Source organism: Onychostoma macrolepis, chromosome 22 (assembly GCF_012432095.1).
Source record: "Onychostoma macrolepis isolate SWU-2019 chromosome 22, ASM1243209v1, whole genome shotgun sequence".
NCBI lineage: Eukaryota > Metazoa > Chordata > Actinopteri > Cypriniformes > Cyprinidae > Onychostoma > Onychostoma macrolepis.
The window spans coordinates 35,370,927-35,443,015 of NC_081176.1; the positions used below are offsets into that span (position 1 = coordinate 35,370,927).

The following is a 72,089-nucleotide window of genomic DNA, read 5'->3' on the forward strand; positions in this document are numbered from 1 at the left end:
AATGTTACTCTACAAGTTAAGCTGACAAACCGTTATGAAAGAGTTTAAAAACCTTTTATGCACAAAACCTTCAGAGTTACATTACCATTTAGACACACAGACATCAGGAATCAGCACATGAACCTCAACAATGGTGACTATTAATAATAATAAAACAATTCATGCCGCAAAGCATGCTGGGTGCCAGTACAAAACTCCCAGCATGCACTGCAGCATGAATAAATTATGCAGCTGAATGTTCTTAATATTTTCTTTATTTGCTTTTATTTTGGTGTTGTTTTTGTTGTTACTTTTCAGTAGACTGTTTTGTGATGTTCAGAGTTGAACCGTTTTTTAAAAAAAATTTATATCGTTTTTGATTGTCACCAATTTTGAGATTCATACGCTGATTGTTGATGTCTGTGTGTGTTTAAATTCTGCCGTAGTTCAATACATTTATTTGTGCATATTCTGGTTAGAGCTGTTTCACAACATTTGATTGCTGTAGTAATCAATGGTGCAATTAACATATCACATGTTTAATAAGAGACATGGTATAATCAGTGAATTAAACCAGATCATGTTGGTTTTGACATCATAAACATCAGTCTCCGATGATGATAGATTGTTTTGGCTTATTTTGCTTTAAAAACTGTGCTTAATAAACACAGCTGATTAAAGCAACCAAACAAAACCAATGTTAAAGAGTCACGATTCAAGATCCCAACTAAAGCAACCACTGATCGCCAATATGGTGACTTCAAATGAAAGTACAACAACTAAAATCTCAATAAGAGCTTTTGTACACATATGACAAAGTAAAAGTGGTTAGTAATAAGATGCTGGTGTGGAGTTGTTTAATCACCCTCTTCTGAAATCTTGAGAGATTTCATGTGTTTTATTTCAGTTGATTTCATCTTGGCTTTAGCTGTAAGTTTTGTTTCTCTGCTCTTGTTTCTCGTTCCTTCAATGATTCTACTTGTTAACAGCAGGTGTTCATCAATAAAGCTCAATCCTAATTTAATTAGTCACTTAATTCTCTCATTAATTCATCACTGCTTCAGTGTTACTTCAACACTCTGTAGTGTGGACACATAGAAGTGCTCTTTAAAACTGAGGATTTTGCTGTGGGATTAAAGGGGTTAAATTTGTGAGATGACAAAACATACAGTGAAATGTAATTTTAACAGAAATATACCGTAAATTTAATTTACGGAAGCAAACTGTAAAAAACAGTAGATTACTGGCAACCACAGCTGCCGGTATTTCACCGTAAAATCAAGACAAAAACAGCAAAATACTGTAAAACCCAACAGTCAACTTCCTGTTGTGTTTTGTGGGTCACCATTGTGCTGGAGAGTAGAGCCTGTGTTTAAGTCAAGGACGGACAGAAGACACTGATGTTATGCTGCATGTTGCTTTATTTAAAGGCAATAACTATGTAGTTATTAGTTTTAATCACACATGTATGTGTGCTGCTGGTATTTGCAAGAGATTTGAGTTGAATTGATGACTTTGCATAAATCAGTAAGATTTTCTTCATGGACTTAAACAAAATAGTTCTCAATACTCTTATGCTCACATTACATAAACATTATAAATATTAGTTTATAAACAAATGGCAGTTGGATAATTTAAGCTAGTCGGTTTCTGCAAATAAAGTGAGTTAACTGAAAGGTTTGTGTATTAACATTGTATCAGTTGATGAGATACGGTTTTTCACTGTAAATTTAAACAGTTCTGTAAATCCTAAAATTTAGCTACCGTATTTTTCACGGTAAAATTCTGGCAACCACAGCTGCCGGTATTTTTCCGTAAATTTAACAGATTTTTTTTACAGTGTGGACTCCATATCTGGACTATATGGAACCTCATCTTCGCCCTATTATACTACAAGGAATATTGTAATTGTGTAGTTCTCTGGACACTTAACTTTTCTGCTGTTCATTATTTTATTTTATTTATTTATTTTTTCCTTTCCCTAATTTGTTATATATGGGGTAGTCCTGTTTTACGTAAAAATCTGAGCTATTTCTTTTTTATTTATTTTTTTTCTGTCTTGTTTGTTTGTTTTGTTTTTTTCAGTTTTTTGTTTATTTTGGGTGATGTCTTGTTATCTTTGTAAAACAGTGAAAATTCAATTAAAAAAAAAAAAAAAAATGGATGCCACCTTATTGGGAAAAAAGCTCTCCCTAAACCTACCCGATACTTTATGTTCAACTTTTTGAATATTTCCTTAATTTTTATTAAAAAGTAAATGCTTTTCTGATATGATTTGAAATTTAAAAAGGGAGAAAAAAAGTTCGCCAAAAGGCAATTTCGAACCCCGGTCGATCGTGTCAAAATAAGTTTCATACACGTTTTATCATCTGTGCCACTGAATCTGACAATTGACTACCGTCTTTTGCTAATTTGACTATCCCAATCATACGTTTGTGGGTGGAGTTTGTGTAAATAGCTTCTGCCAACAACATGGCTATTTGCACTTAAATAGACAGTCCTATTTTTTATTTTTTTTTATATTCCCAACAATTAAACAGTTGCCCACAGAAAAAAAACAGGGGGGTGCTTCAGCACCCTCAGCACCCCCACTTCCCGAGCCCCTGCATGTTAGTGATGATTCAGAAAGAAAACGCGATTGGAACCTAATGTAACGAAAGCAACTTCCACCCGAGAAACTTTTTATTTTAGAAAAAAAGTTTGCTTTGTAAAGTAGGTTCAACAGCATTAAGTCAAACAGCGCAAATTGTATTATTCATATGAACTGTGCACATTCGTTTTAGACACTTACTGCAGCCTACGTTATGCTCTTGCGCCGTCTATGCAATAAATGCACGTCCTTGAATGAGCGTGATTTGTAACATCTGGTAATGTCAATGATGCAGGGCTATACATGTCATATATATATAAATGCCTCATTCATTCATACATACACATGCACATTCATATTTACAATTAAAGTTTGTTAAGATGCGGTGCACGGGTTGAATTTCAAACGACTTAACGCTAACGTAAATCTGCGATGAGTGACAGGACAGGGGCACTTCAGGGACCAATCAGATTTCAGCGGGGGCCGGTGCCCCTCTGGCCCCACCCCTAGACCCGCCACTGCTCCCGCGAACTGCCAAAATACAGACAGCACATCATATGCCCCACCAGAGACAGTAATATATTGGATCACTGTTACACAGCAATAAAGAACGCGTATCACTCTGTCCCACGAGCAGCTTTAGGACTCTCTGATCACTGTTTGGTTCATCTTATACCGTCCTACAGGCAGAAACTAAAAAATCAGCTAAACCTGTACTAAGAACTGTTAAAAGATGGACTAATGAAACAGAGTGGGTATTACAAGCCTGTTTCAACCTTACTTACTACATCAGGCCAAAGAAGATGCTTACAGAAAGGGGGATAAAGTCTTGTATAAACAGGCCAAATACACACTAGTAGTAGATATGGCAATGATTTATGACCCTTGATTTATGGCTTTTCCCCTTGACTTCTGTGTTAGATGTTTTTTTTTTTTCTTTTACTCTGGTTGTTGTAATCATGTGTTTCTCAAACATATTTGTTACAGCTCAAAACCCAGAGGAAATGAATGGTAGTTGGTTGTCATATATTTATAATGACAATCATCTGTAAGTGAACTGATCTCATTGAGAGTGAGCACAGACTCGTTGTGTGTCTAATCTCTGGTTAAGTGAATGTTGCATTGATTATAGTAAAAGTGTTTGTCACCGTCAGTTAACAAAGGAGTTTCAAACAGTTTGTCCACAAAAAGTTTTAATCTACTGCAGCAATAGGACTCACACAGACATCAAGAATCAGCTTGTGAACCTCAACAATGGTGACCAATAAAAGAAAAGAAAAATCATGCTGCAATGCATGCTGGGTACTAGCATAGTACAAAACTCATCCATGGCTCCCAGCATGCATTGCAACATGATTTTTCTTTTCTTAGTACACTAAGATGTCATCAATATAGATGAGTACAAACTTGTGGAGAAACTCCCGGAGAACCTCATGCATAAAATCTTGGAATACGGAGGGGGTGTTGACCAATCCACACGGCATCACGCAGTACTCATAGTGGCCAGTAGGTGTCACGAAGGCAGTCCTCCACTCGTCCCCCTCACGCATCCGGATGAGGTTGTACGCGCTGCAGAGGTCCAACTTGGTGAAGACTTGGGCTCCACGGAGATGTTCCAAAGCCGTTGGTACGAGGGGAAGAGGATAGCGGAATTTGACTGTTATTTTGTTTAATGCCCGGTAATCAATACAAGGCCTCAAACCACCATCCTTCTTGGCCACGAATAAAAAACTCGAAGCAGCAGGGGACGTAGAAAGGCAGATGTAGCCTTGTTGGAGAGCCTCTTCGATATACTCCTCCATTGCCTTCTGTTCAGGGATTGAAAGTGGGTATATCTTCCCACGGGGCACTGACTCACCTGGAAGCAGATCAATGGCACAGTCCCATGGCCGGTGTGGAGGCAGCTTGGAAGCTCTTTTCGGGCAGAACACGTCACTGAAGTGGGCGTAGCAGGAGGGTATGTCGACGGACTGTTTTTCAAGGTTACTTTCTATGGAAGTGGTGCATATTTGGAGGTGTTTGGGAATATTGTTTGGAGGATGAGGTTTATGTGGGAAACAGTCAGTTTTATAAAAAACGATACATCACCTCCGGCCTCAATGACATCCTTACAATGCATCCGGAAAGTATTCACAGCGCTTCACTTTTTCCTCATTTTGTTATGTTATGGCCTTATTCCTTATTCCTTATTATTTTCCTCAACATTCTACAAACATAGCCCATAATGACAATGTGAACGAAGTTTGTTTGAAATCTTTGCAAATTTATAAAAAAAAAATGATAATAATAATTTTTTTACATGTACATAAGTGTTCACAGCCTTTGCCATGACACTCAAAATTGAGCTCAGGTGCCTCCTGTTTCCACTGATCATCCTTGAGATGTTTCTACAACTTGATTGGAGTCCACCTGTGGTAAATTCAGTTGATTGGACATGATTTGGAAAGGCACACACCTGTCTATATAAGGTCCCGTAGTTAACAGTGCATGTCAGGGCACAAACCAAGCCATGAAGTTCAAGGAATTGTCTGTAGACCTTCGAGACAGGATTGCTAGAGCAGCCCGCCCTGCCAAACTGAAAGATCGGGGGAGTAGGTAGTGATGGTGAAGTGAAGCGTTCTGAACCAATGAAGCTTTGAACCCAATTGTATCGGGAAAAGGTTCATTACTCGAAGCTTTTTAAAACGGTTCATGCTGTGGCCATCTTGGGTTCATAAAAATATTAACACCTTCCAAAGTGCTGTGATTCATTACAGCTGCTGGTTTCACATCTGGTTCTACAACTGATTCTTTGTTTTAATTTATTGTATAAACATAATGGCCATTGTCAAAGTCATTCATTTGTGTCGGTGTACTGCCACTAAAATAATTCAAATAAATCAAACATAAACTCATGAATTAAATCTGTAATCTGTCAATGTTAACTCTGCCTCAGTCCTTAGACTTTTATTTCATGGGCAAAGTTAACTTGACCTTAATATATAAATTAGGATAAAAAGAAAACAATGCTAACGTATTATAAAGTAATATAATGTAAAGGAAACGGCGCTGAGGTTCGCTTCGTTTGAACCAGATACTTAAGCTGTCACGCGGTTTTCAGGTGAACAAAGCTTCGGACGTCATATATCACGTGCTTTTGGCAAAACAAATCAAGCTCCGATACAGTGCTTCAATGTGAGATGTTTCATTTTTTTGATACAAGCTTCAAAGCCTCGGTGTCGAACGTCACATCACTAGGAGAAGGGCCTTAGTCAGGGAGGTGACCAAGAACCCGATGATCACTCTGACAGAACTCCAGCGTTTCTCTGTGGAGAGATAAGAACCTTCCAGAAGAACAATCATCTCTGCAGCACTCCACCAATCAGGCCTGTATGGTAGAGGGGTCAGACGGAAGCCACTCCTCAGTAAGAAATCACCCACTCCTCGTGAAAGGCACATGATGGCCTGCCTGGAGTTTGCCAAAAGGCACCTGAAGGACTCTCAGACCATGAGAAACAAAATTCCCTGGTCTGATGAAACAAATATTGAACTCTTTGGCAAGCATCATGTCTGGAGGAAACCAGGAACCGCTCGTCAGCTGCCCAATACCATCCCTACAGTGAAGCATGGTGGTGGCAGCACCATGCTGTGGGGATGTTTTTCAGCAGCAGGAACTTGGAGACTAGTCAGGATTGAGGGAAAGATGAATGCAGCAATGTACAGAGACATCCTTGATGAAAACCTGGACCTCGGACTGGGGCGATAGTTCATCTTCCAACAGGACAATGACCCTAAGCACACAGCCAAGATAACGAAGGAGTGGCTACGGGACAACTCTGTGAATGTCCCTGAGTGGCTCAGCCAGAGCCCAGACTTGAACATCTCTAGAGAGATCTGAAAATGGCTGTGCACCAACACTCCACATCCAACCTGATGGAGCTTGAGAGGTCCTTCAAAGAAGAATGGGAGAAACTGCCCAAAAATAGGTGTGCCGAGCTTGTAGGATCATCCTCAAAAAGACTTGAGGCTGTAATTGGTGCCAAAGGTGCTTCAACAAAGTATTGAGCAAAGGCTGTGAATACTGTGAATGTGATTTTTATTAATTAATTTTCTTTTTTTTAAATTTGCAAAGATTTCAAAAAAACTTCTTTCATGTTGTCATTTTGGGGTATTGTTTGCAGAATTTTGAGGACAATAATGAATCTAATCCATTTTGGAATAAGGCTGTAACATAACAAAAAGTTAAAGTTCTTAAAGTTCTTTAAAGTAAGATAAAGTTCTCCTAATGCGGCTAAAATAATGTTCTTCCTTTGTCATCTTGAAACATTGTGGCAATGATTTATTGAGCACATTATATAATCTGTTACCTCAACAACATACTCACAATGTTGCAGATAAAATGTTCTAACTTTGATAATATATGTCACATCACAAATAACTTTTTATAAAAACATTACACAATCTCATGCAGACCTCAATGATGTTCTTATAACGTTCTCCTGATGTGGCTGAGAGAATGTACTTCACTTGCTATCTTGAAACATTGTAACAATGTTTTATTGAGAACATTATATAATCTGTTACTTCAACAACATCCTCAAAACCTCCTCAAAATGTTGCAGGTCAAATGTTCTAGATTTGTAATTATTTCTCATTACAAGAACGTTTTATAAAAAACATTGCACCATGTCAGGCCTCAGTGATGTTCTTATAATGTTTTCCTAATGTGGCTGAGAAAATGTTCTTCCTTTGTCATCTTGAAACATTGTGCCAATGATTTATTGAGCACATTATATAATCTGTTACCTCAACAACATTCTCAAAATGTTGCGGATAAAATGTTCTAGCTTTGTTTACACTTAACATTATAGGAACATTATCTGAAATGAGAAACATTCTTAAAACATTTTTTGAACATTACATTCAAATGTTTTCTCTAAAACATCAACCAAACCTGTACGGAATGTTAGCCAAAGTTCTGACCCTGCTGAAAAAAACAATTGACCCCTGACCAAAACACAAAAGAAAAAGTAATGGTTTTAATGGTTATAATGGGAATTGTATTGGTTTTAATGGAAACTATAATGGTGTCTACTGGTATGTGATGGATTTTATTGGTGAGATGTTAAATCCTATTAGAAAAATGCCCAAAACACACTACAAAAAGGACTTTTGTAATGGTTTTACTGGAAAAAGCTAATGGTTTATAATGGTATTTTAATGGAAACCATTGGAATTTCTGTGATGGTTTCTATTGGTCTTATTGTTATTATTATTATTATTATTATTTTTTTTTTTTTATAGCAGGGAAGAACGTTCCCTGCTAGCTGGGCATATGATTTACAGTAGATTTTAATGAATATAAAAAATGTAAAATGTGTGCATTATAGTTGACACATAGATGAACAGTTTACAGTTTGTGTTATGACTGTAAGTCGTTCTGCTCAAATGCTATTGAGCTTTAAATTTGCGTTTGAGCCCACTCGGTACTGAAAAAATATAATTTTTAACAAATGATTTACAGTTTATTTTAGTATCAAAAATGTAAAAGGTGTGCATTATAGTTGTCACCTATATGTACAGTTTACAGTTGTTTTTATGACTATAAGTCATTCTGCTTATATGCTATTGAAGTTAGAAAAGTGTATACCAGTATGGCATGTAACTTTAAAGACGGTCCCTAAATATGCGAATATCGAACGTCCAACGTCAAGCCAACTTTATGCAAGTCTGTTAGGGACAGTTTACTGTAGTAAAGACTAAAGTACAGCATTTATTACAGTTTATCAGTTCACCATAGTTCATACTACAGTATGCTGTAGCATTCATTAACAAAGTGTTGTAACTATAATAGAGTGGGGGAACTATGACGTCACTTTGTAGGCGGATCGGCTGTTAGCATGAAACTGGTTCCTCGACAAAAAGCCAATAGGATTTTCCCATAGGCTTTTGGATAATCGCAAAAAATAAGCTCTGAGTTCAATCATAGTTCATGAAACTTACACGTTTTGTCCATCAATATAATCTTCACAAAATAATATAACTTTGACGAATTTTGAAGCCTAAATAAAAGCGCCAGAACTGAAAAGCTAAACATAGGCTATAAACGAACTACAGCACCACGTTCGCTCGCCTTCGGCGTCACCACCAGCGCGCTCCCGACAACTGTCTCAAACTTATTTTTAACATGTTTAGTGAAGGATTTACTCTGTATATGAATTTTAATCCACGCTACATGAACCGTTTCATACAAACTGGAAAAAATACAAAACTAGAGCCAAACTAAAACTGAAATGAGACATTAGTAATAAATACAAATAGTATAGTGAATAAATGAAATAATCTTAACTAAAGGACATTTAAAGCACATATTTCAGTACATTTCCAAATAAGGTGCATTAAAAGTGAATAAATCCTCGATTAATATGAATATTTTAATTAAAAACGTATCCCCGCGTATTTAAATAACAGCAGAGTGAGCGAGTTTTTGGATATGGTAAAATCAAACTTATTTTAGTGAACAAAGTACCACATTTCAGCTATCATTTTGTTAGGGTGGGTATACCAAATGTTATTTTATCCTTGCTTCTAGGAAATCCTCATTCTATATGCTTTCTAACAGCTTCATGTTGCCTTAAACATTTGCCCCCTTTGTCAAATATTATGCAAGTAAAAAGAAAACCCAAAAAAACATATAGGGATCAAAATAGAACTTTAATAAAATATAAAAGTAAATAAATTAATAAATAAATTGTAATTAAATTATATTATTTACAAATTACAATTTTAGCTAGACAGTTAGGCTACCTACTACAATTTACAGTTGTCTGATTAATTTTATAGTCTCAAGCAATTTTATTTCTATCATGCAAAAAAATTATAAAAAAAAATTAAGCAGTTTTACTACACTGTAAAACCCAAAGTTAGGGTAACTCAAAGTTTGAGGAAACTGATTGCCTTAAACATTTAAGTTTTTAAAACTAATAGGGATGAGTACTCTGAACTTATTTCAGTTGAATTCACTAAAATAAGATATACATTGCAGTTAAGTAATTAAGTGATTAATTAAGTGCTGATTGAGCATTAGTGATGAACACCTGCTGTTAACAAACAGAATCACTGAAGAAAAGAGAAACACAAGAACAACTGACTTTAGACACATGCTTAGATGAAATCAACTGAAATAAAATACATTAAATCTCAAGATCTGATTAAACAACCCCACAAACAGCATCACCAGCTTCACTTATTAATAACCAGACTGACTTTATTTCTGTCAGACATCTACAGAAGATCTTATTGAGAATTAATTAAGGTTTAGATGTTGATTTATTGTTTCATTTGAAGTAACCATGTTAGAGATCAGTGTCTGCTTTAGTTGGGCTCTTGACCCTTGATTTTTGTGTTAGTAGTTTTTTTGTTTTCTCTTTTTTTCTGGCTGTTGTAACCATGTGTTCTTCAAACATATTAGTTACAACTCAAAAGCCCAGAGGAAGTGATCAGTAGTTGGTTGTTATATATGTATAATGGCAATCATATATCAGTGAGCTGGTCTCTTTGAGAACAAACACAACTCATTGTGTGTCCAACCTCTGGTTAAATGAACGTATTGATTATAGTAAAAGCGATTCTAAAAGCCACTGGTTCTGTGACGGTCAGTTAATATAAAGGACTTTCTAAGCAGTTTGTTCACAAAAAGTTTTAATTTACGGAAGCAATTAGACTCACACAGACATCAAGAATCAGCTTATGAACCTCAACAATGGTGACCATTAAAAAAATATTATAATAATTTTGCAATGCATGCTGGATACTAGCATAGTACAAAACTCATCCATGGCTCCCAGCATGCATTGCATGATTTTTTAAAAATGTATGTTTTAATGGTCACCATTGTTGAGGTTCATAAGCTGATTCTTGATGTCTGTGTGAGTCTAATTGCTACCATAGATTAAAACTTTTGTGGACAAACTGTTTGGAAAATCCTTTCTATTAACTGACTATCACAGAACTAGTGGCTCTTAGAATCGCTTTTACTATAATCAATATGTTCATTCAATCAGAAATTAAACACAATGAGTCTACGTTCAATCTCTATGAGATCAGCTCACTAATAGACGATTGTCATTATAAATATATAACAACCAACTACTGATCATTTTCTCTGGGCTTTTGAGTTTTAACAAACATGTTTGAAGAATACATGGTCACAACAGCCAGAGAAAACAAAACAACTAACACGGACCTCAAGGGTCAAGAGCCCAACTAAAGCAGACACTGATCTCTAACATGGTTACTTCAAATGAAACAATAAATCAACATCTAAACCTTAGGTAATTCTCAATAAGATCTTCTGTAGATGTCTGACAGAAATAAAGTCAGTCTGGTTATTAACAAGTGGAGCTGGTGATGCTGTTTGTGGGGTTGTTTAATCAGATTTTGAGATTCAATGTATTTTATTTTAGTTGATTTCATCTAAGCATGTGTCTGAAGTCAGTTGTTGTTCTTGTGTTTCTCTTTCTGTCAGTGATTGTGTTTGTTAACAGCAGGTGTTCATCACTAATGCTCAATCAGCACTTAATTAATCACTTAATTACTTAACTGCAATGCACATCTTATTTTAGTGAACTCAACTGAAATAAGTTCAGTGCACTCATAATTGTTAGATTTAAAAACTTAAAAGTTTTAAGACAATAAGTTTCCTCAAACGGTTTGAGTTAACCTAACTTGTCAGGTTTTTAAGGCAATCGGTTTACTCAATCGGTTTGAGTTACCCTAACTGTTGGGTTTTACATTGTACGATAAAACCATGGTTAATTTTTGTGATGTCCACATGTTTTTGTTGAAGAAATTATAGAGGCTGTGTCATCTAAAAAGGTGGCCAAAAATGATAAAGTGGATATTTGAATTAGCCTAAATGTTTGGACAGTATTAAAGTTTGATCGTCCTGTAAATGTAACAGCAATTACCAGGCCTTTGGCGCCTTTACAGGCATTTGTAACAATATGTAATGTACATAAATTTTGTATTACATTATGTATTTTAACAGTATTATTCAACGAAACCATATAATTTTTAATTTACCAATCATTATTACCTCATTTTAATATAATGCATTTTAAGTCATTTTAAAGGCTGTTGTTGGCTTAGGTCTGCTTTTATAACCACAAAAAAATAAAAATAAAAATAATAATAATAATATATATATATATATATATATATATATATATATATATTCTAACTATTATTTGAAGTAACAAAACCATGGTTGATTTGTTACCATGGCTACAATAACCATGATTTTTGGTTTTATTGGTTGTGAAACCATGGCTAATTTTCGTAAGAGAACTTGGAAACTCTGAGTATATACTATATATATATATATATATATATATATATATAGTTGTCCATCAATTATGATCATTTGCATTCAGCCACAAACATGAGGTGCTAGCGGCAGGTGTGCTCTCGCTCACCTTAAAATGCATTTTTATAATGATGTATGTTTATATTTTATGTATATGCATATGTGTATGTTAATTTTAATATTAATATGGAACAAAAGGTTTTTTTTTTTTTGAGCAACTGGGATGGTGCCCCTGGGAGATGGTGCCCTATGCAAACTGCGTACTCTGCGTATAGCGAGCGGCGGTACTGTATACAGTATAATACACTTATTATATATATATATATGTGTGTGTATATATATATATATATATATATATATATATATATATATATATATATATATATATATTATAAATACTGTGGTTTAAAAACACTATAGTATTTACTGTAAATTACTATAGTATTTTTATCATGTGGGATAGCTCTAACAACTGATCCCTTGTATACTTTCTAAAGTTAGGAAATTCAAGTTTTTGTTATAGAGAGTATTGTTGTAACCGTGATCTGAGGAGTTTATAGCCCCGGTTAACACTCATATTTGCTCCACCTTTCAACATTGTTAAGCTCCATCATTTAAATTTGAAATCGAAAGCAGAAATCTCAGACCATCTCTGTCAAGTCTTTCATCAGCGCAAGGCTCCAGCATTTTCGCTTGTATCTCGCCAGTCAGACAGGTAAGGTTAACGACTCCCTTTGTTATATTAAGTAGGCTAGTGGAAACATTAATATCAGCAGCGATTGTGTGACTGAGGCGAACTTTAATAAGTATCATAGTTCTCTTTACTGGAGTTTATTCCTAGTTGAAGCCAAAAAAGAACATTCAATTATATAAAGATGTCCCATTTATATGTTCTAATGAAGTTCTAATGAAACATAGAACGCGTTTTGGACACCCTTTCTGTACACATCTACACCAAATAGAATCGAAAGCAAACAAGCGACAGTAAACTGGTGCCCGCCCTGTTCCTCATGTAAAGAACACTGAGATAGTGAAGGGGCGTAGAAGGGACGCTAGGGACGTGTCCCTACCAATATCCAGCCACTACCAAACTAGTGTAAGGCGTGGGGTTTTAGCTGCCCGTGGGTTGATGTGAATAAAGACGATGGACTTGGAAATATCGACGGCTAGTAACTTTTATTGAGCAAAGCCCTAGAACTGGGGAGGAGAGCAACTAGTCTCCGTGCCCGCCACACTCTACTCTCTTCCCTCACTCCCCCTTGGAGGACGCAACATCAAAATAAAAGTCCTTGGCAAAAACATCCAGAAAAAGAATACAATGGATATTAAACAAACAACTTCACACTAGCAAGAATTTTGATCAAATAATTAAATATATGTATTTGTTTTTGTCATTTCAGACGCATCTGAAACGTCATATCATTGCAACCCAATCTCATGAAAGTGCGTACGCCAAATAAAAACGAAAACTCGTGGCACTGATACGCAAAAATGGACTTTGGCGTGTCTATGCTACCTGATGGGTAGGATTAGGGTTGTTGTGTAGATGCGTATCATATGTACGCGAAAACTGCGTATCATATGCACGCCAACAAATTTCGGATCATATGCACGCCAAAAATGCGCGTAGCATAGACACGCCAAAGTCCATTTTTGCATATCAATACCACGAGATTTCGGGGTTTTTTTGGCGTAATATTTATACGTATTTTCATGATACCGCATTGATATTACCTAACAAGTTAAAGTAAATAAGTTAGAAAACTGCGCGCTCTCAGGGACGCGTATTTAATACATGTGCGCAGTCACACACCGGATGAGAAGCACAGCGCTCACAAGTACAACTCAGGGGTATTGTACCAAATTCAAAACAAGCAGTCCAAAACAGCTAATATAAAAGCCCACTTCAGGAATGAACAAAGTTGCATCGATGAGTTTAAAGTACGGTGTTTGTTTCACAATACAGAGCAAACGGAAAGAGAAAGCGCGATCTATTGTTACAGCTCCCTATATAAAGATATGGACAGAAAGACAAACGTTGTGCGGAAAGATACACAATCTAGGATAAAGTCATGAACATCAACAATAATTTTGGACAAATATATGGTGATTGTTTTTTTTTTGTGTGTGTTTTTTTTTTTTGGTAAACTATGTAAATGGCACTCTGTGATGCAGCAGGATTTGGAGCAGGATTTGGAACAGCATCCTGAGTCGCCGCGGACAGTCTTTAACTTTAAATGAATGTTGTTCAACTGAATGTACAAATCAAGCTGATAGCTGAAATATCCACAAAATAAAAAAACACCAAGAGCATGCAGTTTATGTGTCAATCAGATGTGCACGAGTTTTGTTACCACAGCAACAGCAGAGTATTCTTTCAGAATCATCCTGGGTCCAATTCGATTAATATTAAAATAAAGTGATGTGTGATTAAGAGACCCAGCGCTCTGATGCTGATGTTGTTGGTTCACAAAATCATAATTTTGTTATGATAATTACATTGTGCACTGTAAAAAGTGATCCACTATATTTACTCAATAAAATTGAGTGATACACTATATTTACTCAATACAATTGAGTGATACACTATATTTACTCAATAAAATTGAGTGATACACTATATTTACTCAATACAATTGAGTGATACACTATATTTACTCAATAAAATTGAGTGATACAGTATATTTACTCAATACAATTGTGTCAACAGATTACAAGCAATATTATTAAATTCAACACATACAAATTAATTAGAATTAATGAAATGAGATGATTACAAATTAACTATTCAAAATGAGTAAAATAGCACAAAAAAATTAAGTAAAATTGAAACAAAAATATTGATTTCACTGGTCGAAAAAAAAACAAAAAAACCTCTATGCTAATGAATAGTATGCATGCCAGGCCAGTAGTTGGCGATGAAGAAACACTGAGCAGAAATGTAATACGCATGCACATGACGTCACCTTTTTCACAAATTCATGTTTTTGTTGTTCACGAAACATAGAATGCATTTTGGACACCCTTTCTGTACACATCTACACCAAATACAATCGAAAGCAAACTGGTGCCCGCCCTGTTCCTCACATAAATGACACTGAGATAGAGAAGGGGCGTAGAATTAGGGGGGGGGCGGGAGTGGAGGCGGGAGGCGGGGGGGGGGACGCTACGGACGTGTCCCTACCAATATCCAGCACTTGGGTAAAGTTGGTTTTATATTCGCACATTCACAACATTCATACATTTCCACGTTCAATAACTTTCTAATTATATGTGCAATAAAGTTATTTTTTGCAAATTCTAATCAGTGACATCATTGTAACCTACTACATTTTTTTCACAATCGATCAAAATGGGCAAGTATTGTTTTAATGTCATATTTACTTGTGAATGTCCGCTGAATGTCCAATGTAGTGTGCTTAAAGTAATTGAATGCAATAGTGTGCGAATATAAAACCAACTTTACCCAAATATATCCAGCCACTACCAAACTGTCCCTAGCAATAATTTTGATCAAATAATTAAATAAATATGTATTTGTTTTTGTCATTTCAGTCGCATCTGAAACGTCATATCATTGATTAAATATTATTTCCTAACTAAATACGTTAGAAAACTGCGCGCTCTCAGGGACGCTATTTAATACATGTGCGTAGTCACACACCGGACGAGAAGCACAGCGCTCACAGGTACAACTCACAGGTATTGCACCCAATTCAAGACAGCAGTCCAAAACAGCTAATATAAAAGTCCACTTCAGGAATGAACACAGTTGCTTCGATGAGTTTAAAGTACGGTGTTTGTTTGACAATACAGAGCAAACGGAAAGAGAAAGCGCAATCTATTTATTAGCTCCCTATATAAAGATATGAACAGAAAGACAAACGTTGTGTGGAAAGATACACAATCGTTCAGCCTAGGATAAAGTCATGAACATCAACAATGATTTGGGACAAATATAATGTGATTGTTTTGGGTTTTTGGTAAACTATGTAAATGGCACTCTGTGGTGCAGCAGGATTTGGAACAGCATCCTGAGTCGCCGTGGACAGTCTTTAACCCTTCATCCGTCCCTCCCGAACCTATAACCAAAGTGTCCCTTGTGGGTCAAATTGACCCAAAGACCCTCAACGTTACACTTTTTTTTTTTTCAGTCCAAAATTTTTTTTTCTTTTTTTTTTTTAAATTATTTATTTATTTGTTTCTAATTATTTATGTAGGTTTTGTTATAATTTGTGGAGATTTTTATTTTATTTTCCATAAATTCCAGATTTTTTCATGAAAATTAGCATATTTGCATACATTTTTTTCACCAAAAAAACAAACAAACAAAGACACAATTTCTACTTTATACATCATTATCCATCAGGAACTAGGTCACTGAGTGTCTCTGAGGCCATCTGGCTGGAAAAAAATGACAAAAAACTGCATTTATAGTTTCAGCCACCAGATGGGCCTATTGAACCCTATGGAGATTCTCAACTGAGCTCAGAAAGATAAATCTTGAAAACTACACCACATTTAGCTTTCAGATGTATCTCAAGGCTTTCAGATATATATAAAAGCATTGCAAAAACAATATTTTGTAAAAAAAAAATATATATATATATATAAATTTATACTGTATTTTAATCCAAACACATGCATATCCATACATTTTCATAAATATGTAATAAATATAAAAGATAAATTTAAAAATATAAAAATGGTATCAAATGATTGGTCTTCACCTCATCATTCAAATTTAACTGTGTTTGGTCAACAAAAAAGTCAAAATAATATTCATTTCCCAGCAGAAACATTATTTATGTTATAATGTATGTCTATGGGAGTGTGTGTACCATGTGTGTGTTTGTGTACCTGTGTGTATGGATATGTGAGTTTTTTCTGCATTGGGGACATTCTGCAGTCTCAGCCCTTCATTTGGGTATGCATCTTTCCTGGATTGTGTCAGATTTTGTATGGTCAAAAAAAGCTCCGTTCTCAAGTGTGACAAAATTCAATTAAAAAACCTGCAGTTTTTTCATGAATTCTAGTCTTTTTTGGCTTCGGGTCATATTGACCCACGAGGGACTCTTTTTTTTTCACACCCACTTAACATCTTCGAATCTGCTCCAATTTTTTTGTGTGTCTTCCCGGTGCAAGTGCGACAAAAGTCCTGAAGTCTCGGATCATAACGATCAACGCTCGATTTTCAAAAAAAAATATTTGAAAATCAGTTTTGGGTCAATTTGACCCGAGGGACGGATGAGGGTTTTAACTTTAAATTAATGTTGTTCAACTGAATGTACAAATCATGCTGATAGCTGAAATATCCACAAAATAAAAAAAACACCACTGGTATAAGAGCATGCAGTTTATGTGTCAATCAGATGCGCACTAGTTTTGTTACCACAGCAACAGCAGAGTATTCTTTCAGAATCATCCTGGGTCCAATTCGATTAATATTAAAATAAAGTGATGTGTGATTAAGAGACCCAGCGCTCTGATGCTGATGTTGTTGGTTCACAAAATCATAATTTTGTTATGATAATTACATTGTGTAATTATTGTCTGTTAAACATATTATTAAAAAAACTCTGTAAGCTATATGAATTATGAGATTCACACCATGAGATTGTGATAGATGATAGTGAGTGCACGGGGTGCAATAACTTTAGGCTACTGAAGAACCAAGAATCAGTTGTGAATATAGTGAATGATGTAAACTGCACTAAACTATGATTAATGTTGTCATATTCAATTATTTAACTAAACTGTCAAAATAACATTTTAAATAGAATTGTTGATTGATTAAAGAGTGATTTAAAAAGTCATTTATACATTCTGCAAAGGTTTATCCAGGGGGCCTTCATGCCCCGACTTACACTTAATATTTGGCATTTTGTGCTATAACAACTAAATTAATAAATATTTATATTCCTATATTAACATGTTGGCTGATACATCATCATCCTGCACATGCAAAACTAATATATACTGTAATATTATTACTTTTGATAACACTTAAGGTTCATTAGTTAAAATTAGTTAACAACATTAGTAAACATGAACTAAGAATGAACAGTACTTTTACAGCATTTATTAATCTTAGTTAATGTTCATTTCAGCATTTACTAATGCATTATTAAAATCACAAGTTGTGTTCATTAACAGTTAATGCACTGTGAACTAACATGAATAAGCAATGAACAATTGTATTTTCATTATCTATTATAAGATAATAAAAAGTGTAATAAATGCATTGTTCATTGTTTGTTCATGTTAGTTAATACCTTAACTAACGTTAACAAATGACACCTTATTGTAAAGTGTTACCTTACTTTTATACTTATAGTTTAAAGGCAAATTAATATTGTTCTTAAGGGGGCATCTTCACCCATGTTACCCTAAATGTCACCTATTGTTATGGATTATCACATAAAAAGAATGCTGGCTGGAAACTGTAAGATGCACATAACCATAAACGTATGTGTTCAGTTGAGGCTGATCATTTTGTTCCAATAAGCCGAAATGTGCAAAAACTATGATGGAAACCACATACATGTGCTTTAAAAAAAAATAAATAAATAAAAAAAAGACACAGAGAATGTGATTGGATAACAGGACTCTCATTGGAATCATCATAAAGTGTTGGTTGTTACATTTTTAATGATCTGCTATAACTATCCCTTCCCCAACACAGCTAAATTGTTTTGCATGTTTGCATGGCCTCAAATTAAAATAGAGAGAAACAAAATCTTCATAAACATTTTTACTTTGGCAATAAAAACTACAATTTTGCTCATAGTCACTTCTCCCGTGAGCTCAAAAATGAGAGGGGAGTGTATGATATTGATGAGATCATCACAGCTCTTTTCTGACTTGTCAAACTAACGTTACAGCTGACCCTGCATTACAAAACTCTCGGTCTAATGGATTTGTTGACAGATTCAAGTTGCAAACACACAAGGTGAAGAATCAATCACTCATGTAATTGAAAAACTTTATTAATGTATGGCTAGCGATACATAGGTTTGTCTCTACATCTGAAAACTAACAGAACGTTCAAGTATGAAATCTGCCTAGCAACAGCTGACCACACACTGTATTGTCTTGCTACAGGTGCTTTTATGAATTGCAATTTGTCTAAATTTTCATGAAGTTAATACCATGAAGTAGCACTGAATATTGTATGAAGTGTTATAATTGACTTGAACTCACATCCAGTGTTACATCTTTCCATACTGCACTACTTTGAGGCATTTGCCAATCATTATGCATATGTATAATTTATACTATGACTCTTTTGTCTTCTCCTTTTTAAAGTCATATTCATGTTCACCTATTGCTTAATTCTGCCATCAATCTACAGTGCTTAAATTTATTAGACCACCACCCAATGTAAGTTTCAGCTGCCCTTGCAGTTAACTTGCTAAAGCGGGAAAATAACGAAAAGAGAGTCCTCTCTATCACGACAAGTTGAGAATCATGAGTCGTGACTCGACGGGGCTTAAATTGAAATTAATTTAGCCTAAAACGTATTTATTCTATCCACTAAAATAATAAGATAATAAAAATAAAATGAGAAAATATGAATTCTTTAATTTTTCATAGCTCAGACAAAATCATGATTGACTCTCGTCTGGGGGGCCAGTGCACACCCCAACTCCACTTATGCCTACCACTGTTAAATCCAACAAGATAGGGTAACTCAAACCAGGAAACCAACTACCTTAAAGGTCCCATATTGTCAAAACTGAAATTCCCTGGCTTTGTTCATGATAACTGAGGTCTAGGGGCTATGTAACAACCATATAAGTTTCAAAACAGTCAGTCCACAGTAAAGTGCACACAGCCTGCATAAAGTAGCTGTGATTTTTCATGAACCCTTGTGACTTCCGTAAAAATGTGACGTCCGAACTACTCAGTCACCGCCTTCAGTCACCACTCTGAGCACCGCCCACCGTCCCATCCATCCTCCAGCCACAGTTATATACAATTACAAATGATTATAAATCGTCAGTTTGTTGTTTTACACACATGCACACAGACATTATTTCATACACGACATAGTCGTGAGATGCAAGAAATCTTTAGACAGACTCATAACAACAAAAGACAATACTTTATTGAACCTTTTCTGTTAACAAGTGTGCGCTGCAAACACGAGCATTTTTGACGATCGTTTCTGTCCAGTCTGCTCGGTTTATTACGTTTAACCACAGCAGTCGTCGATTTTTTTTGTCTGGCAGTGGCAGTAGGTATGCGATCAAATTTCTAATTTGAGGCTTTATTACATCGATTCTGGCACCCAACATCACAACAAGATGATATCTTAAGCTCCTGATGTAGCCGAATCTGCGCTGGTTTGAATAGGCCGCCTCCAGTTTTCCCATTGATTTGCTTCCAGCTAGCGCTGTGACGTAATTGTGACGTCGGCCCTAACTAGTTACCTGTGGTTGGCCTGACCGTGCGTCACTCAGAAAACAACAGGCCAATCAGAAGAGAGGCTCATGAATATTAATTAGACAGGCTAAAATCAACCAGTTTTTAGCAGAGCTCCTGAAAGAGGAGCTGTAAAAATATATTGAGAGGGTTTTTGGCGCTTATACCGCAAATATATATTCTTAAGGACATCAAAACCTAAAATAAAACTCCAGAATGGTGTACAATATGGGACCTTTAACCGCTTTTAGTTATGAGTATACTGAACTTATTTCAGTTGAGTTCACTAAAAGAAGATATACATTGCAGTTAAATAATTAAGTGATTAATTAAGTGCTGATTGAGCATTAGTGATGAACACCTGCTGTTAACAAATATAATCACTGAAGAAAAGAGAAACACAAGAACAACAACTGACTTTAGACACATGCTTAGATGAAATCAACTGAAATAAAATACATTAAATATCTCAAGATCTGATTAAACAACCCCACAAACAGCATCACCAGCTCCACTTATTAATAACCAGACTGACTTTATTTCTGTCAGACATCTACAGAAGATCTTATTGAGAATTAATTAATTAATTAATTAAGGTTTAGATGTTTATTTATTGTTTCATTCGAAGTAAACATTTTAGAGATGAGTGTTTGCTTTAGATGGGCTCTTGACCCTTGACTTTTTTTTTTTTCTTAAATAAATGTTGTATTATTAGTTGTATTGATTATAATAAAAGTGATTTTAAGAGCCAGTAGTTCTGTGTAGTGATGATGGCAGAAACTAATCTTTTCAAAGCTTCAAATCAATTGAACCCAGACAGCAAGCAGTGTCGGCCCAGATCCGGCCCACATCTGGCCCGCATGGATTTCACGCGGGCCAGATATGGGCGGATCTGACCAACACTATGTTGCTGTCTGGGAACCAATAACCGCAAAAATGATTCATGCCCTGCGTCCCAATGTTCATACTATCCATCCTAAATAGTATGTGAGATTACAATAAGTGTGTCCCAAAGCATAGTATGTTGAAAAGAGTACGCCACAAGTCCCCGGATGGTATTTCAGGTCGATTTTTTTAAGTGTGGATTCATGCACACTCTAATGGCTAAAATTGCCCATAATCCAAATGACGCCTTATTGTAAAGTGTTACCTTACTTTTATACTTATAGTTTAAAAGCAAATTAATATTGTTCTTAAGGGGGCATCTTCACCCATGTTACCCTAAATGTCACCTATTGTTATGGATTATCACATAAAAAGAATGCTGGCTGGAAACTGTAAGATGCACATAACCAGAAATGTATGTGTTCAGTTGAGGCTGATCATTTTGTTCCAATAAGACGAAATGTGCAAAAACTATGATGGAAACCACATACATGTGCTTAAAAAAAAAAAAAAAAAAAGAATTAAAAAAAGACACAGAGAATGTGATTGGATAACAGGACTCTCATTGGAATCATCATAAAGTGTTGGTTGTTACATTTTTAATGATCTGCTATAACTATCCCTTCCCCAAGCAGCCATAACACAGCTAAATTGTTTTGCATGTTTGCATGGCCTCAAATTAAAATAGAGAGAAACAAAATCTTCATAAACATTTTTACTTTGGCACTAAAAACTACAATTTTGCAAACCTGACCGTGCGTTACTCAGAAAACAACAAGCCAATCAGAAGAGAGGCTCATGAATATTAATTAGACAGGCCAAAATCAACCAGTTTTTAGCAGAGCTCCTGAAAGAGGAGCTGTAAAAATATATTGAGAGGGTTTTTGGTGCTTATACTGCAAATATATATTCTTAAGGACATCAAAACCTAAAATAAAACTAATCCATTGCGCTTTGGCGAAGGATTCGGTCCAGAACTACAAACACATATAAAACGTGTTAAAGAAAAACTACAAACGTGGCGGATGAGCACGATCGACGTTTAGGTAGAGAGGTTTACAAAAAGGGGTTTGAGTTACTAATAATCAGCATTTAACCTGGTAAAAAAATATTTATTATTGTTATCTGTGTTAAATTTCATCTGCAACAGCAATGTGAACTTAAACATCCATTTGGTCGTTAACTTTTAAATGCATCATTATGCAGAAAATATGAGCAGAGAAAGACCCGCGACTGGCAGATCAGAGAGCTACTAATTTTCTCTCCAATCCAATAGGAAGTTAAATGAAATGAAATGTGGAGGATGTTAACTGTGACAAGATGATTGACAGGCCAGTTTACAGTGACAGCCCAGATAGCAAAATGACTCCGGATCGGATCCGCCCCAAAGGTACCACAAGTTCTGGAACGGATCCGCAAAACGGGTCCGTATCGGAGTCCACTTGCACAGCGCAGTGGATCTGGAACAGATAAGGATTACGGATCCGGACCGGACATTAGGTCATCTTATTGACTGACGTGAGTGTCATATCCTTGAACTGCAGTAAAATTAACCATGATTTCTGAAAATATAATTACAAGCAACTCTGTGTATTGAAAATAGTATAATGGACATATACTTAAAATAATTGTGTTCCTCAGTAACAGTTAGTTATGTGTAAGTAACTTAAACTGTCAAGGCTATTGTATTCTCTTTAAACATCGGGTGAAATGATTATTTCTCTTTAATACAGATGATGCTGGATCATTAATAAATTAGTCATCACAAAAAAATTATGATATCCGATGTATTTTCTATGAGCGATTATAAGGTTAACAAGTTTAATACCGTAGCTTGTCACCCACTCCAACTAACATGGCGATAAGCTGTGTGTGAACTGATATTAGGCTATTATAGACCGATGTGTTGGGTTTTGCTCAATATGTTAAGTGGCAGATCAGTGGGCTTAATGCGGTTGAATATCTAAAGAGACGTACTTGGTTTCAGACGAAACCTAAAATACTATAGAGGACGCAAAATAATAATTATAATATGACTGCGTGGTGAGCCATGAACCGAACTCATATTTAAACACGGTCTCCAAGCTATGCACACATGCTGAGTACACATATCTATCCTTACAAGTACAATTTTGGCTGTATTATTTGTGTCCCCTTCAAAAATTGCTCTTGAGAAATTTTATGTTTCTTGTCCCCCCCTACTGTTAGATGAAATTTACGCCCCTGGCTGGGAGTATATCAAACTTCTTTGCTGCCCTCCCGGCCCATGCAACTGACATAACCAAATGAGTCAGATTGGTGAACCATTTTTCATCCACCAGATTTCGGATAACTGCACTGGTGGTCTTCGATGTTCTTGATCTGGCGGTCCTTTCTTCACTTGAGCTCTTGTATGTGCAGCAAGAAACAATTTTTTTCTGGATCTTATTAATGCTCTCTTGCACATTTACCGCTACATCTTTCACCAATTTAATTGACCATTAATCGACCAGTATTGAAGTAAAATAATGACGTATTTGAAATAAAAAGCTTGTTGAATTGCACTAATTAAAATAAATGGTAACACTTTACAATAAGGTTCATTAGTTAACTACATTACTTAACATTAACTAATAATAAACTGCACTTACACAGCGTTTATTAATCTTTGTTAATGTTAATTTCAACATTTACTAATACATTATTAAAATCTTGTTAACATTAGTTAATGCACTGTGAAATAACATGAACTAACAATGAACATCTGTATTTTTATTAACTAACGTTAGCGAAGATTAATAAATACAGTAACAAATGTATTGCTCATGGTTAGTTCATGTTAGTTAATACATTAACTAATGTTTAACTAATGAACCTTATTGTAAAGTGTTACCAAATAAATAAATAAATAATAATCATATATGCATTGCATTAAACATGCTTGCATTTTAATGTATTGTATTTTTAGGAATTGCATTTTCATAGGCTGAAATTTGACAGGGTTGTATATTTAAGCTGTGAATATTTCAATTCAAAACATTTCACATTCATTTTATTATTAAAATAAATAAATAATCCATATTCACTTTTCAGATTTCACTTCCAAAATATTTGGTCTGTTTAAAATACAACCAATAAAATTCAACAGGCAATTTTCGGTTCATTTTATTTCACTTTACAAATTAAGTAGTTCAAATTCAACAGAAAATTCAACTCTGCACATCCAGGAATAGCAGTAGATCACTGATGCATGTTCGTCTTCCTCACCAGCAGGTGGAGCTAGCTGCTGTAGATGAACACCAAAGTGAGAGAGTCATTCATTGGCAATTTCATTTACAAAAACAGATTTATAAAAATGGGGCAAGTCATAAGTATATGATGATCGTTGTAGTGATAGGATGATTGGTTGTACATGGTGCATGTGCAGGGGGAGAGTTGAGTCTGTAAAGTTGCTCGCTATGAGACCAATTGGTCTCCTGTCAGTTCCTTAGCGGGATTAATATACAGGTGCATCTAAAAAAATTAGAATATCATAAAAAAGTTATTTTTTTCTTGAAACTTATTTCAAAAAGTGAAACCTTCATATATTTTAGAATCATTACATGTAAAGTAAAACATTTCAAAAGTTTTTTTTTTTTTTTTTTTAATTTTGATGATTGGAGCTTACAGCTCATGAAAGTCAAAATCCAGTATTTCAGAATATTAGAATATTTCCTAAGATCAATTAAAATACAATTTTCAGAACAGAAAGGCTCAAGTTTTTTAAAGTATGCACTCAATCATGACTCACATCAGTGAGGTGTGGCATGGAAGCAATCATCTTGTGGCACTACAGAGGCACTTGAGCCTTCAACTCGTCTGTATTGTTGGACTGACTGTTTCCAGTGTTGGGCAGCAGCATCACTACAAGTAGTGACGCTACTAGTTTAACTACATTTCTCAGTAGCGTGGTGGTAGTGTCGCTGCTTTCTGAATTAAATAGCTTTTCAGTAGCGAAGCTCTTTTTTTGCATCAACAAAAGCTAACGTTACATTATCCAAAGCATTGTAAAACTCAAGATCAAATCAGAAATATAACTGCTACAGATGATCACTGATCCTGGATCAGTAAGTGACGCCTCCGCCACTAAAGCTCGTAACGCCATTGGCTCCTCAAACTGTCAGTCAAACCTCATTATTCCTCCCGCCTCTCTCGTCAATGAAGTGCGGCGTGCAGTTTAGAGCATCTCAGCTTGTTTGCAGTCTGAAGGTAAATAAAGAGCAGCTCATTGAATAAGTACAGCGGTTTCTTTGCTCAAAAAACACTATTTATAAAGGCTAATGCTTTTTTTTTTTTTTTGTATTTGAGGAGCGGAGAAGAGTTTCTTAGTCTAGCATTTGTTGTCAAGTCACAGCCAAATAGCTCGTGCAAAGCGCTGAATCTTTCATAATATGATACTTTGGCCAAATAACTGAAAAAAAAACTGAACGTCTACATTATGACAGAAAACTGGGGAAAATGGGACACGAGTCAGAAAAAACCAAAAAAAAAACCAACATTTGCTGGTCAAAAGCTTATTTGAGCTTGATTTTGGTGAAATGTTTATATTAATATCTAATGACACATGCAACGATGCAAATAAACGAAGTCTATCTGTAGGCCTATACATCTATTTGGTAACACTATACAATACGATTTCATTAATGTTAGCTAATGGATTACCTAACATGAGCATACAATGTATAAATACATTCATTACAGTATTTATTAATCTTTGTTAATGTTAGTTAATGAAAATACAGTCGTTCATTGGTAGTTCATGTTAGTTCAGTGCATTAACAAATGTTAACAAACAACTTTTGATTTTAATAATGCATTAGTAAATGTTGAAATTAACATTAAGATAAATGCTGCAGAAGTATTGTTCATTCTTAGTAAATGTTAACTACTCTAGTTAACTAATGTTAACTACTGAACCTTATTGTGAAGTGTTACCATTTATATAAATATATCTGTATACAATAAAGCCACAATACCAACTACCAATAGGAGTTTTCCGACTGACAGCAAAAATTTATTTTGCCTATGTCACAATTTGAGGACAATCCGGCCCTGTATTTGATACTGATTATGTTGGCAAATTGGTTTGGAACAGTTGTTGAATAAACAATTAAACTGAACATGCCTGTCTATCTGCTTGACTGTCAGTTTTATTGATCACTGAGGGAGCATTGACTTGGTATGATGTTGGTTCAATAGAATTTTTTTTTTTTTTTTTTTAAATAGCTTGTATGTAGTACTACTTTTGCCATGTTGCTGTAGCTTAGCTTGCTACATTTCCCAGGGCTGTAGCTTCAGTGTAGTGAATCTTCATTTAATGAGGAGTAACTGTTAGCTTAGCTCACTACATTTTCCAAGTATCTTGCCCAACACTGACTGTTTCTCATCTTTCTCTTGAAAATATCCCATAGATTCCATATGGGGTTCAGGTCAGGCATGTTGGCTGTACAATCAAGCACAGTAATATAATGGTCAGCAAACCACTTGTGTGGTTTTGGCACTGTGGGCTGGAAAGTCCTACTGGAAAAGGAAATCAGTATCTCCATAAAGCTTGTCAGCAGATGTAAGCATAAAGCACTCCAAAATCTCCTGGTAGACATGGCATTGACTTTGGATTTGATAAAACACAATGGACCAACACCAGCAGACGTCACGGCACCCCAAATCATTACTGACTTTCGTAAACTTCACACTGGATTCAAGCAGCTTGCATTCTGTGCCTATCCACGCTTCCTCCAGACTCCAGACCTCGATTTCCAAATGAAATGCAAAATTTACTCTTATCTGAAAAGAGGACTTTTGACCACTGAGCAACAGTCCAGTTCTTTTTCTCCACAGCCCAGGTAAGATGCTTCTGACGTTGTCTCTGGTTCAGAAGTGGCTTGGTAGCTCTTTTCCTGAAGACGTCTGAGCGTGGTGACTCTTGATGCACTGACTCCAGCTTCAGTCCACTCCTTGTGAAGCTCTCACAAGTGTTTGAATCAGCTTTGCTTGACATTATTCTCAAGCTTGCAGTCATCCCTGTTGCTTCTGCACCTTTTCCTACCCAAATTCTTCCTTCCAGTCAACTTTGCATTTAATATGCTTTGATACAGCACTCCGTGAACAGCCACACCTTTCAGTAATGACCTTCTGTGACTTACCCTCTTTATGGAGGGCGTCAATGTTCATCTTCTGTACCATTGCCAAGTCAGCAGTCTTTCCCGTTATTGTGGTTTTAAAGAACAAGAGATAACTGGAATTTATACTGTAGGGATGGTCATTAATTGAAACTCAAATGTAAATATTTTAATATTTCGAGATACTGGATTTTTGACTTTCATGAGCTGTAAGCTCTAATCATCAAAAAAACTTCTGAAATGTCAATCAAAAAATCTTTTGAAATGTTTTTATTTTATTTTATATGTAATGAATCTAAAATATATGAAAGCTTCACTTTTTGAAATAAGTACGATATTCACGATATTCACATTTTTTTAGATGCACCTGTAATATCTTAACATGGTGTCAAAAGTAGACCTACCTCGCCCACACCATATCGGTCCCAGAGCTCTGGGAAAACATAAACAAAACTGTGGGGGAAAAAAGAGTCCCGACACTGAATGACAGCAAGGTAAACATTTAAGATGGATACATTGTTCTCCATAAACCTGCCTGATAACTTTGACTTCAGTGATTTTGGCAGTTGGCCAAACTGGATTCGCAGATTTCAGCGATTCCGCATAGCTGCAGGTATCAGTGAGAGAAGTTAGCTCGCTTAGTTATTATATCGTCATCTTTATCGCCCATTGTATGAGCAACTTGCGTAAAGTTGGTTTTATATTGGCACATTCAGACTTCTGCATTCAATTACTTTGTTAATCACACTACACTGGACATTCAGCGGACATTCACAAGTAAATATGACATTAAAACAATACTTGCCCATTTTGATCGTCAACCTACTACATTTTTTTATACAATCGATGTCGCTGATTAGAATTTGAAAAAATAACTTTATTGCACATATAATTAGAAAGTTATTGAACGCGGAAATGTGTGAATGTTGTGAATGTGCGAATATAAAACCAACTTTACCCAAGTTAATGAGTACGCTGCCTCTGACAGACGAAGACAGAAAGAACTCCAGTAAAGTAAAGGATGCGTTTGAGAAACAGTTTGTTCTGTTTGTTTATTTTATTTTGCTTTAAAACTTAATTGGATTTAAAAACTCAATTACTTGAGGAATAAATGAAAATTTTAACCTATTTTTTGAACATCTAGGAACACAATATCTGCGACCTGATGGTAACAATTCAAAGGTATATGATAAAGGATGCCTCTTATCATACAAAACAATGTTAGCCTTATTTAACACTCTTTCTTTATATATACTCTCTATGCTCCCTAATTTTGTTCCTAGAAATTTACTAGCTGTTGTTACCACCTTCCCCAGTGACCTCTTCTGGGCCTCAGAGGCATTACCATACCAACAGATCACAAAAAATGTCATAATACTTTCAATAAAGGTCCCATAAAACATCAACAACATTCTACCATCAATATTAAAAGACAATAATTTCTTTAAAAAGTACATTCTCTGTTGCAGCTTTTTGCTTAAACAGTCTGTCCATGCATCCCACCTAAGTTTATTGTCCAACAAACATTATACCAAGGTATTTGTAATTTGTTACTATCTGAATTTGTTCCCTGTTAATTAATGTAGGATGGATTACACTTTGTTCTTTCACTCTAAAATCGATAACCATCTCCTTAGTTTTGGAGATATTTAAGAGGAGATTTGAATTTTTGCACCAAATTAAAAGAAATCTAAAACAGGCCCATGTTCTTCCTCCCACTCATGTAAAAGGCTCACTAAAGCAGTGTCATCTGCATACTTTACAATATGTCTGTTATTAAAATAACTCACACAGGAATTTGTATATCAAATAAATAATAATGTAGATAAGAGACATCCCTGGGGAGCACCGACCGAAGTAATCATTTTATCTGAAATAGATCCTCCCATTTTAACCTGCTGAATTCTAAAACTAAGAAAATTAGTCACCCAGGCAAGCGTCCTACTATCTAATGAAAATTAATTTGCCAAAGTAGCAGCTAATATACTGGGAGAAATACAGTTAAAAGCTGATGAGAAATCCACAAACAGAATTTTTGCATGAGTTTTTGGTTTCTCTAAATATGAATGCAGCAGGTGCAGTATAGTTAAAATTGCATCCTCAACCCCTCTGAAGGACTGATATGCGAATTGCAGCGGATCTATAAGATGCTGTGTTTCAGATAAATGTTCAAAACACTTCATCACAAGTGACGTAAGTGCTATTGGATGAACATGATTTAATCCTGAGGGTTTAGGAACTTTTGCCACTGGAATTATTGTAGATGTTTTCCATAAGACAGGAACAATACCAGAATGATACGATGCTCTAAAAATATCAGTGAAAACCGGCGCTAACTGAACAGCACAGTGTTTTAAGACATTTCCGCATGTCTTATCTGGGCCTGGACTTTTACGAGGATTACATTTTGTAAAAATCTGTCTGACCTCTGTTTCATTAATATTAATACCTACCGAAGGATTTGTGTCAAATCCATTTGTGGAAACACTGGAAGAGCATCACCACCTCCACTATCAAAACGACAGTAATATGAGTTAAGCTGATTTGCCATCTCCAGTTCCTCACGTCCGTGCAGCACCGGAGATGGTTTGCATCTTCCCTTATGGGGTATATTTGTCATATTCTTAATCCCTTTCCATGCATAGCGAGAGTTACCTTGTGTAAGGGATACCTTTATTTTTTATTTGCATGTATATTTACCCAGCCAGCAAACTTATGTGGGGCCCAGATGGGTGGCACCTGGGCTATCTAACTGGGCCCCAGCCAGTTTTGTCCGCGGTTTCCATGAGGGCCCCACATGGGTCAGCCCAGATGAAACAATGAAATGAACTCTGCTCAGTATGCATACTACAGAGTGCTAAAAATAAGACTGAAGCAGCACTGCAGTTCATTTGATAATGAAGTGATTAATCTAGTACTGATTGAGCATTAGTGACGAACACCTGCTAAAGAAAAAAGAGACGAGCAGAAACACAACAACTACTATTGACTTCCAGCCACAGCCTGCAAAACAACTGCAAATAAAAGACATTAAATCTCTGAAGATCTCAGCAGAGGAGGATTACACAACTCCACAAACAGCATCACCAGCTTCACTCATTACTAACCAGACTGATGTTATTTCTGTCAGATTGTCTAGAGAAGCTCTTATTGAGAAATACAGAGGTTCAGATGTTGATGTTTTATTGAAAGTAAGAGTTTGGTTTGAAGTCACCATTATGGTGAATAACGTTTTCTTTAATAGAGCCCTTGACTCTTATGCTACTCTACGTGCTTGTTTTTTTTGCCGCAATGTATTTAGAAAACATGTTGTGTGCAAAGACAGTTAGACTCAAAGATTATCAGCTGATAATAGTTGTTCATTGATAGTAGTATAGATTTTAACATTATAAAGCAGTCTTTCTCATCAAGCTCATCACTGTTTGGAAATGGCTTATGATCAACAGGTTAAATTTTCAAATTACTAATCCTGAAACAAACTAAATTCTGAATTTGGGTATCTAACCGTCAACTCTTTCAGACACACAGACATCAAGAATCAGTGTACGAATCTCAACAACGGTGACACAATTCATGCTGTAATGCATGCTGGGAACCATGGTTGACTTTTGTGTGCTGCACCCAGAATGCATTGCAGCATGTTGTTGAGATTCATACACTGATTCTTGATGTCTGTGTGTTTGTGAGGCAGGAGCTCAAAGCATTTTGTGAAAAATATATTTTAATATTCTTCTGCATTGTTGAATGTGTACATTTACACTCAGATGTCAAGTGTCATTAATGTGAAGTTATTATCACATCATCTGTACCATTAGAAATCAGTCTCTAGAATCAGACCGTTACTTGATGATTATATCTTCATCATCACAGTTTTTCTTGCTTGTCTTGCCATACAAACACAGCTAAAGCAGCCAGAGAAAAACTAATGTTAAAACTTTAAGGGCCAACCACCCAACTAAAACAAACGTTATTCTCCATAATGGTGACAAATATACTTTTCAATAAAACCAACATCTGTACCTCTGTAATTCTCAAAAACTTTTGTAGAAGTCTGACAGAAATAAAGTCAGTCTGGTTAGTAATAATGATGCTAGTAATGCTGTTTGTGGAGTTGTTTAATCCTCCTCTGCTGAGATCTTCAGAGATTTAATGTCTTTTATTTGCAGTTGTTTTGCAGGCTGTGGCTGGAAGTCAATAGTAGTTGTTGTGTTTCTGCTCGTCTCTTTTTTCTTTAGCAGGTGTTCGTCACTAATGCTCAATCAGTACTAGATTAATCACTTAATTATCAAATGAACTGCAGTGCTGCTTCAGTCTTATTTTTATCACTCTGTAGTATGCATACTGAGCAGAGTTCATTTCATTGTTTCATCTGGGCTGACCCATGTGGGGCCCTCATGGAAACCGCGGACAAAACTGGCTGGGGCCCAGTTAGATAGCCCAGGTGCCACCCATCTGGGCCCCACATAAGATTGTTGGCTGGGTATCTATTTGTATTTGTCTTTTAATCTCCCTCTGTGTGTCCCTCAGAGCCCCCTCATCCTGATTTCTATATGCCTTTCTTTTCTTGTATATAAGGGTCTTTAAGTTTTTAGACACCCAGGGTTTGTCATTAAGGTATACCTTAAAAGTTTTAGTGGGAATAACAGAATCCATGCAAAAATTTATATAATCAGTAACTGTTCAACCTGTTCATTAATTTCACCTATACTAAAAATATCCCACTCTGTACATTCAAAACACCCCTGCAGAGCCATTATACTGTCATCGTCCCATACTTTAACAGACTTTTCCTGAGGCTTCTCCCTTTCGAGTAGCCTTTGGTAGACAAGACGAAGATAGACCACACTGTGATCAGACGCTCCCAATGGTGGGAGAATCGACGAGATAGAAGCATTTTTAACAGTTCTGTAGCACATATCCAGAATCTTTTTCCTTCTTGTAGGGCAATCAACATATTGATAATATGTGCACAAACTCTTCTTCGCATCACAGTTATTAAAATCACCCATGATAAGCTTTGGAGCATCGGGAGAAATTGTTTCAAGTCTCTGAGATAAATTATAAACAATCTCTTGGACTTTCTTAACATTTGCTTTAGGGTGGATTATATACCACAGTGATAAAAATTTGGGGAAACTCCCTTGGTAGATAATATGGTCGAAAGGAAACACATAGTAATTCAATGTCCGTAGTACACAAGCTCTCTCTGACCTTGACTGCGCGGCACCAATCCTCCCGAACAAGAAGACATACCCCACTTCCACGAGTCTTCCCGGTGATGTCAGGATCCCTATCGGTCCTAAACGATGCAAAGCCAGCAGGTTCCACCTCGCTGCAGATGACGTTGCTGTCCAGCCATGTCTCAGTAATTGCCAGGACACAGGAACTTCGATACTCATGTAGCGAATATTAGCTGATAATTCATAAATTTTTGGTCGCAGAGATTGCGCATTAATGAGAAGGGTTGTAGTCAGGCAAAGTTTATTTTTATCTCTCGGCTGTCTCAATCGGCGACGAAGGCCGCGTCCGCGTTTGCGCTTTATTTAGAATGTGCTTTAACGCCCCTCACATTTGATTTTAGATAGTTCGGGATCATATCCACTACTGTGGAACACTCCATCGAAACAGAGTTACGAAGCAATAGTAAGAACTCCCGGTTGTATCAAATTTCATTTACAGCAATGCCGCCAGTGGTGTGGTCAGAATTCAGTCCACAGGAAAGATAAATGTTGAGGAACCTCATCAACACTCCAATCAAACTTCATGCTGCATAATCCATGATTAAAAACAACCTCAATAAATAAAAAAAAAGTTTTGATTAATTAAAATATTTTTGCCACGTGAAAAAACGGCAAAAAGCAGAGCGAGAAACACCGCGGGGCAGCCACAGAGCAGCGCCACCGGGCACCAGCTGATGTCAAGTTCTGTATGCAAGCACAATGTGATTTATGCAGAGGTGTAAAGTCCAGGGGTCAGAAAGTAGAAGTCCTGCTATATGTTTATTCCATCCATGAACTCAGCAGTTGATTTCACCAGAGGAGGAACCAACCCACTGGGCAAAGTTACGTCTAGTGGACGTCTTTTTGTGTCTTTGCAGACGTTGAAAAGACGTCCACTGAGGAGCCAGAATGAAAGTTTTTATGACGTCTTTTTTTGACGTGTTCTGAGCGTCCGATATAGACGTTCATGGAACCTCAAATGTGGTCAAGTGGACATATTTTTAACATCATTTAAGGTTCATTTAGACACTATGTATACTGTTTCTGGACCAAATAAACACTCTCAGGATGCATTAGATTTAAACTCGTGTTATTTCAATGTAATTTACATTTGTAATTGCAAAGCAACTCACAGACATTGTGTTTGTCCAAAAATCAACTTCAATGAAACAGTGTTTAATTAAATGATCAAATAACTAATGATTAAGCATTTGGAAAAATCAACTGCAAATCAAAGACAATAAATCTCTCAAGATCTCAGCAGAGGAGGATCAAACATCTCCACAAATAGCATCACCAGCTTCACTCATTAGATTGACTTTATTTCTATCAGACATCTATAGCTTTTATTGCTAATTTCCAGAGTTTTAGATGTTGGTATTTGTTTCATTTGAACTCACCATTGTGGTGGACAGTGTTTGCTTTAGTTGGGATCTTGGTCCTTGTACTTGTTGTATTTGCTTTTTATTGGCTGCCGTGACTGTGTCTTTGTAAAACACAACTGTTGTGGCAAAGGAAGCCAAAATGAAGCAAGGTCAGATATTATCAGCTTCTTTTTAATAATGGTAAAATCATCACAAATTGAGCGTCTGATGTTATTTTAAGTTTTGTTTTATATTTTATAGGCACCAAACCTTGTGAAGCTATACCAAGAACACTGAAATGATAGCTTATTGTGAAGACAGACAAAATGCATGTGCATGAGATATTTTGAGGAAACACATCATGTGGTCACATAGAGATCAAGATTTTGCACATGAATCACAACAACGGTGACAATCAAAGCAAACAAAAACTTCATGCTGCAATGCATGATGGGTAGTTCATAGAACAAACTCATCCTTAATTCCTGAGTTTTCTTGTTTTGATTGTCACCGTTGTTGTGATTCATGTGCAAAATCTTGATGTCTGTGTGTGACTACATGATGAGCTGGCTCAATTTTTGTGTACATGCTTTTCTTCCATAAATTTGTCCATAACAGCTAAAACACAACATTAGAGATTAATTTTGTTACAATTTTTTCATCATTAACAGGAAAATATTAACACTTGACTTCAGTTTTCTCTGCCACAACAATCGTGCTTTTACAAACACACTGTTACAGGGGCAAAAAAAAAGCTAACACGAGAAGTACGAGGACCAAGATCCCAACTAATGCAAACACTGTCCACCACAATGGTGAGTTCAAATGAAACAAATACCAGCATCTAAAACTCTGGAAATTAGCAATAAAAGCTATAGATGTCTGACAGAAATAGAGTCAATCTAATGAGTGAAGCTGGTGACGCTTCATCAAATAACTGGAGATGTGGAGATGTTTGATCCTCCTCTGCTGAGATCTTGAGAGATTTATTGTCTTTGATTTGCAGTTGATTTTTCCAAATGCTTAATCATTAGTTATTTGATCATTTAATTAAACACTGTTTCATTGAAGTTGATTTTTGGACAAACACAATGTCTGTGAGTTGCTTTGCAATTACAAATGTAAATTACATTGAAATAACACGAGTTTAAATCTAATGCATCCTGAGAGTGTTTATTTGGTCCAGAAACAGTATACATTGTGTCTAAATGAACCTTAAATGATGTTAAAAATATGTCCACTTGACCACATTTGAGGTTCCATGAACGCTCATATCGGACGCTCAGAACACGCCAAAAAGACGTCATAAAACTTTCATTCTGGCTCCTCAGTGGACGTCTTTTCAATGTCTGCAAAGACTTCAAAAAGACGTCCACTGGACCTAACTTTGCCCAGTGGGAAGTCATTCCTTTCAAGTCACAAACGAGTCTCGAGTCAAATCCCACATCCTCAAAGAGTTCAAGTTAATGAGATAATTAAGTGACTAATTAAATGATGATTGTGCATTAGTGATGAACACCTGCTGTTAAAAATCAACAGCACTAAAGAAAAGAGAAACACAAGAAACTACAACTGACTTTTTGTCATAAAAACACAAATGACAAAAAGCCTGAGCTGATACAGATCTTTCCCCACCCACCCCTGAGATATGTCATAGTCATCAGCACTTTCTCCCTCCGAAAAATTTTATAAGTTGGAAATATTTTCCTCAGCTTCCATGCACATGGTGTATATTATATCTTGATAATCTGTACCTCTTTATGTTCTTTACTCAGTTTTGTAGGAATCCTGTAACGTGCAAACCTCTGGTGCCACATTGGCCACTCCATAAGGTGAATAAAGTTGAAATTTTCCAGCGGGTTGAACTTTGACGTCTTTACTCTTCTGACTGTGTCATGTCTGGTATGTATGTCTAAGGCATTATTTACATTTTATTGATGAACACACCAAACCAGGAACTGCTTACATCCACTTATATTTTTCTTTTTCTGTCTCTTTTTCAGCTTGCTTTGCTCCCCGTACAGCTCCCCTAATGGGTTGGAAAAAAGGAGACACCTCTCAGGTAATATGCAATACCCTATGTCTGTTCTGAGACGGTGATACACAAATGTGGACATTTTTGCATTCAAGCATTTCATACAGTTGGCTTAAGAATCATAAATATGAACACACAAACACTCAAAAAAAAAACTTTAAATCCGTCCCTTGGGTCAAAACGACCTGAAACTGATTTTCAAAGATTTTTAAAAAATCGAGCGTTGATTGTTATGATCCGAGACTTCATGACATTTGTCACACTTTCCCTGGGAACACACACTAAAAATTGGAGTGGATTCGAAGATGTTAAGATGGGTGTGAAAAAAAAAGTTACAAAAGTGGTCAATTTGACCCAGAGCCAAAAAAGACTAGAAAAGACTAGAATTTATGAAAAAACTGCGTTTTTTTTTTTACACAGTTCAATTTAAGTGATGAGGTGAAGACCAATGATTTGATATAATTTTTATATTTTTAAATTTATCTTTTATATGTATTACATATTTATGAAAATGTATGGATATGCATGTGTTTGGATTAAAATACAGTATAAATTCAATGCACACAGACTGGAGTAGTTTAAGTCTTTGGTTCTTTTAATTTTGATTATTTTCGCTCACATTTAACAAAAACCCACCAATTCATTATCTCAACAAATTAGAATATGATGACATGCTAATCAGCTAAGCAACTCAAAACACCTGCAAAGGTTTCCTGAGCCTTCAAAGTGGTCTTTCAGTTTAGTTCACTAGGCTACACAATCACGGGGAAGACTACTGATCTGACAGTTGCCCAGAAGACAATCATTGACACCCTTCACAAGGAGGGTAAGCCACAAACATTCATTGCCAAAGAAGCTGGCTGTTCACAGAGTACCGTATCCAAGCATGTTAACAAAAAGTTAAGTGGAAGGAAAAAGTGTGGAAGAAAAAGATGCACAACCAACCGAGAGAACCGCAATCTTATGAGGATTGTTAAGCAAAATCAATTCAAGAATTTGGGTGAACTGCAAGGAATGGACTGAGGCTGGGGTCAAGGCATCAAGAGCCACCACACACAGACGTGTCGAGGAATTTGGCTACAGTTGTCGTATTCCTCTTGTAAAGCCACTCCTGAACCACAGACAACGTCAGAGGCATCTTACCTGGACTAAGGAGAAAAAGAACTGGACTGTTGCCCAGTGGTTCAAAGTCCTCTTTTCAGATGAGAGCATGTTATGTATTTCATTTGGAAACCAAGGTCCTAGAGTCTGGAGGAAGGGTGGAGAAGCTCATAAGTCCAGTGTTAAGTTTCCACAGTCTGTGATGATTTGGGGTGCAATGTTATCTGCTGGTGTTGGTCCATTGTGTTTTTTGAAAACCAAAGTCACTGCATCTGTTTACCAATAAATTTTGGAGCACTTCATGCTTCCTTCTGCTGACCATCTTTTTGAAGATGCTGATTTCATTTTCCAGCAGGATTTGGCAATTACAAATACTGTAGCAATTAAACTCACACAGACATCAAGAATCAGCTTATGAACCTCAACAATGGTGACCATTAAAAAAAATAAAAAATTAATGCTGCAATGCATGCTGGGTACTAGCATAGTACAAAACTCATCCTTGGCTCCCAGCATGCATTGCTGCATGTTTTTTTTTATTTTATTTTTTTAATGGTCACCATTGTTGAGGTTCTCAAGCTGATTCTTGATGTCTGTGTGAGTCTAGTCAATGCGACATTCACTTAATCAGAGACTAGACACACAATGAATCTACGTTTACTCTCAATGAGATCAGTTCACTTACAGATGATTGTCATTATAAACATCTAATAACCAACTGCTGATAGTTATATGCTTTCGAGTTGTAATAAATATGTTTGAAGAACACATGGTTACAACAGCTGGGGAAAAAAACTAACACAGAAGTCAAGGGTCAAGAGCCCAACTAAAGCAGACACTGATCTCTAACATGGTTACTTCAATTGAAACAATAAATAAACATCTAAACCTTCTAAACATCTAAATAAATAAACATCTAAAAGATCTTCTGTAGATGTCTGAAAGAAATAAAGTCAGTCTGGTTATTAATAAGTGGAGCTGGTGATGCTGTTTGTGGGGTTGTTTAATCAGATCTTGAGATTTAATGTATTTTATTTCAGTTGATTTCATCTAAGCATGTGTCTAAAGTCAGTTGTTGTTCTTGTGTTTCTCTTTCTGTCAGTGATTCTGTTTGTTAATAGCAGGTGTTCATCACTAATGCTCAATCAGCACTTAATTAATCACTTAATTACTTAACTGCAATGTATATCTTATTTTAGTGAACTCAACTGAAATAAGTTCAGTGCACTCATAATTGTTAGTTTTAAAAACTTAAATGTTTTAAGGCAATAAGTTTCCTCAAATGGTTTGAGTTAACCTAACTTGGGTTTTTAAGGCAATTGGTTTACTCAAAGGTTTGAGTTACCGTGACTTTTTGGGCATATATCTTATTTAGTGAACTCATCTGATATAAGTTCAGAGTACTCATAAGTATTAGTTTTAAAAAACTTAAATGTTTTAAGACAATAAGTTTCCTCAAACGGTTTGAGTTAACCTAACTTGTAAGGTTTTTAAGCCAATCGGTTTACTCAAACGGTTTGAGTTACCCTAACTGTTTGGTTTTACAGTGACTGAAAGCTAAATGAAGCCTCAAGTTGGTGTAGTTTTCAAGATTTCACTTTTTGAGCTCAGTTGAGAATCTCCATAGGGTTTAATAGGCCCATCTAGTGGCTGAAACTATAAATGAAAAAATCATTTTTCCAAGCCAGAGGGCCTCCGAGACACTCAGTGACCCAGTGGATAATGATGTTTAAAGTACAAATTGTGTATTTGTTTTTTTGTTGAAATTATGTATGCAAATATGTTATGTTGCATTAGAAAATCAAGAATTTAAGGAAAATAAAATAAAAAATCACCAAAAATACTAACAAAACCTACATAACTAGAAAAAACAAATTGTAACGTTGAGGGTCTTCGGGTCAATTTGACCCGCGAGGGACACTTTATAGGTTCGGGAGGGATGGATGAGGGTTAAACTAACTTAATTCAATTATGGACAGTGGTCCCATACAACAGAAGCATGTTATCTCTACTCAAAAACTGTAGGATGAACTAAATTGAATTAAGTAAACTCAGTTAACTTAATTGAATCAAGTTATTTGGACATGGTTGTTTAAGTTCATCCTACCTGAAGTATCCGAGCATGGATACCATTATTTGCATTATTATTTGCACAGAGACTACGGAAATATCTTCATCTGCGCTGTATATATTCTGCCCTGTGGGGATGCATCAAAAGCGGCTTCAAGGATAGCTGATTGTGTCCATAAGCAATTACAGAACAAACCGGATGCACCGATATTTGTATTAGGAGATTTCAATCATTGTAAGATGGACTATGCTCTCCCAGGGTTTCAGCAGTATGTTTGTAGTGGTACATGGAAAAATAAAATATTAGATAAATGTTATGGTAACATCAAAGAAGCATATGTAGCCAAGATTAGGCCTTCTCTTTCAAATTCGGACCATTATTCCATCCAGTTAATTAACAGGTCTACTTTTAGGAAGAGTAAACCTTTTTTAAGGACAGTTAATGTGTGGCAGGATACTACAAAAGAGGAGTTGAGTGGTTGTATTCTGGCTACAAATTGGGACGTTTTTATCAAGATGACAATATTGACATAATTGCAGAAGTGATTACAGGGTATATTCAGTTTTGTGTTGATACTGTGGTCCCAAAAAAGACCATTAAGATTTATCCAAATAACAAGGAATATATTACCCCTAAGATCAAGCAATATATTTGGAGGAGAAATCAAGCTTTTAAAGATTTTATATGACCTATACCCGTGTTGTAACACAAATAAATGAAAGACTATCTATTTTCCCCTTACTGACAAAGAAATGCTTAGTTTTTGGTTCATTAAAACTCACGAAACTTTTATTAACAATACGACTAAGATTATATACTGTATCCGCGTTAAAACAAACTTTTTCCCCATTAAAATGAACGCTCAGTTTGTGGTCTGTTATTACTTTAGTAAAAAGTAAAAGTTCTGCGTGTTTGCCAGATGTATTTTTTGTATGATCCTGTCAGTCTTGTGCTGTGGCTCGTGCTGTACGAAGCAGACGCTTGTCTGCTGCCCAACTCAACTCAACTCTAACCTATTATATAAAAATCAGTGGATTAAGCCTTAAGAATGTTGTTTATCTACTTAGTTATTTATCAACATGTTAAGCCTTGTAAGGTCCACGAATTTGGTCCAAGGACGGTATCCAATCGTGGGTGAAGGTTTCCTGCGTGTTCGGTCTTTTCAGCGCGCAAAGTTATTCAATCTAGGTTAACTTCAAATCTGACTCCATTTTTATTAACTAATCTGACTCCATTTAATTATAACCTCGAATTTAGGTTGGAATGCAAATTGGTTGTTTGTCTATTTCTAATTAGTATTCTTTTGATGTTTGATTATTCTAGTGACTCTTTACTTTATATTTACTCGTTCATTCTGGTGCTCATGTCGTTAACAAGGATACAACGTATTCTACTAGAGTCAATAATTACAGAGTAAAACAGAATAAGATCAAATGTAACAATTTATTATCAGTCAGGTAAATATGTATTGTGTCAATTACATAGCCAATTCAGAAATATCAAATCATATCAATACAAAACATCAAATTCTCAAAGATAAATCTATGAGTAAAAGATGCATACCTGACTTTATAGAAATACATAGTGTGAAGTCTAGAGACACACCACACTACGGGCTTCTGGCTACAGAAAAACGCCCCGATCCTTTTGCAACACTTCTTTAAGTACCCCAGACCAAGAACAACATCCCCCGAGATGGAGACAGGAGCTAATGATTGGAATTTGCATTGACCGAGTTAACACCTTTTGGGACAAAAGGTAATTTTGCATAGAAACCACTGGAAACTGACCCGCCCTCTACAGTATGCAAAATATCTCTAAACTCTTAGGATCTGGATTACCTCTTAGTTTACTTCTTGTAAGAATGAGCCCATTGTACCAGACACCCTGAGACAATTCAAATGATACCGAACATGACTGTAAATATCACTTGCATTAATGTAGAACATTACAATCTGCTATTGACCATTTTGAGCAGAGTGGAGGGAAGGATGGGTGAGGGAAGGAAGGGATGAAAAGGAACTGATGCATATGTGAGAGGCGTTTTCCTGCATCTTCTCTCAGTGGGATGTGGAGACAGATGTCTGTATGTTAATACACCGTGTTGGTGTTGTCCATCTCAGAAGTTCAAAGTGTCTGAGGTTCTGTAATTCTTACAGTTTCCTCCCTTTGACCACGTGGGTCAATTCCAGATGATTCCCAAAGAGGTCACTTGTCAGACACTTGTTGTGGTCCTTGTGATGTAGTATTTGCAGTTGTAGAAGCCTTTAGAAAGGCCTTTGTTTACACCAGTCTCAGCAGGTGCATGTAGCTTGATTTCAGCAGGTGGATGAATGGGTTCAGGGTTTCACATGTCTGGTTGAGAACAACCCGTGTGCATAGTTCATTGAATCAATCCAGGCCTTTTATTGCTTGATGAGTCATTCCATCATGGAGAAACTTCTGTCTCTAGTGACACCTTCCCTAGGACTTTCTTGCCTCTTTTGTTGAATCTTGTCACCTCCAATTGTACAGATTGCTGGGCAGACTCCAACAGGTGAAGGGTTCTCGCTGGTTACACACTGCTTTGTGTGAGACACTTAAACAGCATCTTAATGGCTCAATGATTGAACAGTGATGAACTTGATGTTATTGAAAATGAGAAGAAAGCTGTGAGATTTGGCACAAGAACATATAACAAAGCAAAAAACATAAGGTAGGTTCATGTCAACAAGTGCGAATGGTATATTGGGTCTCAGGTGTCTTTTGAGGTCTCATTTCATAAGGTGGTCCCATTTTAAAACAGCCAATTCCTCACTACCACTCTGATGGATTTTAATGGTAGTGGAATTAAAGAATGCTTGGTCTGAGTGGCTTAAATGAAAAGTAGCAAAAGGTCAGTGTAACTTACATATTATAAAGACGGTATGCATCATTAAAACATGACAATAATAATAATATTAAATATTCAATTACAATTATAAAGGTATAGACATATATATATATATATATATATATATATATATATATATATATATATAGTTCTCCAATGCAAGTCACCTAAGATTTCAAGGTAGTGATCTAAAGTGTGCTTAGGTTTTATACAAGAATGGAGATCCTGGATCCCTTGTAATAGTGTGTGTGTCATGCAAGCTATGTCACATTCGATGCCATAGTCAAATTGCACATTTTGTAGCTGATCAACAGAAGTGCCCGCACTTCATATTTAATCATTTTGATAATGTTTCTGTTATTAGTGATCTGTTGGGAAACCAGCGGCCCTCTGGTTTGCCAAGACATCCCAATAACCTTTTGAATTTTCATGGCAGATTTGCCTTGTTCATAATTTAACATCATCGATTTGTGATGGTAGCCATGCATATGTATATTATGTGCTTCCCATGAGATGACGTTTGTAAATAGCAATTATTATGTGTGTCTTTCTTTAGATTGTCATCATGGGATTAGCTCTACTGTCCTATGTGTGTGAAGCTATGTTGTTCTGTTAGTGTGAAGATGGACAATAGATCTTTAGTGGAGTACCACGTTTGGAATCTAAGCCATCACTGTCTTCTGTGATGCGTAGTGTTCAGACTGTTTAGTCTAGATGAGGTGATGATGCAATGGTGTGTGCTCTGTGCTCATGTCTGGGAGATGGGTGGAGTCTAATCTATAACAATCTGTGTTGCAAAAATTTAGTTCCAGTGCTAATCCGGAAGGCCATGTAGATATTTGTGTGGTAATGTACTATTGTGAGGTGTGAATGGCCTCTTGAAGAGTCGTTGCACCCATCTCCCGCAATTTCAGGTTATATTCTAACAATTCCGCTGTCCTAGCTTGATGTAGCTGGAATCAGGTGCTTTCCTGGTATCTCACTTTCAAGGAATTGCAGTGGTCAACCTGAGACAGAAACAAATACTGAGAGAACCCAGTTAATTTAGAGTATTTTTCACCTCCCTTTCATTATTTTTCTAGTAAATTTAGAAATTCAGTTGGTGTTTAACTGTGGAATATTAATGCTAACCAGTCCTTCTGATCAGATTAATTTTTTTTGGTTGGTGTTACCCAGTGAAGAATGAATTGGTTTGCTATCGCTTGTGCCACACTATTAAAATGAAAACACATCTCCTTCCTCTTGGCACTGGGTAGCATATCAATCTGCAACAAGATCTAAGTTGTCACAAATTGCATTCATGTGTTAATTCATTTGAATATGAAAAGGTGTTGAGGAGCTGAACAGGTTCAGAGCTGATGCAATGCATAGTCATTGTTTTTACGTGTCAAAGGCTTATTTATTTCATTTGGTCTTGCTGATAATTTTCATTGTTAAGACAATTGTGAAAACATTCTGTGGCCATATAGCAATTCTATGCTCCTGTACCTAGTTTAACTGCAGCTATGGAAAATAGCAGAGTGTACCACTCAGGAGACAAACAAATTTAACATAGATAGACACACATGCAACTTAAAATTGCTATGTAATTCCAGTATAGCAGTTATTCCAATTTCACACAAGACACACGGTCTAGTATGCATGTAGCATCTACAACCTTAAACCTAAGTATTTTTTCGCACACTTACAGTAAAGCAGTCATGTGTTTTTTAAAGAATAAACTCAACTAGTCTATGTGTATTATATGCGCACATTGCGTTTAGCACAATTACAAATTTGAAAATACAAACAGGATCATTGAAACTGGGATATTTACATGTTAAATTCATCGCTATTAAGCTGCTAACTCACTAGTAAGTGAAGTCAGTATCTGGATGCCTTGTATGAGCAATGCAGTTAACTCACTAAGAGTTTTACCTGAGGATGACTTGTTACATGTAAACAATTGATCTTTGCCTTTAGAAAGTGATATCCTATGTTTCAGAAAATAAGGTGGAGGTCTACCCCTTCCCAGTGACCAACATTTTTCCTCTGTATGGCCTATTTTGTGACAGGAACTACAAAACCTGCTGTCTTTTCCATTGGGTTGTCTGCTGTGTTCTCCTGGAGTTTGAGGTTTTTCATGACTCCCTAATGCTTCCTTTACACCATGCATTCTGGAACATGACTCTGTGCCATTATTGTGCTGCATCACCTTAAGAACTGAAACTGGCACGCTATCTTGAGCAGTGGCACATGCTTTCCCTGAACTCAAAGTTCTAGAGTCATCACAGCAAGTCACCTCTTCCAAGAAGTGGACATGCTTTTCAGTCTCATTTCTGTTAGAATAATTTGTGCTTTTCCCTTCTGTTAACCCCTGTGCAGATGCAATATTGAGGGCCTTTGATTTCCATCTGTTTTCTATCCTTGAACCCCAATCTACTATCGTTCTGAACGTGTTTTTGGCTGGATCTACTCCGTTTGACAATGCCTTTTGGACTGGAGTGCCAGCATTGTTCTTTATGAGTTGTAATAACGGTTCGTGATCACGGCTTGCATTTTCTAGACCGGAATGTTCTTTGTATGTCACCCACAGACGTTCAGCGTATGTTTCAAACGGTTCATTGCGTCCCTGTTTAATTTCTAGTATCCTGCTCCAATCTGCGGTCGTTGGTCCCCTCATATCTAGCAATGCTTGTTTTAATCGTTCATAGATACTTTCGTCGGTTTCATTATTATTTCGTTTGATTATGTCACCGGATTTCATCTCTGGGCTTAGTTTCGATCTTAGCTCTTCAGGGATCGTAAGGAGTGCTATTTACCACACATCTCTAGTTTCTAGTTTATACACTGTAGCTTGTAACATCAGTGTTTCCCAGTAGGGTTGGAATGGCCCTCTTTTGGGCATCATTCCCACAATCTGTTTGTGTTTTGTACACTCTTCGCATGTTAATGGGCGGCTAATTGTGGTTATTTCATCGTTAGCGTTAGTCATGGTTTTTAGTACAGCGACTCTGATTGATTTGGGTGGTCTTTCGCTGGGTTTTGCTCTTGCTTTGATCGGACTTCGCTGATTTTGTTCTTCATGTCTCTGAACGGGAGCTCGGTTACGAGTTTCTCTCCGTGTTCGACTCTCTAACGCAGCAACATCATCATCATCATCATCGCTATCACTGTTTTCCTCAGAATCAAAAGTTTCATCCAGTGCTGCTTTCTTAACTGCAGCCACTGGGAAGCCTGCATTATCACAGCAGTCTTCAAGGGCTGATACATAACTATTGCCGGCTTTGAGTTTCTTTTGAAGCGCATCTATTTTTCTCGCCATGTTTTCACTTTTTCTTGCCCAACCTTGTCTTTCGTATGTAAATGCCTCTGCCTGTGCTCTAAGCTTTTGTAATTCATCCGAACGTGCTTTCTCGATTTCTTTGATACTCTCTATTATGCGTTCATTTTCGCCAATGTTTCTAGGTCGTTTTTCGAAGCAAGTAGACGATGGCAGCTGTTGTTTTTATATTTTGATTTAGATGCCAATTTTTCTCCTTCGCCAAAAACCAAGATATGATTTCGTTGTTTTTCCATGTAATGTTCAACTTTACCGCTTAAATGAAGAAGGATATTTTTATATGCACAGCGTGAATTTCCATGATCTCCTGATCTGCAATGCTGCTATACTGTCCCTGAAAAGTCATGTTTCCCGGCTAATTTCTCCTCCCACCGGATTTCTACGGTCTCCGGTCTAATGATGGGTATGTCGACCCGTTCTAAAAATGTGTCTATATGTGAGATGCAAAAAGCTTTCCTTCAACACTTTTAATAAGTAAAAGGAGCGAACTTACCACAGCAGTTGTAGACAGGGAAGAAGGAGCTCAAGCCTCATATCCTCAGTGAGAATCAAACCGAAATTCGCGCTGGAAAGACGTCACTCGCCTAGGTAGGGAGATCACGGAGGCTGGTCACCACTGTAAGGTCCACGAATTTGGTCCAAGGACGGTATCCAATCGTGGGTGAAGGTTTCCTGCGTGTTCGGTCTTTTCAGCGCAGTTATTCAATCTAGGTTAACTTCAAATCTGACTCCATTTTTATTAACTAATCTGACTCCATTTAATTATAACCTTGAATTTAGGTTGAAATGCAAATTGGTTGTTTGTCTATTTCTAATTAGTATTCTTCTGATATTTGATTATTCTGGTGACTCTTTACTTTATATTTACTCGTTCATTCAGGTGCTCATGTCTCTAACAAGGATACAACATATTCTACTAGAGTCAATAATTACAGAGTAAAACAGAATAAGATCAAATGTAACAATTTATTATCAGTCAGGTAAATATGTATTATGTCAATTACATAGCCAATTCAGAGATATCAGATCATATCAATACAAAACATCGAATTCTCAAAGATAAATCTACGAGTAAAAGATGCATACCTGACTTTATAGAAATACATAGTGTGAAGTATAGAGACACACCACACTACGGGCTTCTGGCTACAGAAAACGCCCGATCCTTTTGCAACACTTCTTTAAGTACCCCAGAACAAGACCAACATCCCCGAGATGGAGACAGGAGCTAACGATTGAATTTGCATTGACGAGTTAACACCTTTTGGGACAAAAGGTAATTTTGCATAGAAACCACTGAAACTGACCCGCCCTCTACAGTGTGCAAAATATCTCTAAACTCTTAGGATCTGTATTACCTTTAGTTTACTTCTTGTAAGAATGAGCCCATTGTACCAGACACCCTGAGACAATTCAAATGATACCAAACATGACTGTTAATATCACTTGCATTAATGTAGAACATTACAATCTGCTATTGACCATTTTGAGCAGAGTGGAGGGAAGGATGGGTGAGGGGAAGGAAGGGGTTGAAAATGCACTGATGCATATGTGAGAGAGGCGTTTTCCTGCATTTTCTCTCAGTGGGATGTGGAGACAGATGTCTGTATGTTAATACACCGTGTTGGTGTTGTCCATCTCAGAAGTTCAAAGTGTCTGAGGTTCTGTAATTCTTACAGCCTTGAGGGCTGTGCACACTCATAACATAAACCCTGGCTAAATACTACTTAGATTTACATTAATTACAGCAATCCTGTAATTCTACAGTATGAGACATGAAGTCTTCAGCATAATCCAAAGGATTTCTTAAAAATTGCTCATTTAGGCACACTCTGACATCAAGAATCAGCGTATGAATCTCAACAACGGTGATAAACAGCATATTCAGATAAACAGATCAACTCTGAACGTCACAAAACAAACTACTAAAAATATGCAATGCATGATGGGAGCTATTGATGAGTTTTGATTGGTGGTACCCAGAATGCACTGAAACATTTGATGGTTACCATTGTTGAGGTTCTCACACTGATACTTGATGTCTGTGTGTCTAGATGAGAGGCTTTTTTTTAATTATTATTATTAGATCAGAACAGCTCTGAAAAATCTGTTTATGCTGAAAATTTCAGATATTTTTCTCTTGGCTTGTTTTAACTGGAAACACAAGCTTTTGAATATGATGCCTGTATCATCTCTATGTAAACAACAAAAACATGAATTTCTGAAAAAGGTGACATTATGTGCATGCATATTACATTTTTGCGCAGTGTTTCTTGATCGCCAACTACTGGCCTGGCATGCATGCTATTCATTAGCATGGTGTTTTTTTTGCTAGTGAAACCAATATTTTTGTTTAAATTTTACTTAATTTGTTTGTGCTATTTTACTCATTTTGAATGGTTAATTTGTAAGCATCTCATTTGATTAATTCTAACTAATTTTTATGTGTTGAATTTAATTAATATTGCTTGTAATCAATTACAAGTAATCAGTTGACAATTATATTGAGTATATATAGTGTATCAATTTTTACAGCGTATATTGAAATACATTTAAATGATTATTCATTTGATCATGGTATTCATGACTATATATCATTTAAAAGAACAGGCTTTTAAGTTCATCAACAATATATACAAAACAAATGAAAAAAAAAAATGTTTTCTCATTTCTGCTTATTTCATTTCAAATTGAAAAACAAACTAACAAAATGTACACGGACCATGTACAATGGTGTTAAATCAAAATTAATTGTTTAAATAGATTGAACAGTATCGTAAAAAAAAAAAAAAATTGAGTAAAGTTGGCAAACTCAGAATTTAAAACAGAAGTGTTTGATAACCAGAGTTGATACGAGAGACACAGCTTCCATATAAACCTTATTATATTTTATCTCTGATATGCGTTACACATGCATGTGTTTTTGTCTTACAGTGCTCTTCAGAACACATCTTGAAAATGGAACAAATGAAAGGTTTGAATGTGGTGTTGCTGGGAAAAACCAGGGCTGGGATGAGTGCATCAGGAAACACAATACTTGGACGAGAAGCTTTTAAATCGAAGAAAAGCTCCAGATCTGTCACTCAAGATGTTGCTGTTGAATCTGGATCAGTTGGTGATATTCCACTCACTGTTTATGACACACCAGGATTATGTAACACATATATGAATGAAGAGGAGATTCAGAAGAAATATAAAGAGGTTCTTCAGAGATGTGAAACTGGTCGCTGTGTGTTTCTGCTGGTGATCAAAGCTGACAGTTTCACTGAAGAAGAGAGAAAAACATTGGAGAAGATTGAGGAGCTGCTGGGAGACGAGCGCCTGAAGAAAACCTGGATTCTCTTCACCAAAGGAGACGAACTGGAGGAAGAAAACATGACCATACAAGAATTTCTAGATGACACTGAACCACTGAAGAACCTTGTTCAGAAATATGATCAGAGATGCCACGTGCTCAACAACAAGAAGAGAGAACATACAAAACAAGTTCAAATGCTGTTTATAAAAGTACTTAAGCAATACTTTGACATACAGGGTGAGTCTTTTATATCAATTTTAAACAAATATATTGTACACAGCAAAATCCCCAGTGTTAAATTAACACTGCCAAGTGTCTATATGTGTCCACACTACAGAGTGTTAAAAGTTACACTGAAGCAGTGTTAAAGTTAATGAGGTAATTAAGAGATTCATTGAGTGATTGACCATTATTGAACACACCTGATGTTAAAAAGCAGAATCAACAAAGAAGAAAATCACAATTTTTAAGTCACCATTATAGTGGCCAGTGTTTACTTTAGTTGGACTCTTGACCCTTATCTTTTTAATATTAAATTTTGCTTGGCTGCTATAACTGATTTGTAACATCCAGAATTTTGCAAAGCGCAAAGTTCATCAGGTGGTGGTGATGGTGGTGATGATGATGGTTATGTTCTAGCATAATCATTATTTGACCTGCACTCATTTAGACTCGGAGTTGAATTTCCTTTATTGATTACAACAGCCATGTGAACAGCCAGTGAAATAATCTGTGTTTTTTTTTTTTTTTTACACATTTTGGAAGGATTTCTTACAAGCTGTTTTGATCCAAAAAAAAAAAAAATTCGAAAAAGTGTTTTTTTTGTAGGCACACACAGACATCAAGAATCAGCCTATGAATCTCAACAACGGTGACATACTGCAATGCATGATGGGAGCCATGGATGAGTTTTGATTGGCTTCAACATGTTTTTTTGATGGTCACCGTTGTTGTGATTCTCACACTTGTTCTTGTTGTTTGTGTGTCTAAATGAAAGATTTCCTTTTTTTAAGTTTTTGATCAAAATAAGTTTTAAAAGCATCTTTCTGATTATACTGAACGTCCCAGATCTTATGTTGTTCATAGTGTTGACATAACTAACAAATAAAACCTAACTCAGTTATTTAGATCACTACATGATGACTACGTCAAAACATAATCAGCACCTGATGAATTCTGCTTTTCGCTTCTCTAGCTGTTATAATTCAGTTACAGCAGCCAAACAATATGTAATACTAAAAACCCGTCATACCCGTCAAGAGCCCAACTAATGTAAACACTGACCACTACAATGGTTACTTAAAAATTTAGATTTTCTTATTTGTTGATTCTGCTTGTTAACATCAGGTGTCTTCAATAATGGTCAATCATCCCTCAATGAATCTCTTAATTACCTCATTAACTTTAACCCTCTGTAGTGTGGACACATATAGACACCCAGCAGTGTTAATTTAACACTGGGGATTTTGCTGTGTACACTTTTTAATCAAAATTCTTTGCAGTGGGTTTTGAAAATGGTATTATTGTTATTTTTTCTTCTTCTTCTTTATTACGTAGAAGAAGAAGTATCAGAGATACTGAAGCCGAATCCACTGAAGAGAAAAATAACAGAAAATGTTGAACCAGATGCTCCTGCTGACAGTCTCCCATCCAGACGGATTGTTCTTCTGGGTAAAAGTGGAGTTGGGAAGAGTGCAGCTGGAAACACAATCCTGGGACAGAAAGAGTTTAACTCTGTGATGAGCATGAGTTCAGTAACCCGTGACTGTTTAGCTGCTCACGCCACTGTTTCAGGCAGATCTATGTCTGTAGTCGATACTCCTGGATTATTCGACACAGAAATAAACCATGAACAGATAATGACAGAGATAGCCAGAAGTGTTTATATATCCAGTCCTGGACCGCACGCTTTTCTCATTGTGTTTCCTGTGAATATGAGATTCACTGAACATGAGCAGCAGATTCCTCAGATGATTGAGATGATGTTTGGTCAGGAGGTGTTAAAATACTCCTTCATTCTCTTCACTCATGGAGATCTGCTGGAAGATAAGTCAGTAGAGGAACTCCTTGAGAAGAACTGCAGATTAAGAGATCTAGTTCAGAAGTGTGGAGGCAGATATCACGTCTTCAACAATAAAGCTCAGAATAACAGAGAGCAGGCGAATGATCTCCTGCAGAAGATTGACTCAATGATAGAGCAGAATGGAGGAGGACACTACAGTAACCAGATGTTTGAAGATGCTCAGAGATTCAGACGAGAGGAAGAAGAGCAGAGAAAACAACAATTGGAGAAAAAAGTACAAGAGGAGATTGAGAAAGTGAGAAAGGAGACCGAGGAGAAAATCAGAGCAGAGATGGAAGCTAATTTAGAGAAAAAGAGTGAGGAAGAACAGAGAAAACAAAAGGAACAAAGAAAAGAGGAGATTAAGAGAGTGATGAAGGATGCAGAAGAAAGAATCAGAGCAGAGGAAACGTCTAAATCAGAGAGAGAAACAAACAGCCAGAGTGGATTTTTTAATTTTATTTCTGAGTACAAGAGTCATTTTCAAATGGCAGCTTTTGTTGCTGGTGGAGTCGTTATTGGAGCTTTGGTTTTAACTGGTGTTGGAGCTGCAGTTGGAGCTGGTGTTGGAGCTGTAGCAACAGCTGTTAGTGGTGGAGGAGCTACTGTTTCAGGTACTATTGCTGGAGCTACGCTTTCAGCTTCTGTTGGTGCAGCTGCTACTGGAGCTGCTGCTACTGGAGCTGTTGGTACTGGAGCTCTTGTTGGAGCTGGTATTGGAGGTTTAGCTGGGGCTGTTGCTGGAGGTGCTGCTGGAGCTTTTGTTGGAGTTGCTGCCAGTAAGGATACCAGATGAGCTGTCACTGTTGGTGCTCTAGTCTTTACTCAGAACTTGTGTAATGAATGATTTTATAGATACACATAAATGCATGCGGGAAAAAAAATCCAAATATTATGATTTGAATTTTCCTTTTGTTTACTTTTTGTTGTAACTGCTTCACAGACGTTGATTTTGATTGTGATACAAATATCAATTATTTAAACTGATCAGCCTTTCTGAAAAGCATCTTATGAGTTTTATTCGAGAGGTGACTGAGGGTCTGGTCCATATTCTAATCTGTATATTCATTTGTTATATCTGCTTTTACATTTAAGCTTGATTTTGTGGTTGTGGTAACAGAAAGAGAGACTATTTTGCTGAAATTCTATGTAATCTTGTATTTGTAGATAATAACTGAACTGCAAAAGTAAGACATGAGTCATCAGTTTAATGGCCATAGCAGTACATTTCCATTCCCCTTTCCTTGTTATATTAAAACTATAGGATATAAAGATATAAGGATACTCAAATGCAAACATACAGTTGTTTTACTTTTATTTTTTATTTTATATGCATTTATTCTTCATTTCTAATCATTTATCATTTTATTATTTCATTTAATCATTAATAATAAACATTTAAACTATTTATATGCTCATTTCATTCACCAATTAGTCATTTATGGATTAGGATTTGTGCTGATCAGACAAAGTATGACCACTGAAACATACTCTATTAAAATTATTCAATAAACCTCCTGTTTATTATCATCACTTTGTGTCCTTCTTCTGCTCTTTACTCAGGCAGCTTCTTGGCTGATAGAGTAATGTTAATACAGTTTTGAGTATACTGTCATAGCACGGTTGCAGAAGTTAGAAAATGCTAACAAATGTTTTTAAAAGTTTATGTGATCATGCCCTTGTTTTAAAAAATTCACCCTATTTACACATCCTTCAATTAATTTATTAATCATTTGTTCATGTTTTCGCAGTACCCAATCTAAAGTTGAAACTTCATTATTTGTAAATATTTCTAAACACTTATTAATCATTTAGTACCTTTATGAGCAGTTATCTCAATACCCATACCACCAAACCTGTCCCTAACCTTACCCATATCCCACCTCAATAGCAGCAAAAGTGTTTTGCAATACAATATGAACACAATAAGTACATTGTACCTATTTTTTGATGTAAGTACATAGTCGTTATGTCCACTTAATATAAAGTGCGACCATAAACTGTAATTAATTTATGGAAAAAAAAATGTAGAAAAACAGGAATTTATTGACAACACGGTTGTGCTTCAGTCAATGATGAGCCACAAACACTGACGTGCTGCTGCTTTATTTAAAGACAGTAACTGTGCAGTTGTTTAAGCAGCGATGATCTTTTTGTTAAATACTCCAGCACATGCATGTGTGCTATAGCTGATGATGAACTGAAACGATTTGAGTTAAATACATGTTTTTAGTTATTTAAAGTGTTTGCAGTTTTATATTAAGAAATATTTATTCTCAGTGGACTCAAATGAAATAAGTTCACATTACTAACACCGTATGAATACTAGTATTTTAAACTTGAACTGTTTGAAGCAATTGGAGCAGAGTTAATTTCCATGGTAGTATAACAGTAATATACTGTAAAAATTAAGACCTGTAAATTAACTGTAAATTTATGTCAGTAAATTACTGTTATTTAACGGCACAATTCACGGCAATTAGTTGCCAGGAATTTCCTTTAAAATTACAATAACTTTTTAACAGTGTAGGCTATACAAAGAAGTATTAAGATAATATTTTTTGTGGTTATAAAAATAGCCTATGCCAACAACAGCCTTTAAAATGACTTAAAATGCATTATATAAAAACAATGAGGCAACTCTGCTGAAAAAAACAATAGAACCATCAAAGAAAATTCTAATACCATCATAAATGAATCACAAATACCATTACAAACATTACAAACCATCAACTTTTAACCATTAAAACCATTAAAAATGGTTTTCTGTAGTGTGTTTAGGGACATATTCCATTAGGATTTATTGGTTTTAACAAGCAACCAATAGAAGGCAATCCATTTGCTGCAATAATAATGACTTTATAAAAGTCGTTTCTTATATATGAACCAAAGCGCGATCATACATTATTAACGTCTTACTGTCATTATTAGCCCTTCATGGATCCAGTCTTACATGTATTCTGTAGCTTACTGTGAATATAAACCATCAGTTTCGGACACGGCAAAGCTAAACTGCACCTGCTTTTAAAGCTTTTCAGCCCGATCTCGACAGCTGCATTTACACTGCATGACCCAATTCCGATTTTTTTCCTCCCATCTGGCACAGATCGGATATGGCCCACGACCGTGTAAGCAGGAAAAAATCGCATTGGATTCCGATATTCTCCGATCAGTTTCAGGCCTCATTCATATGTGGAAATAAATCAGATATGAATCGGATACATGCATTTGCGCCTGCCGTGTAAGCGGTCAGATCGGATAGTCCCCTGTAAATGCGACTCCTACGTCATTGAAAAGTGAGGTTTTTTTTAAACATTTCGCACACAGTAAAACCCCCCAGTGTTAAATCAACACTCCCAGTGTATACACTCAAAAAAATGATTTGGTCTAAATTGTTCCAGTGTTCATGTGTTTCCACACTACAGAGTGTTCAAGTAGAATTGAAGCAGTGCTGGAGTTAAGGAGATAATTATATGATGATTGATCATTAATGATGAACACCTGCTGTTATCAAGAAGAATCACCGAAGGAAAGAGAAACACAAGAACTACAACTGACTTCAGCCACAGCTGAAGATGAAATCAACTGAAAAAAAAGAAGACATTAAATCTCTCAAGATCTGATTAAACAGCTTCACAAACAGCATCAGATTGACTTTATTTCTGTCAGACTTCTAGAGAAGCTCTTATTGAGAATTAACAGAGGTTTAGATGCTTTATTGTTTTGTTTGAAATCACCATCAAAGAGACCAGTGTTTCCTTTTGTTGGGCTCTGGGCTCTTGACCCTTGACATTCCAGCTAGAAATTTTTTGTTCTAAAAATGTTCTGAGAACATTAGCATTCATTGTTATATAAATGTTTTCAGCGGGTAGTTTTATTTTTGTTCCCAGAATGTTCTTTTAAAAGTTTGGATAACATTCTTTAAAAACATTATTAAAATGTTTAGTAGTAACATTCTTATAACATTAATCTATAACGTTCTTATGAAGTTTTCAGCGGGTAGTTTTATTTTTGTTCCCAGAATGTTCTTTTAAAAGTTTGGATAACATTCTTTAAAAACATTATTAAAATGTTTAATATTAATATTGTTAGAACATTATTTCCTAACGTTCTTATATAGCTTATATATAAGTTTTCTGTTGTACATTGTATTTTTGTTCTTAGAATGTTCTTTTGAAAGTTAGGATAATATTCTATAAAAGCATTATACATGTTTTTTCATGATATTCCTTAAATGTTTAGACATAACATTTTTAGAACGTTATCCTCTAACATTTTTATGTTAAGTGGTAAGTTTTATTGTAGTTCCCAGAATGTTCTCCTAAGAGGTAGGATAACGTTCTCTAAAATATATTCTAAAACTGTTTGGTAATATCTTTGTTAAAATGTTTAGTGATAATATTTTTCGAACATTATCTACCACAACAGTCTTAAAACGTTTCCAGAATGTTCTCCTAAAAGATACAATAATGTACTTTAAAAACAAATTTAAAACAAACGTTTTTAATGATAACATTTTTGGAACATTATGCCCTAACATTGTTTGTTAAATGTTCCCAGACAGTTTTACTTAGAGTCGTTCATGTTTTAATAACATGCAAATGTTGTGTAGTAACATTTTAAACTTTATTAGCTTTAACAGAAAGAAAATATGCACATCATGAAACATAGTATAAATTAAGTAAATAAAAATCGAATAACACTGCTCAAGAACTATAAATAAACAACATTCTGAACATATTTAAACATTTGTATTTGTACCATGATAATAAATAATAATAATAATAATAATAAAAATGAACTGCTCAAGAAACAACTATGAATAAACAACAATCTCAACATTTGTATACATTTTGTATTCGGGTTCTTCAGTCAGCAGATTCAAACAGGCCGCTCCCTCTGGTGCTGGTGCTGCTGCTGCTGCATGTTCGTGACATAATTGATTTTCATTCATGGATGGTCCTCCACTATCCACCTGCATAGACAATAATATGAAATAAAATCAGAACAATTTCTGATTTCTCAAAAAAGTAGATGCTGTTGTCTTTCATGCATGTAAAAATAAAGGGAAATAAATACAAATACATTACAATTAAGTAAATAAAAAATAAATTAAAACAAAATATAGTACAGTTATAAATACATACAGAAAAAAAGAAAAAATATTTATTTATATTCATATATTTTCCTATTATTAAATATATTGATTTATATTTTTTTTGCAAGTTTAATCTTTCATAAACAACAGGATACACAAATAACTTATTTATATTTACAACAAAAAAGATGGATAAATGAACCAAACTACTAAAAACAGGTAACGGCAATCAAGTAAATGTCAATTCTATGCAATGTAAATTTTTCTGACAAAGACGTAGCCTATTTTCTTTGGTATTGTCAAATGAAAAAAAAATATTTTGCATTACCATCTCAAACCACCCTGTCACTAAAATCTAATTTATACCATGTAAATTTGCAGCTACATGTCAGCTACACTGTAAACTGTAATGCACTGGGTCAGTTACTTTTTTCGAGAGTTCACCGAACATGGCTTTCTAGCTTACACAGTAAAATCCCCAGTGTTAAATCAACACTGCTCAGAGTCTATTTGGTCCCACTCCAAATAGTGTTAAAGTAACACTGAAGCAGAGTTAAAGCTAATGAGATAATTATGTGATTAATTAAGTGCTGATTGAGCATTAGTGATGAACACCTGCTGTTAATAAACAGAATCACTGAAAGAAAATAGAAACACAAGAACAACAACTCAGTTCAGCCACAGCCTTTGATCAAATCAACTGAAATAAAAGACATTAAATCTCTGAAGGTCTCAGCAGAGGATGATTAAACAACTCCACAAACAGCATCACCAGCTCCACTTATTATTGACTTTATTTCTGTCAGATGACTACAGAAGCTCTTATTGAAAATTATCAGAGGTTTAAACATTGATGCTTCATTGGTCAAAAACAATGCCACCATCATGGAGATCAGTGTTTACTTTGGTTAGGCTCTTGACACTTGACTTGCTGTGTTGTTTTTTTCTTTACAACAATACATATGTTGTTGTAAAAGAGAAGGAACAGTGCTTTACACTGAGCACATAGATGCTGCTGTGTGAGTAGACAATAATTGTGAACTGGCCAGACTGTATGCTTTTTTTTTTTTTTTTTTATTCTATTTTGGGTTTGCGCAACTAACCTGCTGATGTTACAATATGAGAAAATGTTGCAGCCACCAGTTATCGTGAAAGCTTTTAAAATCATCTGCATAACATTTTTTGAACAACTGTATTGTATAGACAAACACAGACATCAAGAACCAGCATATGAATCTCAACAATGGTGACAATCAACAAAATTCTTAAAGCTGCAATGCATGCTGGGTAACACCATAGTAAAAACTCCCACCATGCACTGCAGTATAAATATTTATTGTCACCACTGTTGAGGATCATATGATAAGTGTTCATGTCTAAAAGCTTGATCTGAAACTCCTCAACTTTTTGAAATGTTATGATCCAATATGTTTAATATAGAGCTCAAGATTATTGTAGAAATATGATTATATATTCAGTAACACATGATGTTATTTATATGCTTACATATTTTTTTGTCTGCTTTTTAGTTGATGAACTTAAGTCAATAACCAAACAGCAAATAAGAGAAACCACTTCGCATTGGTTAGTCATGTCTTTTAGAAGCAGAAAGTGTAACCTGCTATATCAAGCTTCTGTTTTAGCAATGTTCAAGTGTTTGCAGTGAAACACTATTGCAATTAATTAGAAACAAAATGATTTAGAAGTTCTACAAGGGTCAAGAGCCCAACTACAGCAAACACCGTCCTCCATGATGGTGGCATCATTTTTGACCAATAAAATATCAACATCTAAACCTTAGTTAATTCTCAATAAGATCTTCTGATGTCTGACAGAAATAAAGTGAGTCTGGTTATTAATGAGTGAAGCTGGTGATGCTGTTTGTGGAGTTGTTTAATCATCCTCTGCTGAGATCTTCAGAGATTTAATGTCTTTTATTTCAGTTGATTTTATCAAAGGCTGTGGCTGAAGTCAGTTGTAGTTCTTGTGTTTCTATTTTTCTGCAGTGATTCTGTTTGTTAACAGCAGCTGTTCATCACTAATGCTCAATCATCATTTAATTAATCACTTAATTATCTCATTAGCTTTAACTCTGCTTCAGTGTTACTTTAACACTATTTGGAGTGGGACCAAATACACTCTGAGCAGTGTTGATTTAACACTGGGGATTTTACTGTGTAGCCAGAAAATGTTGTTATGCCTACCCTCTTAAAGCTAATACATTTTCATCTTTAATCTAATTATCTTTTGTAATAATCTTCTATTATTATTTCTTTTGATCAAGTTAGTGTTGTCATGATAGTGGAATTTTGAATTTCTATATAATGCTTATAAAAAATTAATTGACACAAGTCACCTAAATTTATGTGAAAAAAGCATAATTTGCTGAAAGCGAATACTTTACATCCTTGTCTTTTAAACAAATGATTAACACTGACCTGACTCACTCTGTGAGGAGCATATCTCAGTGTATCAGCTACACAGTTTTCAATTGTTTGTTGCAAAGTCGTGGGGTGGATCTTGTGGCAGGCCTCTAAATATAAAGAAAGGCAAAGAGGGGAAAAAACAAGAATGAGATAAGTATTTAAGTACTTTAATGTAGATGAAGCAGTAATTGACAAAGTAATTGTAGCCTTTTAGTTTCAATATTTCAAGATCAACCTTTTTATTTCTTAACGTCCTATAGTAAGCAACCAATTTAATCTTTACAGTAAACCGCAAAAGACTAACATCATATGCTCTAACTTGCGCAAGTGCCTTTATTCAGCAACCATGATCACAAAAGATAGTCAAGATCCTTTTTGGATTTATCAGAATATTTCATGGCAGATTTAGTCGCAGAAAACGGCACAATCAGCTTGTGAAGAAACACAGACTGGCTGTGTGACATTTTCATTTAAGCAGAATATCTCAATGGAGATCACTATACTCCTGTATGGTTGCCAGATTGCAAAGATGAAGTAAAACACAGCAAAAAATGCATACTTGGGTGGATTTAAAGTCTTCACATCTAGCAACTGCAAGAATGAATGCTTGTGGAGGATTATGAAAAACATATCTATGTCGCCTCTTTTCTTTTTTTCGGCAATAATAAAGGGAGATTTTTTAATGTTGTTTTTTTTAAACTACAGTTTAGTCTTGTCTTTTTTTGTCAATGATGTTGTGCATGTAGTCAGTTATTGTTTAATGACATTGGTGTTGTCTCGTCATCATAGGGCTGGACGATATTTCATTTCGGTCGATACGATATAATTCTGATATCGATATGAACAATATAAAAGCCTCAGGAAAAACTGCCAAGAACGCCCACAATGAATGTCTGTACCTTTAAACTTCTGAAAAGTTAATTTGCCAAGTCTCTGAAACATCCTCCTATAAAACTATATAATATTTTAGAAATAAAAATGGTACAAATAAATGATTGTTAATATTTTATTTGTATTTAGCCTTCATACAAACAAGAAATGTGAAATCACCGTCAAATAAACATAAGTTAATAACTCGACTTATTAATATACTTTAACTTTAAGCTATAGGCTAACATAGGTTGATTTTATTATTCTTATAGATTGAAAAAAGTGCATTCCGTCTTATGTTCATTCATGTTTATTTGATGCTATAAATGAACTAGAAGGAAGAAATGATCGGTTCACGAGCAGCTTTAACTGGGGCTCTACAGCGATCTGTCACACACATTAAAGAGCCACAAAACTGTATTTATTGTTTACATTTCTTGACAAAATTGCCAAATTTGAAAGTTGAGACTTTGTTTCATATCAAAAGTAACCTGTTATATCCTGTCTGTCGGCACGTTGTCAGTGGTCTCTCTACTCCGCGATGTGTTTTTCACTGTGAGAACATGGTGTGTGTGAGAGGCGTAGCTTTTCGGACATAGCAACAGTAACTAAAGGGGGCGGGTCTTTACGAACGGTCAATTTGGAGACGATGAACATATAAACCGTAGTGCCGTGCTGCTTATATTTATCACGCAGTAAAAATGAAAACGTAAACGTAGCCCATACCTGTATATGTATATCGAAATATTGGAAATGTGTTTAAAAATCATATCACCGTTATTGAAAAAAATTATATCGCGATACATATTGATATTGAATTATTGTCCAGCCCTACGTCATCATTAACAACAAAAAGTTCGTCACCAAACATTTTTCATTATCGTTTTAGTTAGCAAAATTCACACTTATAGGAATGGTGAGACACACAAACACACTAACCCCTCTCCAATTATTTAGTAGGATTGAGAGTTAAAAGGACTTGGGTCACAAAAGAACTTAAAAAATAAAAACAACTTACGGATTATGATGGGATATATGAAAATTTATTTTCCCCTTTCGACCCTTCAAACTGTAATTGGCCCAAAGAGCATTTGTTCCAATTTTTCTCTTGATTCGTCGTACAGAGTCACCAGGAGATTTACCTCCCAGCAGCGACAGATAATCAACCTGTAGGGAATCAATGCAAAAAAATAGTTATTCTTCTCAGTGTTCCTTTCATTAGGTTTGACTCTTCAAGTAATAAAGTTGTCAAATGCATCTGTAGTTTATTCAAAACTTTCTATCTGACATTGCAACTAAATGTATATAATATATACACTGATGTTAAAGAGGAAAACAGAAAATGTCGAAAAAAAAACATACCGAGCACAATATTGCATCCATGATGCTTTCACTGTAAAGAAAGAAGAACACAGAAATTGCAGCATGAGTAAACATTTGTGAAGTGAATCATATTAAGTTGATCATAATAATAATAATAGACAGAACTATAACACAACACCCCTGGAAAAGTGTCACAAGAAGAAGACCAAAGTCAACATAATTTACAATATTGACAATATTTAAATGTAAACATTATAAAGTTTTTACAACCACATAAATGTAAAATATTTAATCTTTTATATCATAAAGTTTACCCTTTTATATACATTTCAGATTATGTAACCCAGCCCCAAACAAAACCATTTTATAGATAATAAAAAGAATATACTGTATAAAACAAAATTGAAGAAAAAAGACAATTGTTGTAACAATATTGCATTAATAAGGTATTTTGCCACCCTAATCCCACTTCCACATCTTACCTAACGTTACCCATAACCATTTCTAAATATAGCCTATGTACTCTTATAGAGAAAACATAACAGGCATTTAATCAGGTTAATGTATTATTGGAAAATGTCACAATCCAAATGAAGAGTTGCAGTCCTCGTGTCATTATATTATTGAGCTAAAGAGCAGAATTTAGCTTTTTTGTTATATAAGAAATGTGTTGTAAAACTGATAATATATAGAGATCAGTGGTCTTAAAGCTTCTTTGGGCGCCATTGTTTTTATTTCAAATTTATGCAAATCTATGTTTGAATTTAAGCGGGATTTGAAGTTAACGGTCGCTGCCTGAATTTGAATCTGTTCCTCACAATAATAGTACGGATTTTAAAGATTTGGATTAGGCTACATGACTTTTAAGTGTTCTATAAACAAAATAAATACTAGGCAACATTGCAAATAATGGTTGAGCGATTAGATTCATTTAATCACTCTTGTTTAACAGTAACGACATGTAAATTTGCCTAATAATCATCCGAAACGAGCACAATTCCCGAATATGTAACGTTATCCTACTTATGCACAAGTGACTAAGTTAGCATTAACAAAACACATTTCCCAAAACTAATACTTTTAGCCAGGATCTCTCCTGTTTCTCATCAAAATGAAAACCCCTCAGTCAACCACTGTGTAATTATCTTTAACGTTACCCAGGCTAACTTTCCGTCCACATCAGGTTAAACATTATTTGAACAAAAAGGAAGATGGGCCTAGTAGGGCTACTAATTAATGAAAACAATACCTATAATAATATTATTTACTTTGAGTTATCCTTACCTTTTCGCAGCACGAAACCAGGTAGATACTGCTTTCAGGCTTAGATTGCTCTTTGAAGGATGAGAGATTCTGATTGGTTGGAAGGTGTGTGTCCAAACGGTTGGTTCCAGTCAGTTTAATCACGGTTCTAGATTAATGCGCTGCCTTCATTGAAGCCTAAAATTTTTTTTTACAGTCTATGATTGAAGCACGCGCGAGCACACACGACACTAATGTGTGTGGAATATCTCCACGTCCTGTTTTCAAAATGTACAACTACTACAACAACAATGATAATAATTATAACGATACAATTATTTCAAATTAATACAATTAATTAATAGTATTATTGATAATATTATTGTTCATAAAGTATATTGTTGTCTAAATATTTTTTTATTAGGCTATTAAACTTTATTTTACTAATGATTTTATGTTGTTGTTATTATTATTATTTTTTAAAAGCAGATAGGCTATTGAGTGTGCATAGTTTTAGTGCAAGTCGATAGTCTGACTAAGCCTATATTTTCCTAGAAGTCCACATTAGCATACTATTGAGACTGTAAAATAATTTAGGTGGTGTAATTGTTGATGAGTTAAAGTAAAGTAATTAATAGGCTACACTAAAGAAAACTTATATGCTCGATAAGTCAGGGCAATATGTGTTTCCAATAACTCATCAAAATGTTTCAAACAATTTCAACTAATTTTTTTAAGTCAGTTTAATATAATATAAATCAAAATGACTTGTACAGCCATGCAATTTGATTATGCTTTGAATACATTTTTAAGGCAGCAGCTGAACTTAAGGTTTTAATTTGTAAGTTGGTGGAATTTTTTTGACAGGTTTTGTTTTTTTGTTTTTTACAGGCAAATGGGCCAAAAAAGATATTTAACATTGAAAGGTCAAAATTTTGCAAATTAAAAAGTTATCAGACAATTAAATGCCTTAATTTTGCAGGGTCACACAAACGCAATGAGAAGGACATGCACGTACTGCAAAATACTTTGACAATTAAGGATAATATTAAGTGTAAAACACTCCAGTGCTACCAAATTCCAAAACTGCAACGTGAATCTCCAAAACTAGCCTAAATCTATCAGGGTTCTCAGAGACTGCTAAGGTAAGGAAGTCTGAAACATGACCAACACTTAGAATCACAAGCTGTCACAAGTTTAATGAAATATGAAGAGTGATTCTTTAAAGGTTTTATGGAGTGAATCTTGAGGGACCAGCACTAGTTCAAGTCAGACAACAGAAGGGTGGAGAGGGAGTCATGGTGTGAGCTGATACTAACAATGAGCTAAATGGACCTTTCGGGAAGATGAACTCCCAAAACTGCTGCCAGGTTCTGAGATATCTTTAAACAGTTGTACAAGAGGAGTTCCCTCAAGAGTCAACCTGCCACAGGCTCTTCCGATACAGTTCCACTCATCAGTTATTGAATCTGTCCTATAAGGGCGTTCGGTGACATCACGTTGAAAGTTGGTGATGATTATAAAGGTCCCAGTTTTTCAGAGCCCATCATAACGTAGCCTACATGCTTTGTCATCTCATCTCTCAATGATGTCCTCAAAACATTGTCCTAATGTGACATAGAGAATGTTCTTCTCTTGTTATTATGAAACACTGGGACAATATTATTTTGAGATCATTGAACAAACTTTAACTTTAACAACATTCCCCAAATATTCTCAAAATGTTGCAAGTAAAATGTTATAATTTTGATAACTCGTCACATTAGAAGAACAGTTTATAAAGAACATTCAACATCTCTTCTCTCAATGATGTCCTCAAAACATTGTCCTAATGTGACATAGAGAATGTTCTTCTCTTGTTATTATGAAACATTGGGACAATGTTATTTTGAGATCATTGAACAAACTTTAACTTTAACAACATTCCCCAAATATTATCAAAATTTTGCAAGTAAAATGTTATAATTTTGATAACTCGTCACATTAGAAGAACAGTTCATAAAGAACATTCAACATCTCATCTCTCAATGATGTCCTCAAAACATTGTCCTAATGTGACATAGAGAATGTTCTTCTCTTGTTATTATGAAACATTGGGACAATGTTATTTTGAGATCATTGTACAACTTGTTACCTCAGAAACATTCCCAAAACATATTTTGAATTTTGCAGTTAAAATGTTATATCTTAGTTTACATTTAACGTTTAAGGAACATTTTTTTAAATGACAAAACATCCTTAAAATATTCGTTAAACATTACATTCAAATGTTTTCTTCAGAACACTAACCAAACTTGTAGGGAATGTTAGCCAAAGTTCTGAGAACGTTCCCTGCTAGCTGGGATGTTTGTGTTAATATTACACTGGTTGCTTTAATTGTGTGTTTATATAGAACACACTTCGTTTAGCCAGCAAAGCTAAGAAAAAAAAAAGTTGTGGGCAAATGATCCACCGATCTCATTTCAAATCCAACATCTGATTGTATGAGTAGCATCTGCCTGCAAAACCGGAGGCTGCATTTTCAGGACCGCAGTCCTAGGACCGCATTTCTAGGACCCTAGGTTTTTAGTGACAACGCCACCTACCGAATTAGAGGACCAGCGAAGATGGATGACAGTCAGAGTGTGAGTATCAAATGTGAATACATTTTTATTTGTTTAACATTAAAAACAATTGTGATGCATTTCATTGGAAAGTTAACATAGCCGGAGTGATCATGATTTGCTTGAATTCATAGCCATCATATATTAGCCTCTAATGCTGTAAAATGAATTGTTAGCATGATAAGCCTGTGTTGAATTATTGACAGCACAATAAACTGTTGCATGTTCGTTGTGAAAGCTTGTTAATTACTCATTGTTTTTCCATTTTAATTGAGTTAAAATAATGTTTTAACTGTCACATGCTCACAGTCAGCCTGTTTAACGTTACCCCACAATACATGTTATGAGTATTTCTCTTCATTTTGATATGGTTTTATAATGTTGTTTGAGACATATGACATTTTAATAGTCAGACATAACAGAGAGGCCATCATAATAATTGACTGTTAAAATACCACGTGTTAGATTGTGTCATTTACTGTGTACTGTACTCTATATTAAGTGTTTTCAAGGACACAGCTCAGGGCAGGCAATAGTATGACAAAAGATAAATAAATAAATTGGTCAAGTATTGGAATTGTTTTTACACAATGCCCAATGTATCCTTTTTTTAAGTGTTAACAGTATTTCTGTTAACCTAGCAGTGATTATCTTCTCCATTTACTATTTCAGTGAAGTGGAAGAATTGAATAGGGTGATAGAGAAACAACTGAGAAAAGAGGGGAGAGCAGTAGTGCTGCTGCATACATCACAACATGTGCTTTAAATATTTAAAGTCATGTCAATAATATGTTATTTCTATTCAGATTTTTGCATCTCTCTCTCTATTATTTTTTTTCTCAGTTCAGATGGGCTTTATTGACATGAATGTTTCAAGAACCTTTGTTCCCACAACATCAAAATAACATTTTTCCAAATCTTTGAACAGTAGCTATGCAATAATAGTATTATGAACATTAATTGGTATGAAGATTGATATAATTATTTTCGGATCGTATATGTGTGTGCACTCTGTGGTAACTAAGATCTTTTAAATATGAAATTTAAAATTAGAGAGTAGAACATGTTCAACTAAATGTTCCTTATTTCATTCACTTCTCTCTCTTTCTCTCTCTTAGGAGTCAGTGAAGGTCTTTCTATGTGGTTCACGTCATGAAAAATTAGTTTTTGTGTGTGTTCAAGTTCAACTGTTGTAATTTATTATTTTATAAAATATACACAATCTTAAATCTACCCCCAGAGTCATCCTTGTGTCTTCCCTCTGTACTTGAAAATGTGGTTGATCTAGTGACTGAAAAGACTATACCATGATTCCTTGTTTATTTTATATGAGTTATTATATTATGCTACTCAGACCCAATAATTACTCAACATTCCTAGGAACCAGGTTTAATTGTAATAAAGAAAGTAGTATTTGGGTGTAATAAAACTTAAAAAAAACTCTAAAATTATAATGTAGTTAAAACTGGGTGGAAATACTGCCTTAGTGGCACTTTTTTCAGTCCTCCAAAACTAGGGTCCTGGAAATGCGTTCCTGGGACTGCAGTTCTCCGGCTCGGTAGGTGGCGCTCTCACAAAAAACTAGGGTCCTAGAAGTGCGGTCCTACAACTGCGGTCCTGAAAGTGCAGCCTCCGGTATTGCAGACAGATAATATTGGATTGTATGGACGTAGTACTGCTCTAGATTTTTTATATAGCTTCAGATGTAGTAGTCTTGTAAAATCAGATCATTTAAATAATTTACAAATCACTTTGTGCTCAAAAAGTTTTCGTCTGTAACAATGCAAAGATCACAGACATCAAGAATCAGCGTATGAATCTCAACAATGGTGACAGTCAACAAAATGCTTCATGTTGCAATGCATGCTGGGTACCAGCATAGTACAAGACTCTCCCATGTATCCCAGCATGCATTGCAGCATGAATAAACAACGCAGCTGAATTGTCTGATTATTTTCTTTTATTCTTACTATTTTATTTTACGTATGCTGTTATAGTTGTGACTTTTAGTAGCTTGTTTTGTGATGTTCAGAGTTTTATCTGAATATTTTCTTGACTGTCACCATTGTTGAGATTCATACACTGATTCTTGATGTCTGTGGTCTTTGTATTGCTACAGATGAAAACTTTATGTGCACAAAGTGATTTGTAAATTATTCAAATTACCTGATATTTACAATACTGCAAGATATAAGATCTGTTTTAGAAAAAATCTAAAACAGTATATTGTCTATATAACCAGAACTTGGACTTGAAATGAGGTCAGTGACCAGTGACAAGATCTACCCACAACTCTTTTTCACTTAGCTTCGCTGGTTAAGCTAAGTGTGTTTTAAATGATCACACAATTAAAGCAATCAGCGTAATATTAACACCAAAATGTCAAGGGTCAAGAGCCCAACAAAAGGAAACACTGGTCTCTTTGATGGTGATTTCAAACAAAACAATAAAGCATCTAAACCTCTGTTAATTCTCAATAAGAGCTTCTCTAGAAGTCTGACAGAAATAAAGTCAATCTGATGCTGTTTGTGAAGCTGTTTAATCAGATCTTGAGAGATTTAATGTCTTCTTTTTTTCAGTTGATTTCATCTTCAGCTGTGGCTGAAGTCAGTTGTAGTTCTTGTGTTTCTCTTTCCTTGGTGATTCTTCTTGATAACAGCAGGTGTTCATCATTAATGATCAATCATCATATAATTATCTCCTTAACTCCAGCACTGCTTCAATTCTACTTGAACACTCTGTAGTGTGGAAACACATGAACACTGGAACAATTTAGACCGAATCATTTTTTTGAGTGTATATAATCCACACTCAGAGTGTTAAAAAAGTAGCACTGAAGCAGTGTTAAAGTTAATGAGATCATTAGTTTAGTAATTGAGTGATGATTGAGCATTAATGAAGAACACCTGCCGTTGACAAACTGAACCATTGAAAGAAAGAAAAAGAAGAACAGAAAAAAAGAGATGAGATGAGCAGAAATACAAGAACTACAACTGACTTCAGTCACAGCCTTAGATAAAATCAACACAAGATGAAAGAAGACATTAAATCTCTCAAGATCTCAGCAGAGGATGATTAAACAGCTCCATAAACAGCATCACCAGCTTCACACGTTACTAACCAGATTGACTCTAGATGTTGATGTTTTATTTTGTTTGAGTTACCATTATCGAGGTCAGTGTTTGCTTTAGTTGGATTCTTGACCCTTGACTTAAAACATTACAATTACTTTGACTGCCGTAGCTGATTGTTTGTTTAGAAGTAGACTTTTAAAAGTAAAAGTTTGTTTTGATTTCTATAGAAAGTGACAATAATATTCCTTTCGATTAATGTTAATGGACAATGGACATGTTTTATTTCTATCAAATACACATTGTGTAAGTTACTATAAAGTTTACTATGTTTTTCTCCCAGCTAACTGGCCACTTACTTTCATGTATTTCGGGAGAAATAGGTGAATTTACGTGATGTTAATCCGACAGATCCACAAGGCAGCGTCCAGCGCATATTATCAGCATGGTCATTATTGTGCCTGCATGACACGTCGCTATAATTTATAATTAATTATAAAATTATATGTATAGATTATTTAATTATTTAATATTGCACTTTCGTATAATTACCACTGTCCATTGACATTTGACAAATTAAAATAAAATAAAATAAACTGTAATTTCATGTAGGCTACTCTTGGGGGCCCTCAGCAGCCGCTTAGTTCGCGTATGCCTTGGGCCGGCTCTGGCGACTCCCATCAAAATTAATGCACATAAATGGGACAGCACATAAACAAATGACAGTCCAAGCATATCAAAGACTTACAGCTGATATATATATATATATATATATATATATTATTATTATTATTATTTTATTTATTTATTTATTTTTAAGAAATCAGACTCATTATTATTATTGTTTTTTTTTTTTTTTAAATAAACATGACGATCAATAATCTTAAAATGTGCAATTGTGGCTTACCCATGTATTGGTGGCTTCATACTCTTCAAGCACATCATCTCCTTTTTATTTTTCTGTTAAGCCAGCATGAACCATCTGTAACAATATGTGACCCTCTCTGCGAAAACCCAGCTAAAGTCATTTTTTTGTGATTCACTGTTTTCTACATAAAATCGTCCAACATAATGTAAAGAACATTCTGTGAAAATATTACAGTGATATCTTTAATATTGACTGAGTTAGACCATGTCAAATATTTGCTTAATTTCGGACTCAGAAAAACATGTTTTTGAGAAATTCCAACGTAAAGAAAAGCTTATGTTTAAAACTGCAACACATTTGAACCATAATATTCCTGACTATGTGTCATATACCACATTAAAGCTAAGATTCTCCCATTTTCAGTTATATATGTCACATTTATAGGAAAATTATTTAAGTTTTGTAAAACAGGTCCATTTATTATGATGTGCATGTCCAAAAAGCAAAAAAACATTGAAACAAATGGGGGGAACCACAAGAGCTTGAGTGTAGCAACAATTACAAGTCAATTCACAGAAATGATTTGTATAAGATTATTAGTCAAATGAAATAAAAGTAGAAAATGTCATTAATACATAAATTAATTATGTATGTATGTATGAATTATGTATGTATATGAAATTTAAGTAAATAATCTAATCTAATTCATTGTGCAACATTTGGAATAAATCTGGCAATACACAAAAAACTAAAGAAAAATGGTAACACTTTACAATAAGGTTCATTAGTTAACTACATTAGTTAACATTAACTAATAATAAACTGCACTTATACAGCGTTTATTAATCTTTGTTAATGTTAATTTCAACATTTACTAATACATTATTAAAATCTTGTTAACATTAGTTAATGCACTGTGAACTAACATGAACTAACAATGAACATCTGTATTTTTATTAACTAACGTTAGCGAAGATTAGTAAATATAGTAACAAATGTATTGCTCATGGTTAGTTCGTGTTAGTTAATACATTAACCAATGTTTAACTAATGAACCTTATTGTAAAGTGTTACCAGAAAAATGAATAATCAAATAATCAAATGTAAAAATAATCACTGTAAAGTCTTTATTGTAAGTATTTATTATAAATAAACTGATTCTTTTTAGCTACTAAAATTATTCACTCAAGAGCAGAGAGTGATTCACTTCATTTTCTATTGTTTGAGTATTAATGACATAGACGGCAGCATAGGCTAATGCACAGATCTAATATTTGTTACACATCAGATGTTTTCCCCCAAATGTTTAATTAAGTCATAAACCGACTATGTTTGCTTGAATACACACCAAGAATTATATTTTGAAATACTGTAATTCTGTGTCTGACCGTTCATTCGGGATCCGGGAGCGCATGCTGTCTGAAATAAAAGACGCGTCTTTCTGTCGGGCGTGTGTAACACATTGTTATGAGATCTTTTTGTGTTCTATTACGATTAAAAACTTTTTAACATCAAGCACATCCTGCACTTTATTTTCTCATTCATGCATATTGTTTTTCTAAAAACCAAACATGAGACGGTGCTTTGCTTCCGTAGGACATACAAAACTTTTTATTAATACACACTGTAAAAAATGATTGTGATTTTAACAGTAAAAAACTGTAAAATACCACAGTAATAACCTGTTAAATGATTAAGAGTAAGTTTCCTTACTATATACAGTGAATAACTGTAATAGATCTAACCTTCGTTTTCGAGAAAGTAGCCTCAGAGTCGACACTCATAGACTGTGTCTGAAACCACACCCTACACCCTCATCACTAGTCCTACATTACTTCACTATATAGTCCACTAGACAGAGTGATTGAGAACATATGAGTGAATTCAGACACTGATGAACACCTGCTGTTAACAAACACAATCACTGAAGGAAAGAACAAGAAACAAAACTACAACTCACAAACAGCCACAGCCTTAAATGAAATCAACTGAAATAAAACAGCAGACGATGATTAAACAACTCCACAAACAGCATCACCAGCTCCACTCATTACTAACCAGTTTGACCCTGTTAATTCGTAGATATATTTCTGTCATATATCTACGAATTAACGGAGGTTTATATTTTATTTCAAATGTTTTGTTTGACCTCACCATCTTGGTGATCGGTGTTTGCTTTAGTTATGCTCTTGACCCTTGACTCTTTAAGGTTAGTTTTTCTTTGGCTGTTGTACCTGTGTTTGTAAAGCACATTTGTTATAACAAGAAAAGCTGAGAGAAATTGTTGCTAAGTAGTCTTGGTTAAAACTTAAAAGCGGTGGTCATCATCAGTTAGTGTCAAACAATATGGGTGATTTGTAATTAATTTCGCATTGTTTATGGTAGTAATATTACTTTACAAATTAAGCTGACAAACCATAAAAGAACCTAAAAACCTTTTATTCACAAAACATTCAGAGTCACAGCACCATTTAGAAACACACAGACATCAAGAATCAGCACATGAACCTCAACAATGGTGACTATTAATAATAACAAAAAAAAAACATTCATGCCGCAAAGCATGCTGGGTGCCGGTACAAAACTCCCAGCATGCACTGCAGCATGAATAAATTATGCAGCTGAATGTTCTTAATATTTTCTTTATTTGCTTTTATTTTGGTGTTGTTTTTGTTGTTACTTTTCAGTAGACTGTTTTGTGATGTTCAGAGTTGAACCGTTTTTTAAAAATGTTTATATAATTTTTGATAGTCACCAATTTTGAGATTCATACTCTTATTGTTGATGTCTGTGTGTGTTTAAGTTCTGCCGTAGTTCAATACATTCATTTGTGCATATTCTGGTTAGAGTTGTTTCACAACATTTGATTGCTGTAGTAATCAATGGTGCAATGAACATATTAAATGTTTAATAAGAGACTTAACATGGGATAATCAGTGAATTAAACTAGATCATGTTGGTTTTGACATCACAAACATCAGTCTCCGATGATGAGAGATTCGTTTGGTGCTTTTGATTTAAAAACTGTGCTTAATAAACACAGCTAATTAAAAACAGCCAAACAAAAACCAACATTAAAGAGTCACGATTCAAGATTCCAACTAAAGCACCCACTGATCGCCAATATGGTGACTTCAAATGAAAGTACAACAACTAAAATCTCAATAAGAGCTTTTGTACACATATGACATAAAGTAAAAGTGGTTAGTAATAAGATGCTGTTTGTGGAGTTGTTTAATCAATCTCTTCTGAAATTTTGAGAGATTTCATGTGTTTTATTTCAGTTGATTTCATCTTGGCTTTAGCTGTAAGTTTTGTTTCTCTGCTCTTGTTTCTCTTTCCTTCAATGATTCTACTTGTTAACAGCAGGTGTTCATCAATAATGCTCAATCCTAATTTAATTAGTCACTTAATTCTCTCATTAATTCATCACTGCTTCAGTGTTACTTCAACACTCTGTAGTGTGGACACATAGAAGTGCTCTTTAAAACTGAGGATTTTGCTGTGGGATTAAAGGGGTTAAATGTGTGAGATGACAAAACATTCTGTGAAACGTCATTTTAACAGAAATATACCGTAAATTTAATTTACGGAAGCAAACTGAAAAAAACAGTACATTACTGGCAACCACAGCTGCCGGCGTTTCACCGTAAAATCAAGACAAAAAAACAGCAAAATGCTGTAAAAGCTAACAGTCAACTTCCTGTTGTGTTTTGTGGGTCACCATTGTGCTGGAGAGTAGAGCCTGTGCTTAAGTCAAGGACGGAGAGAGGGACACTGATGTAATGAGAATATCTTTGCTAGTTGTGATCACGTGTGTATGTGTGCTGCTGTTATTTGCAAGAGTTTTGAGCTGAATTGATGACTTTGCATAAATCAG

At 35.3% G+C, this 72,089-nt stretch overlaps 1 protein-coding gene across 1 annotated transcript; it reads left to right on the top strand.

The window, feature by feature from the left end:
• The first annotated feature begins 12,540 nt into the window (after positions 1-12,540).
• Positions 12,541-52,241, top strand: LOC131530863 (GTPase IMAP family member 8-like). The gene is made up of 5 exons (XM_058761348.1): positions 12,541-12,630; positions 35,723-35,849; positions 35,951-36,009; positions 48,283-48,883; positions 50,204-52,241. Exons 2-5 carry the CDS (start codon positions 35,843-35,845, stop codon positions 51,502-51,504), a joined length of 1,968 nt encoding a protein of 655 aa, XP_058617331.1. The 5' UTR covers positions 12,541-12,630; positions 35,723-35,842; the 3' UTR covers positions 51,505-52,241.
• The last annotated feature ends 19,848 nt before the right edge of the window (positions 52,242-72,089 follow it).

What these genes read in the sequence shown, in the direction of transcription:
- LOC131530863 (XM_058761348.1), top strand. An exon ending in AAAAAGGAGACACCTCTCAG is followed by an intron (nt 36,010 to 48,282) that starts GTAATATGCAAT and finishes TTTGTCTTACAG; the next exon opens with TGCTCTTCAGAACACATCTT. An exon ending in GCAATACTTTGACATACAGG is followed by an intron (nt 48,884 to 50,203) that starts GTGAGTCTTTTA and finishes TTTATTACGTAG; the next exon opens with AAGAAGAAGTATCAGAGATA.